General features: G+C 39.8%; 8 protein-coding genes across 8 annotated transcripts in view; 1 reads left to right on the forward strand and 7 right to left on the reverse strand.

Moving 5' to 3' along the window:
* Positions 1-71, reverse strand: part of LOC115361436 (nuclear factor 7, brain-like) — a 1,878-nt gene extending 1,807 nt beyond the window's left edge. Inside the window, exon 1 of the mRNA XM_030054804.1 lies at positions 1-71. This exon is cut by the window's left edge and continues 196 nt beyond it. Within this exon, the coding sequence (XP_029910664.1) occupies positions 1-71 (71 nt within the window).
* A 4,767-nt stretch (positions 72-4,838) lies between these two features.
* Positions 4,839-6,727, reverse strand: LOC115361437 (zinc-binding protein A33-like). Its single transcript, XM_030054805.1, has 2 exons — positions 6,461-6,727; positions 4,839-6,266 (listed from the first exon to the last, which is right to left on the reverse strand). The coding sequence occupies exons 1-2, from the start codon at positions 6,725-6,727 to the stop codon at positions 4,839-4,841; spliced, it is 1,695 nt and encodes a 564-aa protein (XP_029910665.1).
* A 14,108-nt stretch (positions 6,728-20,835) lies between these two features.
* LOC115361438 (nuclear factor 7, brain-like) lies at positions 20,836-22,633 on the reverse strand. Its single transcript, XM_030054806.1, has 2 exons — positions 22,300-22,633; positions 20,836-22,134 (listed from the first exon to the last, which is right to left on the reverse strand). The coding sequence occupies exons 1-2, from the start codon at positions 22,564-22,566 to the stop codon at positions 20,836-20,838; spliced, it is 1,566 nt and encodes a 521-aa protein (XP_029910666.1). The 5' UTR covers positions 22,567-22,633.
* Positions 22,634-30,460: 7,827 nt separating this feature from the next.
* Positions 30,461-31,871, reverse strand: LOC115361439 (nuclear factor 7, brain-like). The gene is made up of 3 exons (XM_030054808.1): positions 31,584-31,871; positions 30,580-31,404; positions 30,461-30,496 (listed from the first exon to the last, which is right to left on the reverse strand). Exons 1-3 carry the CDS (start codon positions 31,848-31,850, stop codon positions 30,461-30,463), a joined length of 1,128 nt encoding a protein of 375 aa, XP_029910668.1. The 5' UTR covers positions 31,851-31,871.
* A 2,636-nt stretch (positions 31,872-34,507) lies between these two features.
* On the reverse strand, positions 34,508-36,151 carry LOC115361440 (nuclear factor 7, brain-like). Its single transcript, XM_030054809.1, has 2 exons — positions 35,885-36,151; positions 34,508-35,719 (listed from the first exon to the last, which is right to left on the reverse strand). Exons 1-2 carry the CDS (start codon positions 36,149-36,151, stop codon positions 34,508-34,510), a joined length of 1,479 nt encoding a protein of 492 aa, XP_029910669.1.
* A 3,892-nt stretch (positions 36,152-40,043) lies between these two features.
* Positions 40,044-41,152, reverse strand: LOC115361441 (nuclear factor 7, brain-like). The gene is made up of 2 exons (XM_030054810.1): positions 41,146-41,152; positions 40,044-41,020 (listed from the first exon to the last, which is right to left on the reverse strand). Exons 1-2 carry the CDS (start codon positions 41,150-41,152, stop codon positions 40,044-40,046), a joined length of 984 nt encoding a protein of 327 aa, XP_029910670.1.
* Positions 41,153-42,597: 1,445 nt separating this feature from the next.
* Positions 42,598-47,270, forward strand: LOC115361442 (uncharacterized). The gene is made up of 8 exons (XM_030054811.1): positions 42,598-42,606; positions 42,920-43,022; positions 43,678-43,753; positions 44,396-44,489; positions 44,851-45,183; positions 45,272-45,458; positions 46,723-46,847; positions 46,947-47,270. Exons 1-8 carry the CDS (start codon positions 42,598-42,600, stop codon positions 47,268-47,270), a joined length of 1,251 nt encoding a protein of 416 aa, XP_029910671.1.
* Positions 47,271-58,435: 11,165 nt separating this feature from the next.
* On the reverse strand, positions 58,436-60,585 carry LOC115361443 (nuclear factor 7, ovary-like). The gene is made up of 3 exons (XM_030054812.1): positions 60,520-60,585; positions 59,258-60,148; positions 58,436-58,651 (listed from the first exon to the last, which is right to left on the reverse strand). The coding sequence occupies exons 1-3, from the start codon at positions 60,583-60,585 to the stop codon at positions 58,436-58,438; spliced, it is 1,173 nt and encodes a 390-aa protein (XP_029910672.1).
* Positions 60,586-67,839: the final 7,254 nt, after the last annotated feature.

Raw genomic sequence — 67,839 nt, forward strand, 5'->3', positions numbered from 1 at the left:
CTCACCGGATCAGTGAAGATAGTCAGACAGATAGAACAAGTCAAATCCTCCATGTAAGAAGCAGAAGCCATGGCTGCTCTCTCGTTCTCCTGTCTCTGCCAGACTGACTTAGCAAATCTGAGGCATCACTTTCCAGGAAAAGCCACTCCCTTTTGTTATGAGATAGGTCACTGAGCTTCATCAGATTTCAGTTCCACCTTCTCTTAGCACCAGGATGATTACTTGAAAATAAAAGCTTGATTTTCCCAATCACAGTTAACTTGACTGCATCAAACTGTAAAAAATATAGTTACAGTTCTTTATCCTACAAAAGAAGGCTGATGATGGATGGAGGTGGAAATACTGCAAGTGCAGCATCACACTCTGGTGGAGAGAGACTGGAACTGCTCGTTGAACAGGTGCAGAAATTTGTTTGTTTGTTTTTGTTTTGTTTTGTTTTGTTTTGTTTTTAAATTTTACTACCAAACAACATCATTAATACCATAGTACAGATGTGATGAAGACACTAATTTTGAAGTTCACCAAGCTGGTAAATGATAGAGGAAATAATAAAGACATAATTGAGAGATGAAAAATAAAGATGTGGTAATGACTAAATAAATGGTGGCACATCTTCTATCACTGCTGTCTGTCTGTCACATGGGTCCCACAGAAAAGAGTCATGCACCCAGTCTGTGAGCTGGTCTGAAAATCTGAGTCGTTATTTCAGTCACATGATTTACTGACTTGATCAGACTATATCACAATCTTAAAAGTTTTTTAGATGAATTTTGCTGAGGACTTTAATGTAATAATAGGGTGTGAAAGAAGGTGGGGAGGTCTGGAGTAGCTGGATGCAGGAAGGAGTTATTTTGTCAGTCAAGTATGATCCAGGAATCAAACTGAATTATTTCACGACAACTACATCACATGTCATTTTTCACATTACAGCTGCCTGTGTCTTTCATTGCAATGTTGTATTTTGCTGATGACTATTTAAGGCTGTATCATAACAACAGGTCCGGTTTTTCATATTGCAAGCAGCTGTAAAGCTTTTCTTGTCAAATTCAAGCAGGTTTGCTTCCCTGTAAATTACTGATCTTTCTGTGTTGGATGTCAGTGTTCACAGACTTTAGAACATAAATGCTGCATTATTCTGTTATTCTGAGTCCAGTTAGTGATGGGAATAATTTGGAGTATAATTCCTTCTCATCTGTCCCATTGGGATTTAAGAAAAGAGAACTACCTCTTAAACAAAATGCAGTTTGAGACAAAATGGTTCTTGGTGCTTTACCTTGGCTCTGCATACACCACAGATGCCACTCTACCTGAACCTTTGCCAGGGCCGCCCCTGGCCAAATTGGGGCCCTAAGTGGCATTTTATTTGGAGGCCCCCCCACACACCCCCAGCCGAATCAAAAATTACTGGATTTTTGGCGTGACACCTCCCGCCGACCACACAATCCCAGATGTATAATAGGAATAAATTGATGGCATAGAGACATTCCATTAAACTTGAAAAGCTTTATTAGTAAGAACAAAGTACTGTAAGTGGAATAAGCAGTACTGGATGAGTCAACTAAAAAAATAACTTCAAACTAGAATACATAAATAAGTCTGTGTCACAAATAGTCATCAATTAAAAAAATAATTTTAACAAAAGATGTTTTCCTAAAAAAAATAGTAACTTCAACCTGACAAATATTTGAAAGCAGGTCAGTGAACTAAACAAGCATGTGTGTTATGAATTAAATAAATTCATAACACACAATTAAATAAATTCAATTCAAATAGCCTTAAACTGATCTTTATTGATGCAGACTGATAGGCTATAAACTTAAGCTAATATACGACCAACTGGTCAATTTACCACTCCTTTTTCACAGAGGTGAATGCATATGCAGACAATTGCATTAACAAGATATTCAAGAAATGTTAAGAGGGCTGCTGGAAAATGTCATGTCCAGGCCACATTTTTGACAGTCTCTCTTCTATCTCATTATGAGCAGCAGCTAAGGTTTTTTATGCGGCGGCACAAAGTTTTACATTTATTTCAACAGCATACTCACTTTTCCTCTTGTTTTGACTTTTTTTCCTCTTAGTAGCTCCAGATTCAAAATGCCTCATAGAAGCCATCTCTCTCCTCACCTGCAGCAGTGTCGGTGCATCTGACCACTGATTGGTCAGATGCAGATTGCTGTAAATCATTGCAGCGATGCATGCAGTGGGGTGTAAGATTACAGGTCTCTTTTTTCTCTCCTCCTGGCTTGGGATGACTTGGTGCTCTAGCCTCGCGGGCATGGCACGCACGTCGCCCGCGGTGCCCACGAGGCTAGAGGGCAAAATGAGGCCCCACCATGTATCGTGAGGCCCTACACAGCTGCGTGTTCTGCGTGTAGGGAGGGGCGGCCCTGACCTTTGCCAGATTCTATCCAACTCTGCTGCTGTGCAATGAAGTTGAACCAAAAGACAAAAACGCTGAATGAAATGATAGCCCCTACACACACACACACACACACACACACACACACACACACACACACACACACACAGACAAAGCAATAGGACTGTGAGTCAAAAATGACTTCAGTTTCAGGAATTTGTTTTGTACTCATGCTCATCCATGTTAATAAATATGCTATGGGTCATTCCATGTCATTTCACCAAATGGCACAGTAAAGTGCCCATTCTGTGTGACATTTTAAAATTTTTCAATTTTGAAGATAATCATACCAAAATGGTTTCAATTTGTAAAGTAGTTAATTTTATGTATATTTTATGTATGGTGAAATTCAGAATGGGTATTTTACTGTGGAAATTTGGAAGCGAAAACCCTAACTGTATGAATGTGCAGCTTCAGAGATTTGGTAAAAAGTTCATGAAAATTTTGATGTTTTGACAAATAAATGCATTTCTGGTGCAATGGTCATTGTATTTTAGGTTAATAATGAACAAATATCAAACAATAAATGAATATAAGACACAAACACAAGCTACAATGGTTTAATGTTTAATGTTTTAGGATTACAAAAAAAAATGAAGAACTTGCATAAAGAAAAAGTGTTTTATATCCCAAGAAAGAGCTTTGAACTTTAAATCAAAACAGAGATCAAATTTTTAAGACATTCCCACATGCAGTTATGGGCCAATGAAAAACTGAAACGAAAACTTTTGCCATAATATATATGGCAAAAGTTCTTGCCATAATATGAATTTTAACAGTTGTCCAATAGGGCTGTCGGCTGTGTAGTAACCTGACTTCTGCACAGCACAACTGATGGTCCCAACCCCATTGATAAAGCAAGAAATTCCACTAATTAACCCTGATAAGGCACACCTGTGAAGTGAAAACCATTTCAGGTGACTACCTCTTGAAGCTCATCAAGAGAATGCCAAGAGTGTGCAAAGCAGTAATCAGAGCAAAGGGTGGCTATTTTGAAGAAACTAGAATATAAAACATGTTTTCAGTTATTTCACCTTTTTTTGTTAAGTACATAACTCCACATGTGTTCATTCATAGTTTTGATTCCTTCAGTTAGAATCTACAATGTAAATAGTCATGAAAATAAAGAAACTTGTGTCCAAACTTTTGGCCTGTACTGTATATTTATATATATATATATATATATATATATATATATATATATATATATATATATATATATATATAAAATGAAGTGTAATAAATGAGTGAGTATTAATAAATTAAAAACAATAAAATTAAAACAATAAAACAATGCAGGCAACATAAATATGTATTAAAAAGTTAAAAAAAAAAAAAAGAAATTATTTAACCAGCAACTAAAAACAGTAAAAACAATAGAAGCACCATAAAAGTGTGGAGATAGAATCAGATAAAAGCCAGATTAAAAAGGTGGGTCTTGAGCCTGCGCTTAAAAACATCAACAGTCTCAGCAGCCCTGAGGTTCTCCGGCAGGCTGTTCCACAGACGTGGGCCATAATAATAAAATGAAGCTTCACCATGAGTTTTTGTTCTAACATTAGGAACAGTTAAAAGACCGGTACCGGAGGACCTCAGGGTGCGCAAGGGCTGGTAGGGTAAAAGCAGGTCAAAGAGATAAGAAGGCCCAAGGCCGTTAAGACACTTAAAAACTAATAAAAGAACCTTAAAATCAATCCTGAAACACACAAGGAGCCAATGCAGTGATTTTAAAACTGGTGTAATATGAGCCCACTTTCTGGTTCTCGTCAGCACACGTGCAGCTGAGTTCTGAAGTAACTGAAGTGATTGAATAATTATGAAGTAATTATAGAAATTCTTTGGTGATAAAATATTAAAACATCTTGTCAGTAAGTCATAGTATTCATTTTTAAACATGCAACATTTTGCTAAAGCAACATGAATATTTAGACAATAAGTATTCTTTTGTTTACATATGTCAACAAATCCCACGAGTGATAAACAAGAGTCTTGCATGACAGAAAATACATATCAAGATCACTCTAATGACATACACAGTCCCTAGTTTCTACAGTACACAGCTGAATCCAAGCTGCACAAGACAGAGTTACATCAAATGCTGTGTGTTGATTTAAAACAGAGCAGATACAAACAATAATTTAATACACAAAACAATCCAGTTTTTCAAAATGAGCTGATAATATGAGTATGACTTTCTATTTTGTTGTTGTTGTTGTTGTTGTTGTTGTTGTTGTTTTTAGTAATTCTTTCAATCTATTCATTTTGCAGGTATTGCTTTTTGGGGAAAAAAAATGACAGTGTATTTTCAAACAGAATCACATTTATCTCTTTTTTGTTTTATTTTATTTATTTTGTTTGTTTGTTTGTTTTTGAATTTGCAACAGCCCAAGCTCCTTGTGGTCCAGCATCCCTCTGCTCAGTACCAGCACACTGTCAGAGGGTTACGATCTATGTCCTTACTGGGTCCAATGTTAAAATAAGCTGACACTGGCAGGGACATGCGACTTGAGCTCAGAGTATGAACATGTTTCATCTTGTCTGCATCATAGAAGGAAAGCTCCTTGGAGGAGCAGTTTAGGTAAATCCCAATCTTTCGAGGTCTATCTGGAAACGTTAGCTTTGTTAGTGAAGACTGATTGGAGATGACATATTTTAGGCCATCATACTTGAGGAAATGACCTTTCACCCCTAATTCCCAGTAATTCCTCAGTCCAACCTCTGTCTCCCAGTAATGCTGCCCTGAGCTGAACTCATTGACACTGAATGCCTGATTTGTCTTCATAGCCCCCATTTTTACAAAAGAACTGTCTTCATGTGCCATAAGATTTGAGCCAGATCCAAATAATCCCTTGTCTTGGGTGGGGCCAAATCCAAAGGTAGGGGAAGACCCAAATGTTCCTGTGGCTTGGGCTGAACCAAATCCAAAGGTAGGGGAAGACCCAAATGCTCCTGTGGCTTGAGCTGAACCAAATCCAAAGGTAGAGGGAGACCCAAATGCTAATTTGGCTTGGGCTGAACTAATTCCAAAGGTAGAGGAAGACCCAAGTGTTCCTGTGGCTTGGGCTGAACCAAATCCATAACGTCCTGTGGTTTGGCCAAATGATGAACCTGATTGAGATTGGCTGCTTTTGGGAGCACAAAGCAAACTGCGTCTGTCATCAGACACAGTTACATCTGTATTTTTCATCAATGAGAGCAGTTCTGCCCGGGGCTTGACCACCTGAAGCATCTCCTTCCACACAAAGAACTGCAGGTGACTTTCATAAGGACCCAAACTCAGAGAAGTGCGGGCTACCTGCAGATCATTTGCTCTGGGCCTGAACAAACACTCTGGAGTCAGCATGTTGTTCACTTCAGTCCAGCTCTGCAAGAACTTCAGTGAGTCAGAAATTTCCAGAGCTGCTGTCATCTTCACCTGCAGCTCTCTACTCTCAGACAACGCCAGGTCCATCGCCTGTAATTTCTCAGTCATCTCCTCTACAGCCTCTGTCTTTTTCTCCTTTAGCTCATTCTTTATCTCCTCTTCTCTCTGTCTCAGAAACTGATGCATCTCCTCAAACTGGGTGCTGATTTGGGTCATCAGCTGCTGGGACTTCACATGTGTTTTTGTTATTTCTTCTCTCTGTGTTCTGGCTAAGCTCTCTATGGCCTTGATGTCATCAGGAAGGTGCCCCATACCCTTCTCCAGCTCCCGCCTCAGAGATGTAGCTGCTTCTCTGATTGGTTTAAATTTGTGTCCATCATGCTTCTCCCCATCTCGGCATATAACGCAGGCTAATTGTTGATCTGTTTCACAAATTAGTTTCAGCTTTTCTTCATGCTCAGGGCACAACGATTCAGAAACCTTTCAAAAAACAATGCATCAGTCACTAAATAACAGTAATAAAAAATAGCAATGACACAATGTAAAAAGAAGAGGTAAAGAAGAAGAATGCTTAAAGTCTTAAACCCTGCTTAAAAATACATTGCCACTTGCATATGAGCAGATACAAAGCTGACATTAGATCAAAAATAAATAAATTAATTAATAAAACTTACCCCTGTGGTTTCATCTCCCTGTTCTCTCTTTATCTTCTCAGCTTCTTTAGCTTTATCAGCAAGGCTTTTCAGAATGTGGCTGGTTGGGAGATATTCCGTCTGTTTCGGAACAGTTGTCCGACACTGTGGACACTGGTCCTTTTTGCTCAGAGAGATGGTGATACATTCTCTGCAGAAAGAGTGGCCACAGAGAAGGCTCACTGGATCAGTGAAGATAGTCAGACAGATAGAACAAGTCAAATCCTCCATGTAAGAAGCAGAAGCCATGGCTGCTCTCTCCTATCTGTGCCAGACCAACTGGTTTAGCAAATATGAGCCATGAGTTTCACTTTCATGGAACAGCCCCTCCCACTTTTGGGGGGGTCATTAAGATTAATCACTTTACATTCTTCCTTTGAATTTCCTTGATGATTATACGAATATAACACAGTCTAATGTAGTCCACAGTTCACTACAACAGCCTGAAAGGAAAAAAAAGCAATAAATAAATGAATAGCCATGGCTGCTCTCTTCCTCCTGTCTCTGTCAGACTGACTTAGCAAATTTGAGGCATCACTTTCCAGGAAGAGCCACTCCCTATCTTTATGAGATAGGTCACTGAGCTTCATCAGTTTTCAGTTCCACCTTTTCTTAGAACCAGGATGATTACCCTAAAATAAAAGCTTGATTTTTCTAATCACAGTTAACTTGACTGCATCAAACTGTAAAAAATATAGTTACAGTTCTTTATCCTACAAAAGAACGCTGATGATGGAAGGAGGTGGAAATAGTGCAGGTGCAGCATCACCCTCTAGTGGAGAGAGACTGGAACTGCTAGTTGAACAGATGGTGCAGAAATTTGTTTTTTTAAATTTTACTACCAAACAACAGCATTAATACCATGGTACAGATGTGATGAAGACACTCATTTTGAAGTTCACCAAACTGGTAACTCATAGTGGAAATAATAAAGACATAATTGAGAGATGAAAAATAAAGATGTGGTAATGACTAAATAAATGGTGGCACATCTTCCATCACTGCTGCCTGTCTGTCACATGGATCCAACAGCAAAAAGTCATGCACCCAGTCTGTGAGCTGGTCTGTAAACCTGATGTAACCCAGGTTAAAAATCTATGACAGAAAAAATATAAATAATAATAATTCATGTAATGTAATGATGTGATGTTGGGTTAAAAATATAATTATAATTCATATCATTGTTATGACTGGGAGTCATTTATTTGTTGTGTTTACATTTTTTTGTGTGCTGACAGCTCTTTCTCTCCCCTCCCTCTCTGCATCAGCAATCAGCTGTCTGGTGTGTATGAGCTGCAGGTGTGTGTACCCCTGCGTTCCAATACTCATACTATCATACTATTTAGTAGGGAAAAAAAGATTTAGTGTGTCCCAGTACATAGTATGTCAGATGCAGTATGCCAAGAGTACCAGGATGTTCTACTATATCCGGTCAGATTTTGCAGTATGGATTTCAGCATGCTGCTCCGGTCATTCTGACCCACAATCCTTTGTGCAGTGGACGTTACGTCGCACTGACTGAGTTGCGTGTACAGGCCACGCCCACATACAGACGACAACAAAACACACATATCCACAAAACTCGCTCAGTGACCGCAGAAGCGACAGGAAGATAGAAGATAATAAATATGACAAAGGACAGCGCAGTATGAAACTGCAGTGGCATTTTGACAACAACATTCAAATGTGGCGCTACAGATGGCGGCGGAAGTGAGCGAGAGGGCCGGACTTCAGGGATGATGTATGTAGTGTGTCCCAATAGTATGCATATGCATGCATATTTCATACTAAACTACATACTTTGTAAGGGCAGCTGCAGTACCTACTAAAAGTAAAAAGTATAAGTATGCGATTTGGAACGCAGGGTACCTCTCCCAGCTGACCAGGTGACCGAGCTGCTGCCTGCTGATTGGCTGATCATCCACTTCAAATACCAGCTGATCCCAGCTGTCACTCTCTCTGACTCTCCTACTCTCAACTGACAGCAACCAACTAGTAGAGTGTGATTCTGTGATTTGGTGCTAGACATTGGTGTGTAGAATAGTGATAATTATCTGTCTTTAGCATTGAGTGTTTTGTGGTGACCCTGTCACAGCTTTTGTAAATATTGTAAATAATTGTAACAGTAGTAGCAGACTCAGTAGGAGGGAGAAGCCATTTTTGTTATCATTCTTTTTTCCTGTTTTACTTTAGGTTAGGAGGCTGTCTTACAGGTAAGACAGGAAGTCTGGTTAGTGATTTTGTTTATTATTTTGGCTGTGCCCCCCTCTGAAGCAATAAACTGCTACTTTGCCTTCAAATTTGTCACCCGATCTACAATGAATCACTCCATTCGATGGGAAGAAATTACTCAAAAATCCCTTCATTCAATGGGGCGGAATTGTGCAATTTTTGCAACCCAGTTTACCCAGATTACAGGAATTACTCCAAAATCCCCATCGAATGGAAACGGGTTTCTATTGGCTGTCCTCTGGGGGCCCCTGCCCACCGCCTGCGCATGCGCGAGCCCCAAAGCGAGAGCCTTAAGAAAAATGGCGGACATTCCTTTTATTCTCAGTGGAAAATGCAATATTTTAAGAGAGCTTATGCATTCAAATGCATTTCGATAACATTTCTAGCGGGAAATGTGCATTTTATTTCCAAAATCTTCGTTCAGTTAGTGTATATAATGTTTACTTTGTAGTTATTACGAAGATTCTTTCAGGTTTCTATCGTTGCTATGGCTGTTGCTATGGACGCTGCTACCACTATTGCTGATGTAGCTTCCGCTCGGAAGTATTGTCCTCACTGTCACCGTGTAAATCTGGGGAGGGAGGCGTGGGGTTAACCTGCTCTCACAGAAATCCGTGAAATGAGCATGACCTCCTAATAACGCATTGCGTGCTCCTCGCATGTAACCTGTTTTAATCGATTTCTATGGTTTTAATTCCATGTGGTCACCACACAAACGGTGTTCACTGGAAGTCGGCGAGATTCCGTGACGTCACGCTGTGGTTGGCGGTTCATAGATCCCGGAAGTGCAAATTTAATCGATATTCCGGAAAAAGGTCTGATTATTAGCCATAACGTTGTAACCATCCAAGGCAGACTTACCACGAGCTATGAGGATGTGTAACGATGGCATGTGCTTCAGCCGAGTCCACAAGTCCCGTATAAAATCAACTTTATTTTAAGAAAACACGTTTTATTTGCGATGTCATATCACGGAGAAGCACTACATTACCCATAATCCTAGTCAGCGACGTGTCTGATTTGACTTTCATCAATAAAGTCAATGAAGTGTAATAAAGTGCATGAAAGTTGATAATATGCTGATATGTTACGCCATTGAACACAACCCTTTCAGTCAGTGAAACAGAGCGGGTGGAAAAACCGCGGAAACACGTCAAAATAGCACTAACGATTTATATATATATTTTTATTTTTCATAACACATCTTTATTCGTGATATAAACATAGGCTACATGTTAAGGTTATAGTTTTGGTGTTGAAAAACTACCGTATGTATGTTTTTTAAACCTAATTTCAAAACTTTTCCCCTAACCCGGAAGAGGCGTACCAGGACTACAATCTGGGCGGAGTTGCAACACACAGAGGTGTCCTGCGCCATAGATTTTGTAGTTCTAATATGTTATGTCTATTATGTGATGTTGTGATCACTAATTTTTCAATCTTTATTATAGTTTTTGGGTGTGGGAACTGGGAAGAATGCCTGTTTGGTCAGATTTTATTTATTTTTTTCTTAAGATAGTGAAATCATGTTTTTTCCATGTTTTGACACTAGTCAGTGGCGCCCCCTATTGGTTTGCCATCGGGCATGATAGTAGAGGTCAAGAGCTTTCCAAAAATGTTGACCCCATGTCTCTACCATTTTTTGTTGCTGCACTGTAATGCCCCTTTTCCACTAGTACCTACTCAGCTCGACTCGGCTCGACTCTACTCGGTTTAAGAGCTTTTCCATTAGGTGGTAGTACCTGCAGGTCCCATTTTGGGACCTACTCAGCCGGGGTTCCAAGCAAGCTGAGTCGAGCTGAGTCGAGCTGAAAATGTGACGTAAACGCCGTGCAGGCAACTGATTGGACAAGGGAGTGACGAGAGCGACTCCGGCATGAAAACAAAACCGACATTTAAAAAAAAAAAAAAAAAACGGCAACAGCGGCCATGCGCATTGATCGTCAGTGAAGTTGTCAAAGTCGGAAAATGGCAAGCAAACCGTTACCGCGGTCAAATAAAGACGTGGAGACTTTTCTGAGCTTGGTGGCGGCCCAAAGAATCCAGAGGGAGCTGGACGGTGCGCCGGCGACTCCACCCACGGCGAGGTGCTACTCAATTGTAATGGAAAACCACCTAAACCATGTCGAGGCGAGCAGAGGCGAGCCGAGTCGAGCCAAGTAGATACTAATGGAAAAGGGCCATAAGCCTGGCGGTGGGCGGGGGCCCCCAGAGGACAGCCAACAGAAACCCGTTTCCATTCGATGGGGATTTTGGAGTAATTCCTGTAATCTGGGTAAACTGGGTTGCACAATTCCGCCCCATTGAATGAGGGGATTTTGGAGTAATTTCTTCCCATCGAATGGAGTGATCTTGAGTACTTGGGAGTGGGAAGAGCGGGGGCAAAATCTTCGTGTGTGACCCTGGTGCCCCTAGGCCAGGGTCATAACAATCATACAAACTGCGATGTTGGGTTAAAAAATCTGCATTTAAAATAGTTTTGTATTAAAAATATTTATGTTGGTTAAAAACAGTAAATTAATGATGAGAACAGACAGACCCTGTGACCCTGACGGCCCAGATTCACTTCCGCCTAAGTTTCTGGAAGAGAGAGGGTGAACGCGAACACATTTTGGGCACGACCCTCATATCAGGACGGTGGATGCAAGAAAGTGGATTAAACTGTGAAAACTGATAGAAGCTCGGAAAAATAACTACAGTGGAATTCCCCCGGACGACCGGACCTGCAGGAGTGCAGCTGGAGGACTCGCTCGGAAGGAGAATCGCATTGGTATGCAGCCGTTTTGTCCTGCTAAAGGCTAAATGCTAGACCACTAATTCAACACAACAACAGCTAATTTCACGAGCTACCCGCCATGATAAAAGCTAACGGCGGAGCCCTAGGCTCAATTGCTGAAGGGAGATGTATTGGTGAGCGGCTGTTTTATTGTGTGTAAAGCTAAAAAACTAAGGTGCTAATGCCGCGAGCTAACCGTTACCGCGGAAGCTAATGCCGCGAGCTAACCGCTAGCTCCAATACCAAGCAGCCCTGCTCCAATTGCACCTGACTGCAGTCCGCAGATCGGGGTTGGGCTAAATGTGGGCGGAGCTAAACGTTTGACTCCGTGTGGTGACTACAGTTAGCAGGTCAGAGTTGGGCTAAATGTGGGCGGAGCTAAACGTCTGACTCCGCCCGGGCGCCATCTGGTTAGGGTTAAGGTTAGGGTTAGGTGAAGGGTTAAATCTTTTAACTTAAAATGCACTTAATGTGCATTTTAAGCACATTAAGTCATGTTTACTTACTGTGAACATTGCAAAAAGGTTTTATATCTTGGTTATTTGTGTTAATTCATGTGTTAAATGCTATGTGAAGAACATAAAAATTATAATACTGTTAAAAAAAAGTAATTATTTTTATATCATAACATGATATTTTGAGTTGATTATTTTTAGAGCTGCAGCTATCGAATATTTTAGTAATCGAGTATTTGACCAAAAATTCTGTCGAGTAATCGGATAAAATGCGTTTTTGCCAAGATAAAGAGCAATTATGAATATATATATATATATATATATATATATATATATGTATACACACACACATATATATATATATATATATATGGTATTACAACATTACAAATGTAATACATTAAAGGACATAATACAGTAGGTTTGTGGCTGTGCATTTATAAACTAAATGCAAGTGTGTCCATTGTGTGTGTGTGTGTGTGTGTGTGTCATGGACACGTCTTGGCATGGCTGTTTGGAGGCGCAGCGCGAGTCGCAAACTCACTCGCTATACATACAACTATAACTAAACCAGTAACTTTAAAATGAAGAGCACAACATCACATTGGAAATTAATATAACAGGAATGGCCGTAATCGGATGTCTGTGGCAATGCGACATCTAGGGGTGCTCCATCGCGGGTACCTCACGATTCGATGCGATTTTGATTATGGGAGCTTCGATTTTTCGATTATAGCGATTACAGCGTTTGTTGATTCGATGCGATTATTGGTGCCACTATTCTTCGATTATTGCGATTTTTACAGCTATTTTCCATGCAAGACTGATTTTGTGTTAATCTGTGGCTAGCTTTGTAAATAAATAGCCCATAAATTAACTCATGTCACTCTCAAAATAAAGATTTTTTGAACATTTGACAAGGAATTATTTTTCAAAGACACAAAATATTTTGACTATGTAATCTGAGAGTAGCTCCCAACATTTAACCCAACATTGCCATGGAGCACAGCCCCATCTAGGGGCCAGTGAAAGAATTGCATAAGCCAGTTCCATCATAACAGAGTAATTAAAAATTTGGTACACAGGCACTACAGTACACCATTGACTTTTATGTATGTATGTATGTATGTATTTATTATAGTTTATAATTTATCGTGTTACGAAAGTACTTGACGGTGGCGTTCGTTTCGTGGGTGGAGATAAAAGGCCGGCGGATCAGGAGGGGCTTATCTGTAAAGTCTGATTTGACGTGCAGCTTCATATGGGACGTAGGGCGAACGAGGGCAACCGCAAATTAAAGCTCGACTCCTTCAGCATTCGCCACGACGAAAATGGCCTAAAATATGTCACCGTGTCTTTCAACGAATGCACAAAAAAAATCACAAAGATGCTGCCGAAAAAAACATAGAAAGCCTGCGGGGATTCAAATATGAGCAGCCGGGTAACCCACTGTCCGGTGGCCTCCCTGAAGAAAGCCTACTGCTGCCTCTTGATCCACCTGCCTTTTATCTCCACCCAAAGCGGACACAGTGTGACAGCGCCGATGTATGGTAAAATTTAGGGATGGCGAAAATGGAAAATTTTCTTGGTCGATCACCGGGCCTAATTAATCGGTTTATTTCGGTTAACCGAGAATATTATTTTACTGTCTGTAAACCATAAAAGAATAACCGCAAAAAATAGAAGCTAGCAGCGCTAGCACCGGCGCCATTGTCTTGCCCCGGACGCATACCACTACGTCCGCGACAAACATAAGCTTGGCTCGTTTCTCCTGTAGATATCTATAATATCTATAATATAATTATAATATACTATATTATAATTATTATCGATATCTATGGTTTCTCCGGTCTGTCTCTACCGAGCTGTGCTCTGTGCGTAATGACGTCATCGAAACCCGGCAGAGCGTCCTGTCGCCATGTTTAGCGTATTAAACTGTATGTAAGCGCAAGAGCAACTTCTCCGCCTTCAGGAACAGTTGGAATTTTTCGATCGATAAAACCTTACGGTAGTTACGGTATTTACAATCTGACATGCGCATTTGTGTTTTTTCACAGCAATGGCACTCTAGTTCGGGCTTAAAGGGTTTTTAACCGACAAGATTATTCGGTTAAAGTTCAAACGGTCAACAACCGGTCAAACGGCCACCGGTTAGCATCCCTAACAGTATACTTTTATTATTATTGTTACAACCGACGTTCGGCATACGTCTGCGCAAAAACGCACCTGTTGCGAAACGCACGCCACTGTCCCTGCAAAGAGGAGTCCAAACATAATTGAACACTATTTTAACAATTGCACTATTAATGGAAATATCCAATTCAACATTAACAAGCCCAAATAGCCTGATGTGACATGATGACAGCGCTAGATGAAAGCAGTCTTACCGTCTGCGCTCTGTTCATTCTGTCCACTCTATCTTGCTTGGTGGAAGAATGAATAGTTCTCAATTTTCTCATTTCTTCTCAGTTTTACCAATAAATTATTGATTTTTCTCTTGTGTGTTTATTTTATGGGCTATATGTAGGGTAACCGTTTTATAAAGCCAATAAGCCCACCGAAGCCATGAGTTACAGTTATTTTACAACGGCTTTCCGTTTGCTATGGTCCCACCTACTAAACTGTCCGGGTGGCGCACGCGTTAACTACTTTTTGTTCCGGGTACCCGTTTTTTTTTCCAGGCTTGGTGGAAAAGAGTCAACGTGAAAAAATCGATGCAAATCGATGCACGAAAACATCGCGTTGCATCACAATTTTGATGAATCGCACCCACCACTAGCGACAACTCTATCTCCACGTGTTGCATGCCAGGCGGTTTTTGGAATGAAATGGTTCGTTTTAATATTCTAACACATATCTGTTCGTGTTAATTTCGTCAGCTATTTTTCAATTTAGTTTTAGTCTTAGTCTTGTGTCAAATGCCCTTATTAGTTTTAGTCATATTTAGTCAACTTGTATTCTTTTTTTTGAAGATAATCACACCAAAATGGTTTCAATTTGCAAAGTAGTCAATTTTATGCATATTTTATGTATGGTGAAATTCAGAATGGGTACTTTACTGTGGAAATTTGGAAGCGAAAACCCAAACTGTATGAATGTGGAGCTCAAGAGATTTGGTAAAAAGTTCATGAAATTGTTGATGTTTTGAGAAATAAATGCATTTCTGGTGCAATGGTCATTGTATTTTAGGTTAATAATGACCAAATAACAAACACTAAATGAATATAAGACACAAACGCAAGCTACAATGGTCTAATATTGAGGAATTTCAATATTCGCGAGTGGTGAAATAGCCCCATGTTTGGGATAACAAAAAAAATGAAGAACTTCCATAAAGAAAAAATGTTTTATATCCCAAGAAAGAGCAAGCTTTGGACTTTAAATTAAAACAAAAATCAGATTTTTTAAGACATTCCCACATACAGTTATGGGCCAATGAAAATGTGACATGAAAACTTTTTTTTGGATTTGGAGAAGCTGCCATCCAAAAACTGATGCATATATCTGACTAAGCATTAATGCTTTGAACAGTCCATGCATGTATCTCAAAGCTCTGAAAAAATCAAGAAGCTGGGGGAAATACAAAGTTGTTTTCTGAAGGCCCAAACATGGTCGACCACAAAACCCGCGTAATTTTTTTTTTCATTTTTGAGGGGCTGGAATGCCTACCAGTTATGATGTATGACAGATGTTTTTGTATATTCTGAGATAGTAGGTGGAGGTGTATTATCGTACCAAATTTCAGTTTCCTATGTGATGTAGTTCCTGAGATATTGACACCTGAAAATGGAGGAAAAATAAGGATGCGCGAAAATCACACCAAAATTGACATATACTCCCCTCACTAAATTGGCCTTATCTCAAAAAGTATCCATCCGAGCAAACTAAAATTTTACAGTGTGCCTATTGGATACATAAGAAACAACTGGTGAATTTTTCAGAATTTTTTGAGACCCAAGTGCGTGGGCCATTTGGTGAAATGACGTGGAATGACCCATGTTAAATTATTATTATTTTAAAAATTTAAATTGCTTATCAAACAGACTTAACAATTCAGCTACCAATGAATGAGCAGTAGTATGCATGTGATAACATAGATTGAAAAATAAGCCGAAGTGATACCTCTTCTTTGAATAGACAAGCTAAGCCAGTGTGCTGCTGTTAGCCAGTGAAAATATAGCGGAGTGGCAATTCTTCACTTTGTTACACAATCTACACTATATTACCAAAAGTATTCGCTCACCCATTCAAATGATCAGAATCAGGTGTCCTAATCACTTGGCCTGGCCACAGGTGTATAAAATCAAGCACTCAGGCATGCAGACTGTGAAACAAGACATTTGTGAAAGAATGGGCCGCTCTCAGGAGCTCAGTGAATTCCAGCGTGGAACTGTCATAGGATGCCACCTGTGCAACAAATCCAGTCGTGAAATTTCCTCGCTCCTAAATATTCCACAGTCAACTGTCAGCTCTATTATAACAAAATGGAAGCATTTGGGAACAACAGCAACTCAGCCACGAAGTGGTAGGCCACGTAAAGTGACGGAGAGGGGTCAGCGGATGCTGAAGCGCATAGTGCAAAGAGGTTGCCGACTTTCTGCACAGTCAATTGCTACAGAGCTACAAACTTCATGTGACCTTCAGATTAGCCCAAGTACAGTACGCAGAGAGCTTCATGGAATGGGTTTCCATGGCCGAGCAGCTGCAGCCAAGCCACACATCACTAAGTGCAATGCAAAGCGTCGGATGCAATGGTGTAAAGCACGCCGCCACTGGCCTCTAGAGCAGTGGAGACGCGTTCTCTGGAGTGATGAATCACGCTTTTCCATCTGGCAATCTGATGGACGAGTCTGGGTTTGGAGGTTGCCAGGAGAACGGTACATTTCAGACTGCATTGTGCCGACTGTGAAATTTGGTGGAGGAGGAATTATGGTGTGGGGTTGTTTTTCAGGAGCTGGGCTTGGCCCCTTAGTTCCAGTGAAAGGAACTTTGAATGCTTCAGGATACCAAAACATTTTGGACAATTCCATGCTCCCAACCTTGTGGGAACAGTTTGGAGCGGGCCCCTTCCTCTTCCAACATGACTGTGCACCAGTGCACAAAGCAAGGTCCATAAAGACATGGATGACAGAGTCTGGTGTGGATGAACTTGACTGGCCTGCACAGAGTCCTGACCTGAACCCGATAGAACACCTTTGGGATGAATTAGAACGGAGACTGAGAGCCAGGCCTTCTCGACCAACATCAGTGTGTGACCTCACCAATGCGCTTTTGGAAGAATGGTCAAAAATTCCTATAAACACTCTCCTCGACCTTGTGAATGGGATGGCACTTCAGTTCATAGTATGAGTAAAGGCAGGTGAGCGAATACTTTTGGTAATATAGTGTATGTCAGTGCGCTGCTGTTTTAACTTTGTTCTCACCGCGCTACGCTTCAGACAGCGCCGGTGGGTGTGTGCTCCTCAGTCTCACACACACACACACACACCTCGACATGAGCACACAGCAGCGCAGGAGGAGAAAGGCTGTGTCCGAAATCACTCCCTAATCACTATATAGTGCACTATATAGTGATTACGCCATTTTATAGGGGTGTCCGAATGTTTAGTGATTATTAATGTTCACTATATAGTCCACTGGATGTATCCCACAATCCACCACAAAATGTAGTGGACATCCGATGGTCACTAACCAGGCAATATATCCCGTCATGCATTGCGGAACGGCGCTGAACAACGGGCAAAGTAGTGGTAGTAGTGTCCAAAACGGTCCGCTATTGAGTTCACTATATAGTCCACTACATTGAATTCCCTATATAGTGACTAGGGAGTAGTGAGTGAGTGAGTGATTTCGGACACAGCCAAAAACTAACGCGCTGTTGTGCCACATTAAAAATAGTCCGTGCGAAACACCGCGGATTTATATTTTTATTTATTTATTTATTAAGCGATTCTTCGAGGCAGGAAAAATTACCCGAGGCAAAAAAAAGAATCGAGGTACTCGATTACTTCGAGTAATCGTTTCAGCTCTAATTATTTTGCTATTAAGCAATTGTGATATTATATTACAATAAGAATTCAGTTAAAGCAACTATTCTCTACAGATATGTAGTCAGTATGAATTTAAAGTGATTTGTGTTCAATAATTCATGTTTTGAGATCTGAGAAAATGAAAGTATGTGTTCTGATCCTACTTATCGTAGGTCAGGTTTTTTGAGATACCCTTGGACTTGGACTGGATCTGCCTGGATGTCAGAGCCAGAGTGATGTTGATGGCGAGCCTGACCCTGGAGGATCATTAGACTCACGACCGCACACACCACCACACACAGTAGTGTGGCGTGACTGATCCCCACCTGAACGGTGCGCACACAGTCAAGTGAACTGACCAAACAATAAAAGAGACTCACGCAGCTGCAAAAACATTTTTTTATTTGAACTTGGTTTGTTATTTTTCATACTTACCCGGGTAAGGTTGTTTTGTGTATTTCCTGTGTTCATGCTGTTTTCCCACTGTAATAAATAGGGAAGCATACTGTTTCTTAAAAAGCCATACAGTTTCTGTGTCTTCCTGGTGTCGTTGTTAATCCTGGGCTCCGTAGTCAAACCTATATCTTCTGTTATCTGGCCATTAGTTTAAGTTACTGTCATAATAACCATTACCCACTTTCCTCTGAAGGGTTACACTGAGTCATTATTTCAGTTGCATGATTTACTGACTTGATCAGACTATATCACAATCTTAAAAGTTTGTTTTTGCATTTTTGGATTTTTAACTTTTTTCCTCAGAAGATAATCGTTGCTGCTTTATATTCCTTGGATTTAAGCGTACAGCCTTGGAAATGCTGTCTTCCACCAGCCTTCTATCAACTATTATCCTCATTTAGTTGATATACACAGGCCTATATTGTGTCTTTTATAAACTCAGACACACACCATTTGCCAGTTACCATCTAAATTAGAAGTACAGGATGTCAGACTGGTCTTCATTCCACTGAATTGCCAGTTTGTGGATCATTTTGAAACCAGGATCTATCTGAACATGTTGGTATGTTCAGTACTGAATTTTTTACATGAATTTTGCTGAGGACTTTAATAGTGTGTGATAGGAGGTGTGGGGTCTGGTGTAGCTGGATGCAGGGAAGGAGTTATTTTGTCAGTCAAGTCTAATCCACAAATCAGTTTTAATTATTTCACGACAATTACATCATATCATTTTTCACATACAATTGCCTGTGTCTTTCATTGTAATTTTATATTTTGCTGATGACTATTTAAGGCTATATCATAAGAACAGGCCCAGTTTTCCGTATTGCAAGCAGTTGTGTAGCTTTTCTTGTCAAATTCAAGCAAGTTTCCTTCCCTGTAAATTACTGATCTTTCTGTGTTGGATGTCAGTGTTCACAGACTTTGCATCTCATCCATTTCACATGCATGACAACAATACAACCCTGCCTTGACTAAAGCCTAAATACAAGGCAAGGCAAGGCAAGTTTATATGCATTGCACATTTCAGCGACAACGCAATTCAAAGTGCTTTAAATAGAGCATAAAGGCATTAAAACAATATAAAAGCGACGCAAGAAAACATACATGAACTCGAAAGTACAAAACATGCTAAATTTATGATCGCTTCTTGAATACGCTACAGATTTATATGTGTGACAGAACAGAAATGCTGCATTATTCTGTTATGTATTAAATACAGTAAAAGTCAGCAGAATTCAAGTCCTAGAACCCTCCAGCTGGTTCAGTACCTGTAACATCCTGGGACCTAATCCAGTGTGGGACCTTTGCATCCTGTCACCCCCCATCTTTCCTCTCTCTCTCTGATGTAAAGCAGAAGTGTTCATCAAACATCTTAAACAAAATCATTAAAATCATAGTCACTCAAACATCCACATATTCCACATCACAATCACAAGTTCTAAGAGTGCAGTAAGTGATCTGAATAATTTGGAGTATAATTCCTTCTCATCTGTCCCATTGGGATTTAAGAAAAGAGAACTACCTCTTAAACAAATGTGGTTTCAGTCAAAATGGTTCTTGGTGCTTTACCTTGGCTCTGCATACACCACAGATGCCACTCTACCTGAACCTTTGCCAAATTCTATCCAACTCTGCTGCTGTGCAAAGAATTTGAACCAAAAGACAAAGAATGCTGAAAAAAATGACAGCCCCTACACACACACACAACAATAGGACTGTTAGTCAAAAGTGAGTTTTTTTTACTCATGCTCATTCATGTTAATAAATGTTTTATTTTGTACTGATGAAGCCAAAGTAACATAATATTGAAACAAAGGCAAAGTTGATTATAGAAACTATGTTCTTTTGTCGTAAATTATTAAAACATCTTGTCAATAAGTCATAGTATTCATTTTTAAACATGCAACATTTTGCTAAAGCAACATGAGTATTTAGACAATAAGTATTTCTTTGTTTACATGATATGTCAATAAATCCCACGAGTGATAACCAAGAGTCTTGCATGACAGAAAATACATATCAGCAATCATGAAAAGATCACTCTAATGACATACACAGTCCCTAGTTTCTACAGTACATAGCTGAATCCAAGCTGCTCAAGACAGTTACATCAAATGCTGTGTGTTGATTTAAAACAGAGCAGATACAAACAATGATTTAATACACAAAACCATTCAGTTTTTCAAAATAAGCTGATAATGAGTATGATGTTCTATTGTTTTTAGCAGCTCTTTCATTCTATTCATTTTGCAGATGTTGCTTTAAAAACTGCACAGTGTATTTTCAAGAAGAATCACATTTATTTATTTTTTGTTTTATTTTATTGATTTATTTTGTTTGTTTGTTTTGTTGTTTGTTTTTGAATTTACAAAGGCCCAAGCACCTTGTGGTCCAGCATTCCTCTGCTCAGTAACAGCACACTGTCAGAGGGTTAGGATCTATGTCCTCACTGGGTCCAGTGTTAAAATAAGCTGACACTGGCAGGGACATGAGACTTGAGCTCAGAGTATGAACATGTTTCATCTTGTCTGCATCGTAGAAGGAAAGCTCCTTGGAGGAGCAGTTTAGGTAAATCCCAATCTTTCGAGGTCTATCTGGAAATGTCAGCTCTGTTTCTGAAGACTGATTGGAGATGACATATTTTTGGCCATCATACTTGAGGAAATGACCTTTCACCCCTAATTCCCAGTAATTCCTCAGTCCAACCTCTGTCTCCCAGTAATGCTGCCCTGAGCTGAACTCATTGACACTGAATGCCTGATTTGTCTTGACAGCAAAAGAGTTGTTATCATGCCACCCACTAAATGATGAACCACCAAATGTTGGAGGTGCATGGGTAGAGCCAAATTCAGGGTGTGCCCATGCATCCATAGAGCGATATTCCAAAGAACTCCTGGCTTGGGTGGAGCCATATGAACCTGTATTATACTGATATTGTTGATACAGATTAGAGCCAGAAAAGCAACAAGGCTGAGATTGGCTGCTTTTGGGAGCAGAAAGCAAACTGCGGCCGTCATCAGACACAGTTACATCTGTATTTTCTCTTTTCAGTGAGAGCAGCTCTGCCCGGGGCTTGACCACCTGAAGCATCTCCTTCCACACAAAGAACTGCAGGTGACTTTCATAAGGACCCAAACTGAGAGAAGTGCGGGCCACCTGCAGATCATTTGCTCTGGGCCTGAACAAACACTCTGGAGTCAGCATGTTGTTCACTTCAGTCCAGCTCTGCAAGAACTTCACTGAGTCGCAAATTTCCAGAGCTGCTGTCACCTTCACCTGCAGCTCTCTCCTCTCAGACAAAGCCAGGTCCATCGCCTTAAACTTCTCAGTCATCTCCTCTACAGCCTCTGTCTTTTTCTCCTTTAGCTCATTCTTTATCTCCTCTTCTCTCTGTCTCAGAAACTGGTGCATCTCCTCAAACTGGGTGCTGATTTGGGTCATCAGCTGCTGGGACTTCACCTGGATTTTTGTTATTTCTTCTCTCTGCATGTTGGCTAAGCTCTCTATGGCATGGATTTCAGCAGAAAGGTGCCCCATACCCTTCTCCAGCTCCCGCCTCAGAGGTGTAGCTGCTTCTCTGATTGGTTTAAATTTGTGTCCATTATGCCTCTCCCCATCTCGGCATATGACGCAGGCTAATTGTTGATCTGTTTCACAGAACAGTTTCAGCTTTTCTTCATGCTCAGGGCACAAGAACTGAGCAACCTTTAATAAAACAATGAAACAATAAAGGAGTATAACAATAAAGGAGAGGAGACAAATAAGAGCACAACAAGGAAGTTAACTATCCCGCTCCAAGATTCACAGACAACTGCATTACAATGAGCACACACAACATTAAATTATTTCAACAAAAAATATCAAACTTACTCCTGTGGTCTCATCTCCCTGTTCTGTCTTCATCTTCTCAGCTTCTTTAGCTTTGTCAGCAAGGCTTTTCAGAATGTGGCTGGTTGGGAGATATTTCTCCTCTATTGGAACAGTTGTCCGACACTGTGGACACTGGTCCTTTTTGCTCAGAGAGATGGTGATACATTCTTTGCAGAAAGAGTGGCCACAGAGAAGGCTCACCGGATCAGTGAAGATAGTCAGACAGATAGAACAAGTCAAATCCTCCATGTAAGAAGCAGAAGCCATGGCTGCTCTCTCTTCCTCCTCTCTCTGCCAGACTGACTTTAGGACTTTGAACTGTCACTTTCCAGGAAAAGCCACTCCTTATGTGTATGAGATAGGTCACTGAGCTTCATCAGTTTTCAGTTCCACCTTTTCTTAGTACCTGATGATTACACTAAATTTAAAAAAACAAAACAAACACAAAAAAAAAAACTATAAAAATATAAAAAAACATGATTTAGAGTTGTTTATCCTACAGTAAAGGACTGATGATGGATGGTGATGGAAGTATTGAGAGTGTAACATGATGCTGGAGTGGAGAAAGACTGGAGCTGCTAGTTGGAGAGTTGGTGCAGGGATTTTCTTACTGTTTGGAAATTTTATTACTAAAGAACAACATTAATACTATGGTACATACGTGATGAGGATACAAATTGTGTACTTCACCATGCCTAGAGGGGCAGTGGAGAGCTCTTTTCCAGTTTAGATCCAGCTTCTCTGCATTTATTTACCAAACTCTGTACAGTGAAAGGTACCAGAAACAGTGCTGACTGTCCACATGGTCTTACTATAAACTTGATGGGGGCCCTCTTGGGCTCCTGCCCTGTATGTTTTCTCAAAAGCCATGAATCTCATAGGTTTAGTCCAATGGCTTCACACAGGCCTACTGTCTTTCAGACACTGTAGCAGGCTGAGTTTTTAGCAAAATGAAGATACTGTATATCATATGAAAACAGATGACCAAAGGAATCCATTGACACCAAGTATGTCATGGTAGGTTGTCAGCAGTGGATAAGTATTGCTCCACAATTGGGCTACATTTTGGCGAGGAAAAAACTGGCATGGCCATTTTCAAAGGGGTCCCTTGACTGCTGACCTCAAGATATCTGAATGAAAATGGGCTCTGTGTGTCCCCTTTCTAGACATGCCCATCTTATGCTAATCCCATGCAGTTTGGGGCAAAAAACATGCAGTTAACCAGCCAGCCAGGAGAAACCCCTTGCTGGGCCTCCATATTCAATAATCCATGCAGTCCGAAAACGCCTGAGGGCCAAGCACCAAAATGATGCAATATAAAAAAGCATTTAGGGAGCGACAGTATTAGGACCACTTTATCTTCTGTTACTTTTATAATTGCATGGAGAAGGTCACACCTAACAGTTATTGTTTTGAAAAAATAACTCCATAACTTTTAAACACAGTACATTTTAAATGACCTACTTTTACAGTACATTTTTACAGCAGTAGCCTACTTCTACTTAAATAAAATATCAGCAAAGTAACAGTAGGCTACTTCTACTCAAGTAGCAATTTGTAGTATTCTTTCCTCCCAAGTCACCCAGGTTACCACTTCCAAATACTTGGGTGTATACACTGACACTTCAGTGGGTTGGAAGGTTCACATGGATTATGTGTGTTCTACAGCCCAACAGAGAATGCACTTCCTCTGAAGGCTGAGGTTTTTTTGATGTTGAGCAAAAACATCATGCTTCTTTTTTATCATTCTAGTATTGAAGTGTTATCAGGTATGGAATATGCATCTGGTTTGGTAGTTTGCAAGGCTGACTGCCAGGGTCAATTGCTTGGTGGATGTGGCAATAAAAACTTTAGGAGTCTGGCACGCTCCCTCCAAGCCACATACGTGAAGTCTGTAATCAGACTAGCTCTGAAGATAGCCTCAATCTGATTCCCACATCCTCCTCGATGATACCAGCTTTTTCAGTCAGGAGGAAGGTACAGAGCCCCACAGTGGGGATAGAATTGATATGAATAATCATTTATTCCCAGGTCCATAGGGGCTCTAAACAGCAGGAGGAGCACCAGGATTGGCTGTGGTTGTCACTGAACAAAGACAGTACTTTAGATTGTCACTGCCATTTTATTATTACTGGTAAAAGATGAATAGACGGTTTAACAGGCAAGCCTCACTCTGTACAGTGACATACCCTTTATCTTCTGTTTGCAACTTGAAAATTAAAATTATCTCAATTCTCCAGGATTAGCCACTCCCTCTTTGAATGTTGTGACCTGGCCGCTTGTATGATGACCCCATGTTTTTTAACTGCAACCTGCAGAACTTCCCAGACCTCCCACAGTGCATCTGCTTCACCCAAAGGCACCCCTATGATAATGGCTTCCTCTATATATGGTACACCAACATCCCCAGGCAAAATGCTTGATGACTGAAGTAACACAGTCGTGATCTACACCAACAGGGTTACTTGGCTCTTTAAGGAAAAACCCTTTCAGCCTAAAAGAAACAAACAAACAAATCTATCTGGGTAATGTGCAGCATCATTAACAGAATTCGAAGCAGACGAAGTAGGTGGATACACCAAAAAATTCAACACTTTTACACAAAATAACAACTGAGCATGCTCAGCATCACATATTAATAATTGTGTCATAGGTTGCATTTTATTTGAGACTTTACATACGGTATATAATAAACTTCTTTCATAGTTCCTCATTTCATTGCAGCTCTGTCACACAGCATAATGATGAATTATGCTGATAAATAATAATGAGGGGGAATTATGAGCTCTGACAGATTTAGCACATCAACAAACAAACCTATGAAACAATCAGACAAAAAACGAGTATAGATAATGGATGTATGGATAGTTTTCTATGACACTTTTTTTTGCACTTGATATTCAAATGCCACAGTTTGTTCATTTTTGTTTCAAGAGTGAAAAATCAGTGAGATGAGAGACCCACAGTTGCTCCATTGGGAACAGTGTAAACCACACTGTCTAGGAGAGCCGTGACTGATGAAGGTAAACAGTTTCAACACAGATTATATGGCTACAGTACAGAGGAGACAAGTAAAATGTTGCTGCAGTCTGTATAAGAGGACCTTTGCGGTATCAGTAAGTAGCTGAGACCATAGGACTTTGCCTTAAGGAGCAACAGACATGTTCCACTTGTAATTCCTTCCCTCAAATCACTACAGTTCATATGCAAGACAGAACATAAATGCTGTATTCTACTGTAACACAGTGAATACAGTAAAAAGTCACCAATTCAAATAACAGGGCATGCTTTCAGTTCAGTTGACTAAAGTGTACTTCAGGTATCTGTGACATCCTGGGATCTAATTCAGTCTAAGACCTCATGTCATCCCCTCTACCTCCCCCTTGCTGTTGTAAACTGTCCAGTCAAAGCAGAAATGTCCATCAGACAATGAAAACAAAATAACAAAATCATCATCACTCAACTAATCACTAAACATTCACTCTTTGGAGATTGCAAGAGCAAGGACTCAGATTAAAATGTGCTTAGAGATCTGACTGAATTTGGCTATTCTCTCTCATCTATGTTATGAATTTGGACTTACTTAAACTTAACCCCTAACATACACACACACAAGCCTTGCCACTTCCCCTCTAACACACTCATACATGCATGCAAAGCATATCAATGGAAATCAAACATCAGTTCAATATCATTTTTTTTTTTTTTTAATTCTTCATTGGTGCTCATTTTTACACTTTAATATGTATTCCACTTTGCACTGATAAAACTAAAGTTACATACAGTACAGGCCAAAAGTTTGGACACACCTTCTCATTCAATGCGTTTTCTTTATTTTCATGACTATTTACATTGTAGATTCTCACTGAAGGAATCAAAACTATGAATGAACACATGTGGAGTTATGTACTTAACAAAAAAAGGTGAAATAACTGAGAACATGTTTTATATTCTAGTTTCTTCAAAATAGCCACCCTTTGCTCTGATTACTGCTTTGCACACTCTTGGCATTCTCTCGATGAGCTTCAAGAGGTCGTCACCTGAAATGGTTTTTCACTTCACAGGTGTGCCTTATTAGGGTTAATTAGTGGAATTTCTTGCTTTATCAATGGGGTTGGGACCATCAGCTGTGTTGTGCAGAAGTCAGGTCAACACAGCCGACAGCCCTATTGGACAACTGTTAAAATTCATATTATGGCAAGAACCAATCAGCTAACTAAAGAAAAACGAGTGGCCATCATTACTTTAAGAAATGAAGGTTAGTCAGTCCGGAAAATTGCAAAAACTTTAAATGTGTCCCCAAGTGGAGTCGCAAAAACCATCAAGCGCTACAACAAAACTGGCACACATGAGGGCCGACCCAGGAAAGGAAGACCAAGAGTCACCTCTGCTTCTGAGGACAAGTTCATCCGAGTCACCAGCCTCAGAAATCGCAAGTTAACAGCAGCTCAGATCAGAGACCAGATAAATGCCACACAGAGTTCTAGCAGCAGACCCATCTCCAGAACAACTGTTAAGAGGAGACTGCGCGAATCAGGCCTTCATGGGTTGCAAATAGCTGCTAGGAAACCAGTGCTAAGGAGAGGCAACAAGCAGAAGAGATTTGTTTGGGCCAAGAAACACAGGGAATGGACATTAGACCAGTGGAAATCTGTGCTTTGGTCTGATGAGTCCAAATTTGAGATCTTTGGTTCCAACCGCCGTGTCTTTGTGAGACGCAGAAAAGGTGAACGGATGGATTCCACATGCCTGGTTCCCACTGTGAAGCATGGAGGAGGAGGTGTTATGGTGTGGGGGTGTTTTGCTGGTGACTCTGTTGGGGATTTATTCAAAATTGACAGCACACTGAACCAGCATGGCTACCACAGCATCCTGCAGCGACATGCCATCCCATCCAGTTTGCGTTTAGTTGGACCATCATTTATTTTTCAACAGGACAATGACCCCAAACACACCTCCAGGCTGTGTAAGGGCTATTTGACCAAGAAGGAGAGTGATGGAGTGCTGCGGCAGATGACCTGGCCTCCACAGTCACCGGACCTGAACCCAATCGAGATGGTTTGGGGTGAGCTGGACCGCAGAGTCAAGGCAAAGGGGCCAACAAGTGCTAAACACCTCTGGGAACTCCTTCAAGACTGTTGGAAAACCATTTCAGGTGACTACCTCTTGAAGCTCATCGAGAGAATGCCAAGAGTGTGCAAAGCAGTAATCAGAGCAAAGGGTGGCTATTTTGAAGAAACTAGAATATAAAACATGTTTTCAGTTATTTCACCTTTTTTTGTTAAGTACATAACTCCACGTGTTCATTCATAGTTTTGATTCCTTCAGTTAGAATCTACAATGTAAATAGTCATGAAAATAAAGAAAATGCATTGAATGAGAAGGTGTGTCCAAACTTTTGGCCTGTACTGTATATCCCCCCCCCAAAAAAATAAATAAATAACATGCAAAAATGTTGCAAGTCACAATAATATTCATTATTGAAAGCAAAGCATTTTTAGTATTCAGAGGATACATGTTCTTTTTTTACATGATATAATTAAAACCAGTGTATTATGGTCAAGAAGCTGGTATAATTATGCTGAAAATCTATATTGACAATTATGAAAAGATAAACTGATATACATTGTATACACAAGTTTTTACAGAGCGTAGGTTCTAATCCAAGGTGCATAAGAGATACTTGTGTCAGATGCTGGGTTGGTTAGAAAAAGAGAGGAGACAGAGAGTTCATACTCTAAAAGAGTATACTGTATTTTGAAACATTGGTTTGATAGTAATGATCGATTTTTTTGTTTGTTTGTTTGTTTGTTTAATTTAGCAACTGTTTAGCATTAGCATTAGTTCATTTCGCATTATTGGACACCAGACATTGAATTTCGGACCCAAATTCCACAAGTATGCTACTAAGGATTTCCTGGTGGCCCCTCTGCTCAGTACCAGCACACTGTCAGAGGGTTAGGATCAATGTCCTCACTGGGTCCAATGTTAAAATAAGCTGACACTGGCAGGGACATGAGACTTGAGCTCAGAGTATGAACATGTTTCATCTTGTCTGCATCGTAGAAGGAAAGCTCCTTGGAGGAGCAGTTTAGGTAAATCCCAATCTTTCGAGATCTATCTGGAAATGTCAGCTCTGTTATCCATTGTATTCATTGTAAGCAGTTGTAAAGCTTTTCTTGTCAAATTCAAGAAGGTTTTCTTCACTGTAAATTACTAATCTTCCTCTGTTGGATGTCAGTGTTCACAGACTTTGCATCTCATCCATTTCACTTCACATGCATGACGAAAAAAACGACCCTGGCTTGACTAAAGCCTAAACTCCAAAGTACAAAACATGCTAAATTTGTAATCTCTTCTTGAATACGCTACAGATGTATATGTGTGACAGAACAGAAATGCTGCATTATTCTGTGATGTATCAAATACAGTAAAAGTCAATAGAATTTAAGTCCTAGGAGCCTCCAGTTGGTTCAGTTGATGAAGTCGACTTCAGGTACCTGTAACATCCTGGGTCCCAATCCAGTGTGGGACCTTTGCATCCTGTCACCCCCCATCTTTCCTCTCTCTCTCTCTGATGTAAAGCAGTGAAGTGTCCATCAAACAGCTTAAACAAAATCATTAAAATCACAGTCACTCAAACATCCACATATTCCACATCACAATCACAAGGTCTAAGAGTGCAGTTAGTGATGGGAATAATTTGGAGTATAATTCCTTCTCATCTGTCCCATTGGGATTTAAGAAAAGAGAACTACCTCTTAAACAAATGTGGTTTCAGTCAAAATGGTTCTTGGTGCTTTACCTTGGCTCTGCATACACCACAGATGCCACTCTACCTGAACCTTTGCCAAATTCTATCCAACTCTGCTACTGTGCAAAGAATTTGAACCAAAAGACAAAGCATGCTGAATGAAATGACAGCCCCTACACACACACACACACACACACACACACACAAATAGGACTGTGAGTCAAAAGTGAGTTTAATTTCAGGAGTTTATTTGTTTTGTACTCATGCTCATCCATGTTAATAAATGTTTTATTTTGTACTGATGAAGCCAAAGTTACATATATTGAAACAAAGGCAAAGTTGATTATAGAAACTATATTCTTTGGTGATAATGTATTAAAACATCTTGTCAATAAGTCATAGTATTCATTTTTAAACATGCAACATTTTGCTAAAACAACATGAGTATTTCTTTGTTTACATGATATGTCAACAAATCCCATAAGTGATAACCAAGAGTCTTGCATGACAGAAAATACATATCAACAATCATGAAAAGATCACCCTAATGACATACACAGTCCCTAGTTTCTACAGTACACAGCTGCTCATCCAAGTTGCACAACACAGTTACATCAAATGCTGTGTGTTGATTTAAAACAGAGCAGATACAAACAATGATTTAATACTCAAAACCATTCAGTTTTATCAAAATGAGCTGATAATATGAATATGACTTTCTATTTTTTTTAGTAATTCTTTAATTCTATTCATTTTGCAGATGTTGCTTTTTAAAAAAAAAAAAAATGACTGTATTTTCAAGAAGAATCACATTTATCTCTTTTTTTGTGTTATTTTATTTATTTTGTTTGTTTGTTTATTTGTTGTTTGTTTTTGAATTTGCAATGGCCCAAGCTGCTTGTGATCCAGCATCCCTCTGCTCAGTACCAGCACACTGTCAGAGGGTTACGATCTATGTCCTCACTGTGTCCAATGTTAAAATAAGCTGACACTGGCAGGGACATGAGACTTGAGCTCAGAGTATGAACATGTTTCATCTTGTCTGCATCGTAGAAGGAAAGCTCCTTGGAGGAGCAGTTTAGGTAAACCCCAATCTTTCGAGGTCTATCTGTAAATGTTAGCTCTGTTACTGAAGACTGATTGGAGATGACATATTTTTGGCCATCATACTTGAGGAAATGACCTGTCACCCCTAATTCCCAGTAATTCCTCAGTCCAACCTCTGTCTCCCAGTAATACTGCCCTGAGCTGAACTCACTGACACTGAATGCATGATTTGTCTTGACAGCAAAAGAATTGTTATCATGCCACCCATGATCTGGTTTACTAAATGATGAACCACCAAATGTTTGAGGCGCATGGGTAGAGCCAAATCCAGAAGGTTTTGATGCATCCATAGAGCCGAATTCAAAAGAGCTCCTGGCTTGGCCAGACCCAAATGAACTGGTTTTAAACGAATAATTGAGTGTGTGATACATTTCATTTTCTCGAGAAAAACTAAATTTTTGGGCACGACGTAATCTTGCTGAAAAGTCCATTTGATCAAAGCTAGATCGTTGGTTAGAGCTGAAATCAACAAAGTCTCCGGCTCTGGTAGAGCCAAATGATAAACCTGATTGAGATTGGCTGCTTTTGGGAGTACAAAGCAAACTGCGTCCGTCATCAGACACAGTTACATCTGTATTTTTTCCTCTCAGTGAGAGCAGCTCTGCCCGGGGCTTGACCACCTGAAGCATCTCCTTCCACACAAAGAACTGCAGGTGACTTTCATAAGGACCCAAACTCAGAGAAGTGTGGGCCACCTGCAGATCATTTGCTCTGGGCCTGAACAAACACTCTGGAGTCAGCATGTTGTTCACTTCAGTCCAACTCTGCAAGAACTTCACTGAGTTGCAAATTTCCAGAGCTGCTGTCATCTTCACCTGCAGCTCTCTACTCTCAGACAAAGCCAGGTCCATCGCCTGTAACTTCTCAGTCATCTCCTCTACAGCCTCTGTCTTTTTCTCCTTTAGCTCATTCTTTATCTCTTCTTCTCTCTGTCTCAGAAACTGATGCATCTCCTCAAACTGGGTGCTGATTTGGGTCATCAGCTGCTGGGACATCACCTGGATTTTTGTTATTTCTTCTCTCTGCATATTGGCTAGGCTATCTATGGCATGGATGTCATCAGGAAGGTGCTCCATACCCTTCTCCAGCTCCCGCCTCAGAGATGTAGCTGCTTCTCTGATTGGTTTAAATTTGTGTCCATCATGCTTCTCCCCATCTCGGCATATGACGCAGGCTAATTGTTGATCTGTTTCACAGAACAGTTTCAGCTTTTCTTCATGCTCAGGGCACAAAGACTCAGAAACCTTTCAAAAAATAATGCATCAATCACTAAATAACAGTAATAAAAATAGCAGTGACACAATGAAAAAAGAAGCGATAAAGACGAAGAATGCAGTAACCCTGTTTAAAAAATACATTGCCACTTGCATATGATCCGATACAAAGCTGACATTACATCAATAAATAAATAAATAAAACTTACCCCTGTGGTCTCATCTCTCTGTTTTGTCTTTATCTTCTCAGCTTCTTTAGCTTTCTCAGCAAGGCTTTTCAGAATGTGGCTGGTTGGGAGATATTTCTCCTCTTTTGGAACAGTTGTCCGACACTGTGGACATTTGTCCTTTATGCTCAGAGAGTTGGTGATACATTCTCTACAGAAAGAGTGGCCACAGAGAAGGCTCACTGGATCAGTGAAGATAGTCAGACAGATAGAACAAGTCAAATCCTCCATGTAAGAAGCAGAAGCCATGGCTGCTCTCTCGTTCTCCTGTCTCTGTCAGACTGACTTAGCAAATTTGAGGCATCACTTTCCAGGAAAAGCCACTCCCTATCTTTATGAGATAGCTCACTGAGCTTGATCAGTTTTCAGTTCCACCTTCTCTTAGTACCAGGATGATTACCCTAAAATAAAAGCTTGATTTTTCCGATCACAGTTAACTTGACTGCATCAAACTGTAAAAAATATAATTACAGTTCTTTATCCTACAAAAGAAGGCTGATGATGGAAGGAGGTGGAAATAGTGCAGGTGCAGCATCACACTCTAGTGGAGAGAGACTGGAACTGCTTGTTGAACAGTTGGTGCAGGAAATTTTTTTTGTTTGTTTGTTTTTGTTTGTTTTTTATTTTACTACCAAATAACAGCATTAATATCATGGTACAGATGTAATGAAGACGCTCATTTTGAAGTTCACCAAACTGGTAACTGATAGTGGAAATAATAAAGACAGAAATGAGAGATGAAAAATAAAGATGTGGTAATGACTAAATAAATGGTGGCACCTCTTCCATCACTGCTGTCTGTCTGTCACATGGATCCAACAGAAAAGAGTCATGCACCCAGTCTGTGAGCTGGTCTAAAAACCGGAATCATTATTTCAGTCACATGATTTACTCACCTGATCAGACTATATCAGAAACTTTTTTTTTTTTTTGCATTCTTGGATTTTTAACTTTTTTCCTCCGAGAAGATAATTGTTGCTGCTTTATATTCCTTGGATTTTAGCATACAGCCTTGGAAATGCTGTCTTCCATCAGCCTTCTTTCAACTATTATGCTCATTTAGTAGATATACACAGGCCTATATTGTGTCTTCAATAAACCCAGACACACACCATTTTCCAGTTACCATCTAAATTGGGAGTACAGGATGTCAGACTGGTCTTCATTCCACTCAATTGCCAGTTTGTGGATCATTTTGAAACCAGGATCTATCTGAACGTGTCAGTATCTCCAGTATTGAATTTTTTAGATGAATTTTGCTGAGGACTTTATTGTAAAAATAGCCTGTGATAGGAGGTGTGGGGTCTGGTGTAGCTGGATGCAGGGAAGGAGTTATTTTTTCAGTCAAGTATGATCCAGGAATCAGTTTTAATTATTTCACGACAATTACATAACATGTCATTTTTAACATTACAACTGCCTGTGTCTTTCATTGCAATTTTATATTTTGCTGATGACTATTTAAGGCTATATCATAATAACAGACCCGGTTTTTCATATTGCAAGCAGTTGTAAAGCTTTTCTTGTCAAACTCAAGCAGGTGTCGAATATGGCCCTGCCTTGACTAAAGCTTAAACTCAAAAGTACAAAACATGCTAAATTTGTAATCTCTTCTTGAATACGTTACAGATGTTTATGTGTGACAGAACAGAAACGCTGCATTATTCTGTTATATAGTAAATACAGTAAAAATCAGCAGAATTCAAGTCCTAGGAGCCTCCAGCTGGTTCAGTTGATGAAGTCGACTTCAGGTACCTGTAACATCCTGGGACTTAATCCAGTGTGGGACCTTTGCATCCTGTCACCCCCCATCTTTCCTCTCTCTCTCTGATGTAAAGCAGAAGTGTTCATCAAACAGCTTAAACAAAATCATTAAAATCATAGTTACTCAAACATCCACATATTCCACATCACAATCACAAGTTCTAAGAGTCCAGTTAGTGATGGGAATAATGTGGAGTATACTTCCTTCTCATCTGTCCCATTGGGATTTAAGAAAAGAGAACTACCTCTTAAACAAAATGCAGTTTGAGTCAAAATGGTTCTTGGTGCTTTACCTTGGCTCTGCATAGATGCCAGTCTACCTGAACCTTTGCCAAATTCTATCCAACTCTGCTGCTGTGCCAAGAATTTGAACCAAAAGACAAAGCATGCTGAATGAAATGACAGCCCCTACACACACACACACACACACACACACACACACACAAAACAATAGGACTGTGAGTCAAAAGTGAGTTTAATTTCAGGAGTTTATTTGTTTTGTACTCATGCTCATCCATGTTAATAAATGTTTTATTTTGTACTGATGAAGCCAAAGTAACATATATTGAAACAAAGGCAAAGTTGATTATAGAAACTATATTCTTTGGTGATAATATATTAAAACATCTTGCCATTAAGTCATAGTATTCATTTTTAAACATGCAACATTTTGCTAAAGCAACATGAATATTTAGACAATAAGTATTTCTTTGTTTAACTAAGAGTCTTGCATGACAGAAAATACATAACAACAATCATGAAAAGATCACTCTAATGACATACACAGTCCCTAGTTTCTACAGTACACAGCTGCTCATTCAAGTTGCAGAAGATAGAGTTACATCAAATGCTGTGTGCTGATTTAAAACAGAGCAGATACAAACAATGATTTAATACACAGAACCATTCAGTTTTTCAAAATAAGCTGATAATATGAGTATGACGTTCTATTGTTTTTAGCAGCTCTTTCATTCTATTCATTTTGCAGATTTTGCTTTAAAAACTGCACAGTGTATTTTCAAGAAGAATCACATTTATCTCTTTTTTTGTTGTATTTTATTGATTTATTTTGTTTGTTTATTTGTTGTTTGTTTTTGGAATTGGCAACAGCCCAAGCTCCTTGTGGTCCAGCATCCCTCTGCTCAGTACCAGCACACTGTCAGAGGATTAGGATCTATGTCCTCACTGGGTCCAATGTTAAAATAAGCTGACACTGGCAGGGACATGAGACTTGAGCTCAGAGTATGAACATGTTTCATCTTGTCTGCATCGTAGAAGGAAAGCTCCTTGGAGGAGCAGTTTAGGTAAACCCCAATCTTTCGAGGTCTATCTGTAAATGTTAGCTCTGTTTCTGAAGACTGATTGGAGATGACATATTTTTGGCCATCATACTTGAGGAAATGACCTTTCACCCCTAATTCCCAGTAACCCCCTTTTCCAACCTCTGTCTCCCAGTAATGCTGCCCTGAGCTGAACTCATTGACACTGAATGCATGTTCTCTAGCATCAGACTCATCAACAATATGTATCCTTAACTTGAAGTGTCTATCAGTCAGTGTTTTATAATCAAGCTTACAGTGTGATGTTTTTGAAGGCAAATGTCTTTCAAAGCCAAAGGCTCTCTGAAGTCTTTTATTGGGCATACAAAGCAAACTGCGCCCGTCATCCGACACAGTTAAATCCCCTCTGTAACTTTTCAGTGAGAGCAGCTCTGCCTGGGGCTTGACCACCTGAAGCATTTCCTTCCACACAAAGAACTGCAGGTGACTTTCATAAGGACCCAAACTCAGAGAAGTGCGGGCCACCTGCAGATCATTTGCTCTGGGCCTGAACAAACACTCTGGAGTCAGCATGTTGTTCACTTCAGTCCAGCTCTGCAAGAACTTCACTGCGTCAGAAATTTCCAGAGCTGCTGTCATCTTCACCTGCAGCTCTCTCCTCTCAGACAAAGCCAGGTCCATCACCTTTAACGTCTCAGTCATCTCCTCTACAGCCTCTGTCTTTTTCTCCTTTAGCTCACTCTTTATCTCCTCTTCTCTCTGTCTCAGAAACTGATGCATCTCCTCAAACTGGGTGCTGATTTGGGTCATCAGCTGCTGGGACATCACATGGGTTTTTGTTATTTCTTCTCTCTGTGTATTGGCTAAGCTCTCTATGGCATTGATGTCATCAGAAAGGTGCTCCATACCCTTCTCCAGCTCCCGCCTCCGGGATGTCGCTGCTTCTTTGGTTGGTTTAAATTTGTGTCCATCATGCCTCTCCCCATCTCGGCATATGACGCAGGCTAATTGTTGATCTGTTTCACAGAACAGTTTCAGCTTTTCTTCATGCTCAGGGCACAAGAACTGAGCAACCTTTAATAAAACAATGAAACAATCAAAGAGTATAACAATAAAGGAGAGGAGACAAATAAGAGCACAACAAGGAAGTTAACTATCCCGCTCCAAGATTTACAGACAACTGCATTACAATGAGCACACACAACATTAAAACATTTCAACAAAAGATAACAAACTTACCCCTGTGGTCTCATCTCCCTGTTCTCTCTTTATCTTCTCAGCTTCTTTAGCTTTTTCAGCAAGGCTTTTCAGAATGTGGTTGGTTGGGAGATATTTCTCCTCTTTTGGAACAGTTGTCCGACACTGTGGACACTGGTCCTTTATGCTCAGAGAGTTGGTGATACATTTTCTACAGAAAGAGTGGCCACAGAGAAGGCTCACTGGATCAGTGAAGATAGTCAGACAGATAGAACAAGTCAAATCCTCCATGTAAGAAGCAGAGGCCATGGCTGCTCTCTCGTCCTCCTGTCTCTGTCAGACTGACTTAGCAAATTTGAGGCATCACTTTCCAGGAAAAGCCACTCCCTTTTTTATGAGATAGGTCACTGAGCTTCGTCAGATTTCAGTTCCAGGATGATTACTTGAAAATAAAAGTTTGATTTTTACAATCACAGTTAACTTGACTGCATCAAACTGTAAAAAATATAGTTAAACCCTTTATCCTACAAAAGGAGGCTGATGATGGAAGGAGGTGGAAATAGTGCAGGTGCAGCATCACCCTCTAGTGGAGAGAGACTGGAACTGCTTGTTGAACAGTTGGTGCAGGATTTTTTTTTTTTATTATTTATTTTACTACCAAACAAAAGCATTAATACCATGGTACAGATGTAATGAAGATGCTCATTTTGAAGTTCACCAAACTGGTAACTCATAGTGGAAATAATAAAGACATAAATGAGAGATGAAAAATAAAGATGTGGTAAAGACTAAATAAATGGTGGCACATCTTCTATCACTGCTGTCTGTCTGTCACATGGATCCAACAGCAAAAAGTCATGCACCCAGTCTGTGAGCTGGTCTAAAAATCGGAATCATTATTTCAGTCACATGATTTACTCACTTCATCAGACTATATCAGAAACTTTTTTATTTATTTTTTTTTCTTATGCATTCTTGGATTTTTAACTTTTTTCCTCCGAGAAGATAATTGTTGCTGCTTTATATTCCTTGGATTTAAGCATACAGCCTTGGAAATGCTGTCTTCCATCAGCCTCCAATCAACTATTATACTCATTTAGTAGATATACACAGGCCTATATTGTGTCTTTTATAAACCCAGACACACACCATTTTCCAGTTACCATCTAAATTGGGAGTACAGGATGTCAGACTGGTCTTCATTCCACTCAATTGCCAGTTTGTGGATCATTTTGAAACCAGGATCTATCTGAACGTGTCGGTATGTTCAGTACTGAATTTTTTAGATGAATTTTGCTGAGGACTTTATTGTAAAAATAGCCTGTGATAGGAGGTGTGGGGTCTGGTGTAGCTGGATGCAGGGAAGGAGTTATTTTGTCAGTCAAGTATGATCCAGGAATCAGTTTTAATTATTTCACGACAACTACATCACATGTCATTTTTCACATTACAATTGCTTGTGTCTTTCATTGCAATTTTATATTTTGCTGATGACTATTTAAGGCTATATCATAACAACAGGCCCGGTTTTCCATATTGCAAGCAGTTGTAAAGCTTTTCTTGTCAAACTCAAGCAGGTGTCGAATATGGCCCTGCCTTGACTAAAGCCTAAACTCAAAAGCACAAAACATGCTAAATTTGTAATCTCTTCTTGAATACACTAGAGTTGTATATGTGTGATAGAACATAAATGCTGCATTATTCTGTTATGTAGTAAATACAGTAAAAGTCAGCAGAATCCAAGTCCTAGGAGCCTCCAGCTGGTTCAGTTGATGAAGTCGACTTCAGGTACCTGTAACATCCTGGGACCTAATCCAGTGTGGGACCTTTGCATCCTGTCACCCCCCATCTTTCCCCTCTCTCTCTCTCTGATGTAAAGCAGAAGTGTTCATCAAACAGCTTAAACAAAATCATTAAAATCATAGTCACTCAAACATCCACATATTCCACATCACAATCACAAGTTCTAAGAGTGCAGTTAGTGATGGGAATAATTTGGAGTATAATTCCTTCTCATCTGTCCCATTGGGATTTAAGAAAAGAGAACTACCTCTTAAACAAATGCACTTTCAGTCAAAATGGTTCTTGGTGCTTTACCTTGGCTCTGCATAGATGCCAGTCTACCTGAACCTTTGCCAAATTCTATCCAACTCTGCTGCTGTGCAAAGAATTTGAACCAAAAGACAAAGCATGCTGAATGAAATGACAGCCGCTACATACACACACACATACACACACAAGGACTGTGGGTCAAAAGTGAGTATGTACTCATGCTCATCCATGTTAATAAATGTTTTATTTTGTACTGATGAAGCCAAAGTAACATTTATTGAAACAAAGGCAAAGTTGATTATAGAAATTATATTCTTTGGTGATAAATTATTAAAACATCTTTTCAATAAGTCATAGTATTCTGTCACAGGGGCTGGAAGGTGGAGGACCCAAAAGCAGGAGCCGCAGGCAAAAAATGCTCAATGAAAAACAAAATTTATTTAACAGAGAACACAAGAAACTCAGGCTACGTTTACACGTACACGGGTATTTTTAAAAACGGAGACATTACCCTTCGTTTGTGCCCTTCGTTTATACGCAAACGGCGAATTCGCCTCTGAAAACGATTCTTTCTAAAAACTCCGGCCAAAGTGGAGATTTAGGAAAACTCCTGTTTCGCGTTTGCATGTAAACTGAGAAAAACGGAGAAATACAGAGTTTCAGGCAGCCGACGTCACATTATGCGCCAAAAGTGCGCGCAATGTTTACATTTGGCTATGGTGATCATAGACATGATATACGTATATTAGCTATGTCTATGATGGTGATGATCATGGATGCATTCACAGTAGCAGTCGCATCTCTGTTGATGCAGACACTTTCCATATGTTTGCATTTGCAATACAGCTGCTTTTTTTATATATATATATAGAGGAGCAGAGATGAATGAGGGCTCAGAGGACAGTCTCCTCCCTCCAACACAAAGAGCCAGTCCGCGGCACCGTCAGCATCGCCGGTTTTGGGTCCGACCTGGGCAGACTGCTGTCTGGTTTGGCTTCTGATTGGCTTGCATGGCTTTCTCCTTCTTTCTACACCACCGCCCATAGGCTTGGGGTAGTTATGATGGCGCCTGACGGCGTATTTATGCGGGTTGATGTAAACGTAAATTTTTTTGAAAACGATGCCGTGTGCACGATGTTATTTTGGAAAACGGAGGGAGGGAAATATTCGTTTCTCAAAATACCCGACTACGTGTAAACGTAGCCTCAGGCAGGCAGCAGAACGTAACAGTACACAATGAAGCACAGCACAACACAATGAACCAACAAGGAACAGAACTCAAGACAGGACTTAAATACACAAGAACTAATGATCAAACAAGACACACCTGGGGAAGGGGCTGGAGCACAAGACAGGGGAACACAGAGTATAGGCTGAGGGAAACACTGGGAGGGATCAGTACAATCAGGGATGATTAACAGACACAGGACAGGTGTGGCACTGGGAGGAGCAAACAAGGCACAGGTGAAATCACTAAAAAGAACCAGGCAAATGAAACACAGGAAACAGAATCAAACAAAACACAAGAAACACAAAACCATGACAGTATTCATTTTTAAACATGCAACATTTTGCTAAAGCAACATGAGTATTTAGACAATAAGTATTCCTTTGTTTGCATGACATATCAATAAATCCCACGAGTGATAACCAAGAGTCTTGCATGACAGAAAATACATAACAATCATGAAAAGATCACCTTAATGACATACACAGTCCCTAGTTTCTACAGTACACAGCTGCTGATCCAAGTTGCACAAGATAGAGTTACATCAAATTCTGTGTGTTGATTTAAAACAGAGTAGATACAAACAATGATACTCAAAACCATTCAGTTTTTCAAAATGAGCTGATAATCTGAGTATGATTTTCTGTTTTTTTTTATCAATTCTTTCATTCTATTGATTTTGCAGATGTTTTTTTTTTTTTTTTTAAGATAGACAGTGTATTTTCAAGCAGAATCACATTTATCTCTTGTTTTATTTATATGATGCACACAATTTCATTATGCTTTTGGTATAATGACAGTAAAGATTTCTGAATTCTGGATTTATTTTGTTTGTTTGTTTGTTTGTTTGTTTGTTTTTGAATTTGCAACGGCCCAAGCACCTTGTGGTCCAGCATCCCTCTGCTCAGTACCAGCACACTGTCAGAGGTCTTTTCGAGGTCTATCTGTAAATGTTAGCTCTGTTTCTGAGGACTGATTGGAGATGACATATTTTTGGCCATCATACTTGAGGAAATGACCTTTCACCCCTAATTCCCAGTAATTCCTCAGTCCAACCTCTGTCTCCCAGTAATGCTGCCCTGAGCTGAACTCATTGACACTGAATGCATGTTTTGTCTTGACAGCAAAAGAATTGTTATCATGCCACCCACTAAATGATGAACGACCAAATGTTGAAGGTGCATGGGTAGAGCCAAATTCAGGGTGTGCCCATGCATCCATAGAGCGATATTCCAAAGAACTCCTGGCTCGGGCAGAGCCAAATGTATGATACAGATGAGAGTCAGATTTGACACCAGGCTGAGACTGGCTGCTTTTGGGAGCAGAAAGCAAACTGCGTCCGTCATCAGACACAGTTACGTCTGTACTTTCTCTTCTCAGTAAGAGCAGCTCTGCCCGGGGCTTGACCACCTGAAGCATCTCCTTCCACACAAAGAACTGCAGGTGACTTTCATAAGGACCCAAACTGAGAGAAGTGCGGGCCACCTGCAGATCATTTGCTCTGGGCCTGAACAAACATTCTGGAGTCAGCATGTTGTTCATTTCAGTCCAGCTCTGCAAGAACTTCAGTGAGTCAGAAATTTCCAGAGCTGCTGTCACCTTTACCTGCAGCTCTCTACTCTCAGACAAAGCCAGGTCCATCGCCTTAAACTTCTCAGTCATCTCCTCTACAGCCTCTGTCTTTTTCTCCTTTAGCTCATTCTTTATCTCCTCTTCTCTCTGTCTCAGAAACTGATGCATCTCCTCAAACAGGGTGCTGATTTGGGTCATCAGCTCCTGGGACTTCATGTGGGTTTTTGTTATTTCTTCTCTCTGTGTATTGGCTAAGCTCTCTATGGCATGGATGTCATCAGGAATGTGCTCCATACCCTTCTGCAGCTCCCGCCTCAGAGATGTAGCTGCTTCACTAATTGGTTTAAATTTGTGTCCATCACACAGCAAATTCACCAGAGTTAAATTTCTAGTGTTAGGGCAGTTTAGAGTAAAGTGTTATGGTTCTGGTGTTGGTTCTAGGAGAATGAACTCTGCATAAGTGTGCAAACATAATATTGTGGGTGTAACTTTACAGAGTCAACGGTATTGAGCACCTATTGGTGTTGTTTTCAACATCCGGGTATTTGGGCAGGTGCTTGGAGAGGAATTGGACGGCCGCCATTTTCTGTCACTCGCCGCATGAAGGATGAGAAGAAGAGACTGGTGAGTATGACACGACGAAAGTTTGCCTTGTTATTGTTAATTTGCAGTAAAATGTGCCTATGTTGTCATATAGTTTCACATTTTTGAGCCATGTTGAATATTTTAACGAGTGGCCGCCGTCGTAGTTGCATGGTAAGCAGACATGCCAGTACACGACCGCTCAATTAGGATAACGATGACGGTTAGCTTAGTTTTCAGTTCGTTTTTTGACACGATGGGCTAACGGTAAGCCAGCGAAACGTTATTTGAAAATAGTTAAAAGCTCTCGAGCAAAATGTATTTTTAAACGGTTTGCGGTTTTAAACTGCGTTTTAACTGACAGGGTTAGGTTGTCTGCGATGTGCGTGCTGTCAGTTAACTAATGCTACTGTTACCGTAACTCGAGTAGTACTCGAGTATTCGTTTGCGGGGGGGGGGGGGGTGCGAGCGGACCGCAGCGGCATGCGGGGGAGAGCAGAGCACACGAGGAGAGCGAAGCGAAGACAGACGGACAGCCGTCCTGTTAGAGGGGGGAACAGGGGACTGCCTGTCAGGTAAATCGGACAGTCAAGTAACACACTTTTTTTCATAATAACACAATTTACAACTGAAACAGTTGTCCACACAGTGTGATATTTTAACGTTAAATGCTATAGAAATAAGTTTTATGCAACAAGGCAGGTAGGCTTTAGTGCAAACAGTACGTGCAGTTTAACAGCAGAACAACACACAACCTAGTACTCCAGTACTCTGATATCGGCTACAGCCCTACTGCTTTTTGTAGCGTTTAACATATGGTCAGACTAACGTAATCTTATTTACTGGTCGTTTTCTGCACCACCTCTAATGTTTTAATTTGTTGTATCTTTTGCCTTGTAGCAATTTACACGATTACGAGGGTCCCCATTCAAAATCGCAGATATCAGGTGAGTGAAGTTGAAGTAAATAGTTAACGTTTAAGGTGCCACAATGCAAACGTGTAGGTTAGATATTGACAATGTGTAAAATATCTCAGAAATGTGTTGTGAAGGAGTCTTGTGTTCTGCTAACACTGATAATGATATTATTTCTCAGCATATAAAGTTACTAAGTTTACAGGTGAAGACTAGTATTTATATCAAGATATTGATATTATCATTGATATTTTTTGTTGAACTGTAGATGTTACTATTTCTGAGAATTGTCTCATATTCTATTTTAGTACTCTGACTGACTTCAGGTCAGTAAAATTCCTCAGCTAACAGTTAATGGCAAAAGATTTTCTGGCCATTGTTTACATTTCTAATAGTTAAGCCCAAGAATGTATGCTGTAACAGGGGAGCTGGCATACAGATACAATTTTGTGTTTTTCAGTGCGTTTGTTTGACAGGATACAAAGATACCGCAGTCACCATAAGAAGTGTGAAGAGCAGTATATAAAGTTCCAGACCTGTCAGGCAGGAACACAACATCTGCATACCCACCAGCCTCGGTTACAAAAAGTATATTTTAGTCCATCAGAGAGAAATTAGTGTTGTGAAAGCTTTTGGTTGATGTTCAGGTTATTATAAATATTTTATCATTTAAATTAGCTTGTCTAAAATATCTTTTTGTGCTCTGTGTACACCTCTCTTTCTCCACAGGCTCATGTCGTAGATGGCAAAATGATAATTAAGGTGCAGTATCAGAACCGCAAGAAATACATCAAATTACAAACTCCTAATTTTGAAGAATTCATTTCTGAAGGTAAATGTTCAGATTGACATATGACTAACCAGTAATTAACACCAAGTGGTGGCCATGATATTTTATGATGTAAATAATTTCCGTGTTTCCATGTTTAACTTCATCATTTAGTGAGAGAGAAGTTCTCCATCCGTGCGGACAAGATTACTGTGGAGGATGATTCCGGCACTGAGGTTGATGAAGCCGTGTTTGCAGAATTAGCCACATTGGAAGGAATTTGTTTTGTCATTAAGGACAGTCACAACAATGGTAAATTTAGAGTGTTCTAGTTTTACATGGCATTAATATCCGTGCTTATTTCAGATGCCTCTATTGCATTAAATTATCTTTCTTCCAATTTTAAGATTATCAAATGAAGTATTAAACACTTGAAGTGATAATTGTTTGCTTAAAAAAACAAGTCATGTCCTCTAGCACAAAGTCTGGCATAGGTTTTTGGCTGTTTGTTCAGTTCATTCCCTTTCCCTCTGGATTCTTAAGAATAGAAGCAGAGTTTCTTGTGTGGTTGATTACAAATCTGATCCACAGCATTGCTGCAAATGAGGTGAATTGTGTGTGATTTTAATCTTTTGTTATTAGATTCAGGCCCATCTCAGTCATCTCCTTCCACACCACTATCTTCACCCAGTGGGAGTGTCCTCTCTGTGTCCATTAGTAGCAGTGACGGTGAAACATCAAGACCATCCAAGCGAAAGAGGGGTGATGAAGAAGCCAGTTCTTCAGCCAGAGATGTAAGTTTCATCATTGTAACTGTCCCCTTTTTGATTTATTTCAGGTGCTTGATACAAAAAAACCCACCAGTACAGTACCTCGAAAGCTTGATTTTGCACTCATAAAATCTGGATTTTCCTTTTAGCTTTGCCATGATTTAATCATTAAAGTTTGGCTATAATGATGCTGCAAACTAGTTTGCCTCTCTAGGTTTATATCATAACAGCTGTCGTAATCTGTTTAGCTGATAAAACAGATTCTGCAGATGAAACCAGGAGGGACGACAGTGCTTGAAGAATATGAAGAAACGGAGACACTCTGTGACACTAGAAGAAGGCAGATGGTAAACATTCTTGCGGCACACATGGTCGAGACAGAAGGGTAAGTTGATGACACCACAGTTAAGTTGTTACCACCTTTGTAAGTTTTTTCCGTTTTAAATGAATTTACATACTGAATAATTACTAAGATTTAGGTTGGTTGGGGCCAAATTGATAGTATGTTACTAATGATGAATTGTGAAAAGACTTAATTTTTGCTTGAACGAGGAATAAGAAAAAGGCAGCTATGACAGTTAAAAGCTAAACTCTGCACTAGATGACTCACATTACTTAGATAATGTTGTAATTGGCATTTCCGTGTTTGTTTTTTTTTCATTGCAGGAGAATCCCTCAGCGAGTTACTAAAGAGAAATATGCACTGGGAATCGTGACTTTATTTCCTGCACTGAATGATCCCCTATCCAGGAAAGGATATGTAAGTTTATATATATATATATATATATATATATATATATATATATATATAAATATATATATATATATATATATATATATACACACACACAGAATGAGCTTGACACTGGACAGTGCTCCTTTTATTATTAATGCACAAAAATAGTAATTTACCAGTTTATTGGATCCACTTTGATAAAAGTACTGCATTAAACACAACAGTCCTTCCATTTTTGTTGTCAGTTTTGTTGTTCGTCTGTTTCTGAAAGGTGTTTTATTTAACTTCATGGTCATTTTTGGATTCATACTTTTGAACACTGTTACAAGTGGGTTCCTCCTATGGCTAATTATGAAGTAACTTGATGTTGTCTGTCCCTGGTTAGGAACATTTTTACGACAGCCAAAGTGGCTCTGGCTTCTTGGCGTGGCGGCTCAAGACAATTCAGAGAAAGACAAAGCTTGGGTCCAAGGAACCAAAAATACAGACAGGAGGAGGTGGTCCAAGACAGGAGAGGGAGCTGCCTCAGATTCGTGGCCAGCTGGATGAAGAGCGCTGTAAAGAGGTCATATCCTTGATGAACCACACAAGTGACAGAGAAATCATCCTGCAGAAGATGAAGGAGACCTTTGAATACAGGCAGCACCTCATCCACAATCCTGATGAGTCTCACAACATACTCTCAGTGTTTCCAAGGCTGCTGGACATTAAAGGGCTGGTAAGTGTAGGCATCCACCATTCATGGCCAAAAGCTTGTGATTGCCAGAATGTGAATTTTACTACACATCTTCCATTTCTCTCTGCAGATACATCAAGATTTCAGCCTCCTCTTTGGACCAGAAACGGCTGCTAAACTGCTTGAGAAGTGGCATACGTCCTTCAAAGGAAAGGTGATCAGAGAAGCAGAGAGCCTTACAACCACCCCTGTGCTCCAGAGTTTGCTGAAGTCTGCCAAGAATCCGAACAATGATGCATTCTCTGAGGATCGCCCAGGTATTCAGTTAAATGCCAAATGAAATTAATGTATTGTTCTATGCAGTACTTAAGTGGATAGTTCGGATTATCTTAAGTGTGTTTGTATAAGGTACCTCTCCATAGTGACTGCACGACTTGAGTAGGTGTTGGTCAGCACCATCCAGTTTGGAGAAGCAGAAATGAGCAGTGTTGGGCACGTTACTTTAAAAAAGTAATTAGTTATAGTTTCTCACTACTTCTTCCAAAAAGTAACTGAGATAGTAACTGAATTACTCTATAATAAAAGTAACTAGTTACCGGGGAAAGTAACTATTTTCGTTACTTTAAAAAGAAGTTGTTGTATGTCAAAGGATTTGAAATTTTCTGAGCAGTATTCCAGTCAGTTGAATAGAGAAGAACAGACAGGTACCTGTATTAAAGAACCTTGTAAATATTTACTGCACCTCAGCAGACAGCAACAGATTTATCCTACACTTCAAATGCACTTGTAACAAAAGTAAACAGTAAATTTCGACAAATTTGAAGTAGTGCTTGTATCTCCACCTCCTAAAGGTCAAGTTTTCCACAGATTGCTCTGCCATCATATCGTCGCATCTCTGTTTTGTGTGTGTGTGTTTGCCGCACGCGCTGTTCCAGTTTGTGTGTGAAAACACTGGCTCTGATTGGCTTACCATGACACATGACTCTACCCCTTAGCCAATCACAATCACTTCTATCGCATCTAGCCAGGGAGTGCGTTCGGAGCGTTTGGAGCGCATTGTCTAATTGAATGAGCAGGGACAAACAGCCGGAAGTCGTAAGAAGTCGTACGCTATTCTCGAACCTGAACGCACCTCAAGTCTTGGATGACAAATAAGCAGAGCAGAGTAGGCTCGCTACGGCTGGTAGTTTCCTCAATTTATTCATAGTAACGCGCCGCATTTGACCGTCAGTAACGGTAACGGCGTTGTAACGGCACAAAAAATAATTAGTTAGATTACCCCGTTACTGAAAAAATAACGCCGTTACGTAACGGTGTTATTTATAACGGCGTTATTCCCAACACTGGAAATGAGTACTGGCAGAGGCTAAGCATGTACTGCTGGGAAGGCCCTGTCCATAGCAGTTCATTTCTTAGTGTCCTTGCTGATACTCCTCTCTACTGCTCAAAATTCGGAGCATGACAGTCACCATCTGTTATAGTTACTACACTGACTATCCATAAGTAGTCCATAAGATGTGACTTGAACTAAACAGTTGATGAAACAGGATGGTCCATTGGTTCCCTTTCTTCTTCTTACAGAGTGGGACAGCGACATGGCATCTTTGCTACTGCTCCTGCATATCCTACCACCTCAGCCTAACAAAAAGAAAACACAGAAGATCAGCGCAGCTCAAGCCATGGACCATCTAGTTGTGTTTCACAAGGTAAGTACAGGGCCGTGTTTTGGGATTTAAGTGGAAAATGTCTCACATAATTAGATAACAGTAAAAATACAACTTGACAAGTGTTTTTTTTTCCCACAGTCATGCAGAAGCCTTCAAGAACACCTAGAGAACCAGGAGGGACATCGCCAACCGTATCTTCTTGCTTCTGGAACCTCCAAACAGGCCATCAGTGCTTACTACGTTGTGATGGACAAGAAGCTCATCCCCTGCCAGGGAGCCACATCATTGGCAGCCTTTGATGAACTTTTTAAAGTGCACTTCGTTTTCAGTGTAAGTTATGATGATGCTCTCAACAACATGTACACATTCCTTCAGACAACAGTCTACAGTATTGATGTTGACACCACTAAAGAGAGTCCAAAGGTGAAGGAGTTGAGAGCCAAGTTTATGAACAGGAGCTAAGAGCCAAGTTCCTTAAATTACATGCAACATTTGTATGCAATTGCACAATGCACTTGGTGCATATAGTCAGCACTTTGTTTTTTGTTTTGTTGTTTTTGCAGAGGTCATATTTTGGCAAAAGTATAATTTCCTTAGTCTGTAGCATTTCTGTTATCAAAGAAAGCCAAATGGCATAAAGCCTGGTTTACGAATAAGAAACTAAAAGCAGAGTTCTTGAACTATGTATAGATGTCATATTTGTAGATCTTTGCATGATGCACCTAGTGCATTAATTCAGCACCTTAAATTTTTTCATGGGTTGTATCCAGGCAAAAAGTTTGTTGTTACTTGTGCTCAAGAAGGATGTTCCTTGCAGTTTAAAAGTTTTGCAGGTTTTAGGAAGCATTTAAATGGTTGTCATAGTATTGTTGACATGGGGACAAGCAATGATAATATCCCAACACCAAATCAGTCAGACTTGGGTGGACAGAGCTCACAACAGGATACCTCTGACATGGACCTTGATTTGATAAATCAACCTTCAACATCTGGGATGTCAAAAGATCAAGCAAAACACGTGTGCTTCAATCATTGCAAAGTTACAGGGCAGTGGTGTTGCCAATAATGTTGTGTTATCTGTCGTTGAAAGCATGGAGGAGTATGTCAATGAAGTTCATGCAAATCTTAAAGAACAAGTGTTAAATGCAGTGCCTGCTGAAAATCCCAGTAGAAGTGCAGTGGAAGAAGTCTTCAACAATACTTTCAATCCTTTTTGTGACTTGAACACAAATTCTAAATGGACAAAGTATTTTAGTGAGAAATGGGGTGTTGTTGAACCACTAGAAATTCACTTAGGAGTGAGATATGATTCAAAGAGAAACAAGATATCTGGAGTATATGAGCAGGTACCAGTAAATGACACTTTCATGTACATACCCCTGTTAAAAACATTAGAGTTTATTTTCAAGAATGAAGAAATCTGTTATCAGATTAATAAATCTGCTGCTGTTAGTACTTTATACCAGGATTTCTGTGATGGAAAATACTACAGAAATCATGCATTGTATTCAAAATCAAAAAATGCATTGCAAATTCAAGTTTATTATGATGACTTTGAAACATCAAATCCACTAGGGTCAAAACAAGGTATTCATAAGCTAGGATGTCTATATTTTACCCTCCGCAATTTGCCACCATGTCTAAACTCATCCCTGATGAACATCCACCTAATTTCTTTGTTTCATTCGCAAGATGCAAAAAAATATGGTATTGACAAAATACTTACTCCATTTGTAGAAGATGTTAAAGTATTAGAGAGCAATGGAATGAAAGTGTCATTTGCTGAAGAACCTGTTTTTGGCACCATTGCACAAGTAACAGGTGACAATTTAGGTCTGAACTCAATTCTGGGTTATGTTGAGTCTTTCTCTGCACACCATTACTGCAGAATGTGTCTCATTGATAAAGCAACAGCTCAAACAGTGTTTAGCGAAAGTGATCCACGTGTGATTTTGCGAACCAAATTAACCAATGAGCAGCATTACAGTTACCTTGTTGAGAATCCAAGGGAAAATTCTTGTTTTGGGCTCAAACGCAATAGTATACTTAATTCATTGTCATATTTGTATGTATCCGATAATTTTGTGTTTGATATAATGCACGATATCTTAGAAGGTGTAGGACAATATGAGATTAAGTTGTTGTTTGAGTATTTGAATCAGAACTTTATTTCTAATGAAAACATACTCCAACGTGTATATGCATTCAACTATGGCTTCATGGATAAAAAAAATCGTCCAACACACATTAATATGTTTTGCAGTGGCAGTGGTATTGGGCTTAATGCCAGTCAAACATTGTGCCTTATTCGAAATCTCCCACTAATCTTCGGAGATGTTGTTCCAGAAGGTGACACACACTGGCATTTGTTGTTACTGTTGTTGCATATTGTGAACATAGTATTTTCCCCATGTGTTACTGAGGGAATGACTGTATTTTTAAAACATCTTATTGAAGAGCACCACCGATTATTTACAATTTTATATCCTGAAAATACTTTGATCCCAAAACATCACTTCATGATCCATTATCCTGAATGTATTCGCCAAATTGGTCCTTTAGTACATGTTTGGAGTATGAGGTATGAAGCTAAACACAAATTCTTTAAGTCTAGCATTAAAAACTTCAAGAACATAACAAAGTCCCTTGCAAAGAAACACCAAATGGCTGTTGCCTATCATTGGGAATCACTGTCCGCCAAAGGTATTGAGTCTGGGCCTGTCAAATCGAAAATTCTGACTGATGTTGAAAATGGTGATTTGGTTTCAGAGTATTTTCATATTGATATGTCAAGTGAAATAAATGTTACAACCTGGATCAAACATAATGGCATTGAGTATCACCAGGGTCTTGTTGTTTGCACAGATGTTGTTAATGAGATGCCAGTGTTCAATAAGATTGTGTGCATATTTCTTAGAAAAGAAGTTTATTTTTTGGTATCTGAAATGGAGACCTCATTTGTGGAGCACTTTCATGCATTTCATGTTGTTGACAATATTCATAATGTTTCAGTTGTTACACCTCATGACTTGAGATACTTCAAGCCCTTTGATGTTCAATTGTCTTATGGTACAGACTCGTTTTTCTATGTTGTGCCAGACAGCTGCATTGTATAGGGTAAGCAACACTTAAGAGCTACCTCATGTTTTGGGCAGTACTGTACAGGGTTTTAGGAGTGGCCTGCACCCTGTCAGATTTAAAGTGAAGCCCCTGTCAAAGAAAAATAAAATATTTTTCATTGCAGTACTTTTTGGAGTGATTATTGTACATGGGTGGTGGATGATTAGATTAACACTTATAGATTGTACATTTTTAACTCTTAATAGTGTTAATCTCAGTGGACAATGTACACCTTATCAGTAGTCTAGTAAACACTAGTTAAATGTACATTTAACACCACAAAATGTAAATTGAATACTGGTGCAGTGTTGAATAGTTAACTCTGTTGGTGTCAATAATTAGTGAACTTTGAACACTAATCTAGTGTTCTTGTCATCTATCGTGGTGTTAATATTTTACACTCTAAGAGTTTGTTTGGTAACACTGTCACAGTGTTAATAATTTTAACACTTTCAAAAGTGTTAATTTAACACTTAACCAGTGGTTCCCATATAAACCCCGAGTCAGTGTTGATTTCAACTCTGAGGGTGTTAAATTTGCGTTTTCAAATTATATGTGCATGCCCCTCCCCATCTCGGCATATGACGCAGGCTAATTGTTGATCTGTTTCACAGAACAGTTTCAGCTTTTCTTCATGCTCAGGGCACAAGAACTGAGCAACCTTTAATAAAACAATGAAACAATAAAAGATTATAACAATAAAGGAGAGGAGACAAATAAGAGCACAACAAGGAAGTTAATTATCCTGCTCCAAGATTCACAGACAACTGCATTACAATGGGCACACACAACATTAAAGTATTTCAACAAAAGATAACAAACTTACCCCTGTGACCTCATCTCCCTGTTCTCTCTTTATCGTCTCAGCTTCTTTAGCTTTGTCAGCAAGGCTTTTCAGAATGTGGCTGGTTGTTGGGAAGTATTTCTCCTCTTTTGGAACAGTTGTCCGACACTGTGGACACTGGTCCTTTATGCTCAGAGAGTTGGTGATACATTTTCTGCAGAAAGAGTGGCCACAGAGAAGGCTCACTGGCTTGGCTGCTCTCTCTTCCTCCTGTCTCTGCCAGACTGACTTAACCCTCCTATTATGTTTGGGGTCAATTTGACCCCATTCAGTTTTTAACGTCTCTAAATAAATGCTTAACATCATTTTTTTTGCTTCATATTTTATGACTTTTCCTAATTTAATGGATACTACCGGGTAAACATGAAATTCACACAATGATATGTTTACAGTGTCCTGTACGCATTTTGTACGCATTGGTGGTGTTTGGGGTCAATTTGACCCCAGGCTGTTTTAGCTGTAAAAACACCGTTTTACACACATTTTTGTTGTTTTTTTTTTTGATGATATTGAGGTCACTATAACATGCAATTTGATAATCTTCAAAAAACTTTCCTCTGCTTTAGGGCCCTAAGCTAACATAACCATACCTGAAGTAGTATGGGAACCACTCATATGGGTGATATGGGGGGAGATATTGGGGAGGGGAAAACATAATACCTACAAGAACTTCGATATTTCCCGTGCTGTGAGGGTGGGGAAATATGGTTCCCACAAGGACATTGATAGTTCCCACCACATGGGGCAGGAGCAAACATATAGAAGCTTGCACAGCAGCCTTCTAAATCATTTCTCTTGTTGCTCTGTGTACTCTCACTTTATGCTCTCTCTCTTAGCTGAATATGAACGCGAAGCAAAGGTTTTCTGCCAGTGAGGTTTTGTCACAGCTCTTTGACAGTGAAGTGACACAGAGGAGAATGTGTCAGAGACAGAGGATCATGTTGAGGAGGACCCTGGTTATGAGGCATCCTCTGATGAGAATGAAACCCTGACCCTCCTGTTGTCTCTCAACCACCAGCAGACACGTTACCTTCCAAAAATGGAGAGGTGTCATGGTCTCTCTCCCCACATGAACAACAGGGTAGACTCAGTGCTGCTAATGTCATCAAAATGGTTCCAGGCTCCAGCAGATACGCTGTCAGCCATGTTCAAGACATAAAATCAGCATTTGAGCCCTTTGTAACACCATCAGGTGGGGATATACTTGTGATGACAAACTTAGAGGGGAGGTGTGTATGGGGACAGCTGGAAAGACTTGGATGTGACCCATTTGCAGGCCTACATTGGGTTACTCACTCAGAAGTTGTGTTTCTTTTTCCTGTGGTCAAATTGACCCCGAACATAAGACATGTTACTATCCTTGATAATAGAAATAGTTTTTCTTTCCAAATATTATAGATAACAAAAATCTGTTCTTAGAAATAATATCAAACCATTAAAACACCAAAAATATATTTCTTTCCAATTTTAGGTCAATCAGTGAGATTTTATGGTGATTTGCATATTTTTCCATAGTCGCATAATAGGAAAACTGGATGTATAGGTGGGGGTGGGGGGGAGTTATGTTTTATTTAAAGGACTATTCAGGTAGTCAACAAAGAAACCTAAAGTACCTGACACAAAAATTTTGGTAACAATTTTAATTATAATAATTTTGTTGAGGTTTAAACTGCTGGGGTCAAATTGACCCCAAACATAAGGGATGTCAAATTTGAACATAACAGGAGGGTTAAGGACTTTGAACTGTCACTTTCCAGGAAAAGCCACTCCCTATCTTTATAAGATATTGTATAGTGTATTTAATTAACCACTTATTAATTAAGCAGTACTTATTGCAAGCCTTTTAAAGTGTCTTTTTCTTCTGATGTCTTCTGATGTCAATTTTTTAAAATCTGTGGATACTGCAGCTCTATGCACATTGTATACATCTATGCGCACTGTTTTTTGTTGCACATTGTACACTTAGTTCTCGGATGTCATTTTTTAATCTGTGGATACTGCTGGAAAATGTGAATTTCCTTCAGGATGAATAAAGTATCAATCATCATCATCATCATCATCGCTGAGCTTCATCAGTTTTCAGTTCCACCTTTTCTTAGTACCTGTATGATTACCCGAAATAAATAAATAAATAAATAAATAAAAAAACAAAAAAAATTATAAGAAAACATGGTTTACAGTTGTTTATCCTACAGTAAAGGACTGATGATGGATGGTGATGGAAGTATTGAGAGTGTAACATGATGCTGGAGTGGAAAAAGACTGGAGCTGCTAGTTGGAGAGTAGGTGCAGGGATTTTCTTACTGTTTGGAAATTTTATTACCAAAGAACAACATTAATACTTTGGTACATACCTGATGAGGATACAAATTGTGTACTTCACCATGCCTCGAGGGGCAGTGGAGAGCTCTTTTCCAGTTTAGATCCAGCTTCTCTGCATTTATTTACCAAACTCTGTACAGTGAAAGGCACCAGAAACAGTGCTGACTGTCCACATGGTCTTACTAGAACCTTGATGGGGGCCCTCTTGGGCTCCTGCCCTGTATGTTTTCTCAAAAGCCATGAATCTCATAGGTTTAGTCCAATGGCTTCACACAGGCCTACTGTCTTTCAGACACTGTAGCAGGCTGAGTTTTTAGCAAAATGAAGATACTGTATATTATATGAAAACAGATGACCAAAGGAATCCATTGACACCAAGTATGTCATGGTAGGTTGTCAGCAGGGGATAAGTATTGCTCCACAATTGGGCTACATTTTGGCGAGGAAAAAAACTGGCATGGCCATTTTCAAAGGGGTCCCTTGACTGCTGACCTCAAGATATCTGAATGAAAATGGGCTCTGTGTGTCCCCTTTCTAGACATGCCCATCTTATGCTAATCCCATGCAGTTTGGGGCAAAAAACATGCAGTTAACCAGCCAGCCAAGAGAAACTCCTTGCTGGGCCTCCATATTCAATAATCCATGCAGTCTGAAGACGCCAGAGGGCCAAGCACCAAAATGATGCAATATAAAAAAGCATTTAGGGAGCTACAGTATTAGGACCACTTTATCTTCTGTTTGTTTTATAATTGCATGGAGAAGGTCACACCTAACAGTTATTGTTTTGAAAAAATAACTCCATAACTTTTAAACGCAGTACATTTTAAATGAGCTACTTTTACAGTACATTTTTTACAGCAGTAGCCTACTTCTACTTCTACTTAAATAAAATATCAGCAAAGTAACAGTAGGCTACTTCTACTCGAGTAGCAATTTGTAGTTTTCTGTCCTCCCAAGTCACCCAGGTTACCACTTCCAAATACTTGGGTGTATACACTGACACTTCAGTGGGTTGGAAGGTTCACATGGATTATGTGTGTTCTACAGCGAATGCACTTTCTCTGAAGGCTGAGGTTTTTTTGATGCTGAGCAAAAACATCATGCTTCTTTTTTATCATTCTAGTATTGAAGTGTTATCAGGTATGGAATATGCATCTGGTTTGGTAGTTTGCAAGGCTGACTGCCAGGGTCAATTGCTTGGTGGATGTGGCAATAAAAACTTTTGGAGTCTGGCACGCTCCCTCCAAGCCACATATGAGAAGTCTGTAATCAGACTAGCTCTGAAGATAGCCTCGATCTGATTCCCCCATCCTCCTCGATGATACCAGCTTTTTCAGTCAGGAGGAAGGTACAGAGCCCCACAGTGTGGATAGAATTGATATGAATAATCATTTATTCCCAGGTCCATAGGGGCTCTAAACAGCAGGAGGAGCACCAGGATTGGCTGTGGTTGTCACTGAACAAAGACAGTACTTTAGATTGTCTCTTCCATTTTATTATTACTGGTAAAAGATGAATAGACGGTTTAACAGGCAAGCCTCACTCTGTACAGTGACATATCTTTTATCTTCTGTTTGCAACTTGAAAATTAAAGTTATCTCAATTCTCCAGGACTAGCCACTCCCTCTTTGAATGTTGTGACCTGGCCGCTTGTATGATGACCCCATGTTTTTTAACTGCAACCTGCAGAACTTCCCAGACCTCCCACAGTGCATCTGCTTCACCCAAAGGCACCCCTATGATAATGGCTTCCTCTATATATGGTACACCAACATCCCCAGGCAAAATGCTTTATGATTGAGGTAACACAGTCGTGATCTACATCAAAAGGGTTACTAGGCTCTTTAAGGAAAAACCCTTTCAGCCTAAAACAAACAAACAAACAAACAAATCCATCTGGGTAATGTGCAGCATCATTAACAGAATTAGAAGCAGACGAAGTAGGTGGATACACCAAAAAACTCAACACTTTTACACAAAATAACAACTTGTGCATGCTCAGCATCACATATTAATAATTGTATCATAGGTTGCATTTTATTTGAGACTTTACATACGGTATATAATAAACTTCTTTCATAGTTCCTCATTTCATTGCAGCTCTGTCACACAGCATAATGATGAATTATGCTGATAAATAATAATGAGGGGGAATTATGAGCTCTGACAGATTTAGTACATCAACAAACAAACCTATGAAACAATCAGACAAAAAACGAGTATAGATAATGGATGTATGGATAGTTTTCTACGACACTTTTTTTTTGCACTTGATATTCAAATGCCACATTTTGTTCATTTTTGTTTCAAGAGTGAAAAATCAGTGGGATGAGAGACCCACAGTTGCTCCATTGGGAACAGTGTAAACCACACTGTCTAGGAGAGCCGTGACTGATGAAGGTAAACAGTTTCAACACAGATTATATGGCTACAGTACAGAGGAGACAAGTAAAATGTTGCTGCAGTCTGTGTAAGAGGACCTTTGTGGTATCAGTAAGTAGCTGAGACCATAGGACTTTGCCTTAAGGAGCAACACTCCTTCCCTCAAATCACTACAGTTCATATGCAAGACAGAACATAAATGCTGTATTCTACTGTAACACATTGAATACAGTAAAGAGTTGCCAAATCAAAAAACAGGGTCATGCTTTCAGTTCAGTTGACTAAAGTGTACTTCAGGTATCTGTGACATCCTGGGATCTAATTCAGTCTAAGACCTCATGTCATCCCCTCTACCTCCTCCTTGCTGTTTTAAACTGTCCAGTCAAAGCAGAAATGTCACACACAATGAAAACAAAATAACAAAATCATCATCACTCAACTAATCACTAAACATTCACTCTTTGGAGATTGCAAGAGCAAGGACTCAGATTAAAATGTGCTTAGAGATCTGACTGAATTTGGCTATTCTCTCTCATCTATGTTATGAATTTGGACTTACTTAAACTTAACCCCTAACATACACACACACAAGCCTTGCCACTTCCCCTCTAACACACTCATACATGCATGCAAAGCATATCAATGAAAATCAAACATCAGTTCAATATCATTATTTTTTTTAATTCTTCATTGGTGCTCATTTTTACACTTTAATATGTATTCCACTTTGCACTGATAAAACTAAAGTTACATATACCCCCCCCCCCAAAAAAAAAAAAAAATAACATGCAAAAATGTTGCAAGTCACAATAATATTCATTTCTGAAAGCAAAGCATTTTTAGTGTTCAGAGGATACATGTTCTTTTTTTACGTGACATAATTAAAACCAATGTATTATGGTCAAGAAGCTGGTATAATTATGCTGAAAATCTACATTGACAATGATGAAAAGATAAACTGATATTCATTGTATACACAAGTTTTTACAGAGCATAGGTTCTAATCCAAGGTCCAAAAGAGATAGTTATGTCAGATGCTGGGTTGTTTAGAAAAAGAGAGAAGACAGAAACTGAGTTCATACTCTAAAATACTATACTATATTATGAAACATTGGTTTGGTAGTAACAATTGCCTGTTTTTTTTTTTTTTTGTTTTTGTTTTGGTTTTTTTTTATGTTTTTATTTATTTATTTATTTATTTAGCAACTGTTTAGCATTAGCATTAGTTCATTTAGCATTATTGGAAACCAGACAATGTCCAATGTTAAAATAAGCTGACACTGGCAGGGACATGAGACTTGAGCTCAGAGTATGAACATGTTTCATTTTGTCTGCATCGTAGAAGGAAAGCTCCTTGGAGGAGCAGTTTAGGTAAATCGCAATCTTTCGAGGTCTATCTGTAAATGTCAGCTCTGTTATTCATTGTATTCATTGTAAGCAGTTGTAAAGCTTTTCTTGTCAAATTCAAGAAGGTTTTCTTCACTGTAAATTACTGATCTTTCTCTGTTGGATGTCAGTGTTCACAGACTTTGCATCTCATCCATTTCACTTCACATGCATGACAACAAATACGACCCTGCCTTGACTAAAGCCTAAACTCAAAAGTACAAAACATGATAAATTTATGATCTCTTCTTGAATACACTACAGATGTATATGTGTGATAGAACAGAAATGCAGCATTATTCTGTGATGTATTAAATACAGTAAAAATCAGCAGAATTCAAGTCCTAGGAGCCTCCAGCTGGTTCAGTTGATGACGTCGGCTTCAGGTACCTGTAACATCCTGGGACCTAATCCAGTGTGGGACCTTTGCATCCTGTCACCCCCCATCTTTCCTCTCTCTCTCTGATGTAAAGCAGAAGTGTTCATCAAACAGCTTAAACAAAATCATTAAAATCATAGTCACTCAAACATCCACATATTCCACATCGCAAGTTCTAAGAGTCCAGTTAGTGATGGGAATAATTTGGAGTATAATTCCTTCTCATCTGTCTCATTGGGATTTAAGAAAAGAGAACTACCTCTTAAACAAATGTGGTTTCAGTCAAAATGGTTCTTGGTGCTTTACCTTGGCTCTGCATACACCACAGATGCCACTCTACCTGAACCTTTGCCAAATTCTATCCAACTCTGTGCTGTGCAAAGAATTTGAACCAAAAGACAAAGCATGCTGAATGAAATGACAGCCCCTACACACACACACACACACACACACACACACACACACACACACACACACACTCACACACAAACAAACAAAAGGACTGTGAGTCAAAAGTAAGTTTAATTTCAGGAGTTTATTTGTTTTTTACTCATGCTCATCCATGTTAATAAATGTTTTATTTTGTACTGATGAAGCCAAAGTTACATATATTGAAACCAAGGCAACGTTGATTATAAAAGCTATATTTTTTGGTGATAAAACATTAAAACATCTTGTCATTAAGTCAGTGTATTCATTGCTAAAGCAATATGAGTATTTAGACAATAAGTAATTCTTTGACAGCATTCTTCTTTACATGATATATCAACAAATCCCATAAGTGATAACCAAGAGTCTTGCATGACAGAGAATACATAATCATGAAAAGATCACCCTAATGACATACACAGTCCCTAGTTTCTACAGTACACAGCTGCTCATCCAAGTTGCACAAGACAGAGTTACATCAAATGCTGTGTGTTGATTTAAAACAGAGCAGATGCAAACAATGATTTAATACACAAAACCATTCAGTTTTTCAAAATGAGCTGATAATATGAGTATGACTTTCTATTTTTTATCAGTTCTTTCATTCTATTCATTTTGCAGATGTTGCTTTTAAAAAAAAAAAAAAAAAGGACAGTGTATTTTCAAGCAGAATCACATCTCTTTTTTAATTCTATTCATTTTGTTTGTTTGTTTGTTTTTGAATTTACAAAGGCCCAAGCTCCTTGTGGTCCAGCATCCCTCTGCTCAGTACCAGCACACTGTCAGAGGGTTACGATCTATGTCCTCACTGTGTCCAATGTTAAAATAAGCTGACACTGGCAGGGACATGAGACTTGAGCTCAGAGTATGAACATGTTTCATCTTGTCTGCATCGTAGAAGGAAAGCTCCTTGGAGGAGCAGTTTAGGTAAATCCCAATCTTTCGAGGTCTATCTGTAAATGTGAGCTCTGTTTCTGAGGACTGATTGGAGATGGCATATTTTTGGCCATTATATGTGAGGAAATGACCTTTCACCCCTATTTCCCAGTAATTCCTCAGTCCAACCTCTGTCTCCCAGTAATGCTGCCCTGAGCTGAACTCATTGACACTGAATGCATGATTTGTCTTCATAGAACTGTCAAAAGAACTGTCTTCATACTCCATATGATTTGAGCCAAATCCAAATAATCCCTTGTCTTGGGTAGAGCTAGATCCAAATAATCCCTTGTCTTGGTTAGAGCTAGATCCAAATAATCCCTTGTCTTGGTTAGAGCTAGATCCAAATAATCCCTTGTCTTGGTTAGAGCTAGATCCAAATACTACATTGTTTTGGTTAGAGCTAGATCCAAATAATCCCTTGTCTTGGTTAGAGCTAGATCCAAATACTACATTGTTTTGGTTAGAGCTAGATCCAAATAATCCCTTGTCTTGGTTAGAGCTAGATCCAAATACTACATTGTTTTGGTTAGAGCTAGATCCAAATAATCCCTTGTCTTGGTTAGAGCTAGATCCAAATAATCCCTTGTCTTGGTTAGAGCTAGATCCAAATACTACATTGTTTTGGTTAGAGCTAGATCCAAATAATACCTTGTCTTGGGTAGAGCCAGATCCAAATAATCCCCCAGTTTGGGTAAAAGCGGACCCAAATGATCCTGTGCCTTGGGCTGAACCAAATACAAATTCAAAAGAACTTGTGGTTTGGCTAGAGCTGACATTTGTGGCACGGCCAAAAAGTGAACCTGATTGAGATTGGCTGCTTTTGGGAGTACAAAGCAAACTGCGTCCGTCATCAGACACAGTTACATCTGTATTTTCTCTTCTCAGTGAGAGCAGCTCTGCCTGGGGCTTGACCACCTGAAGCATCTCCTTCCACACAAAGAACTGCAGGTGACTTTCATAAGGACCCAAACTGAGAGAAGTGCGGGCCACCTGCAGATCATTTGCTCTGGGCCTGAACAAACACTCTGGAGTCAGCATGTTGTTCACTTCAGTCCAGCTCTGCAAGAACTTCACTGAGTCAGAAATTTCCAGAGCTGCTGTCACCTTCACCTGCAGCTCTCTACTCTCAGACAAAGCCAGGTCCATTGCCTTAAACTTCTCAGTCATCTCCTCTACAGCCTCTGTCTCTTTCTCCTTTAGCTCATTCTTTATCTCCTCCTCTCTCTGTCTCAGAAACTGATGCATCTCCTCAAACTGGGTTCTGATTTGGGTCATCAGCTGCTGGGACGTCACCTGGGTTTTTGTTATTTCTTCTCTCTGTCTATTGGCTAAGCTCTCTATGGCATCAATCTCATCAGGAAGGTGCTCCATACCCTTCTCCAGCTCCCGCCTCAGAGATGTAGCTGCTTCTCTGATTGGTTTAAATTTGTGTCCATCATGCCTCTCCCCATCTCGGCATATGACGCAAACTAACTGTTGGTCTGTTTCACAGAACAGTTTCAGCTTTTCTTCATGCTCAGGGCACAAGAACTGAGCAACCTTTAATAATAATAAAAAAACAATAAATGAAATGAAAAACAATGTAGCAACAAAGAAGACGAGACAAAGAAGACTACAACAACAGAGTTAACTATCCTGCTTCAAGACTCGCATTACAATGAGCACATACAGTGTTAAATTATTTCAACAAAAAATAACACACTTACTTCTCTTCTCTCATCTCCCTGTTCTCTCTTTATCTTCTCAGCTTCTTTAGCTTTGTCAGCAAGGCTTTTCAGAATTTTGTTGGTTGTTGGGAAGTATTTCTCCTCTTTTGGAACAGTTGTCCGACACTGTGGACACTGGTCCTTTATGCTCAGGGAGTTTGTGATACATTTTCTGCAGAAAGAGTGGCCACAGAGAAGGCTCACCGGATCAGTGAAGATAGTCAGACAGATAGAACAAGTCAAATCCTCCATGTAAGAAGCAGAAGCCATGGCTGCTCTCTCTTGTCTGTGCCAGACCAACTGGTTTAGCAAATATGAGCCATCAGTTTCACTTTCCCGGAACAGCCCGTCCCACTTTTGTGGGGTCAATAAGCTTCAACAGTTTACATTCTTCCATTTAGTTTTAGTTTTCTTGATGACTATACAAATGTTGCACAGTCGAATTGAGTCCACGGTTCACTACAACAGCCTGAAAAAAAAAAAAAAAAAAAAAAAAAAAACAATAAATAAATAAATAAATGAACAATGTTTGTACTATTGCACTATGATGCAACATCACACTCTAGTGGGCAGAGATTGAAATTGCTGGTAGGACAGAAATTTTCCTGCAAAACAACAGGGGTGCAGGTTCATAATTTTGCAATACACTAAGCTTGTAACTATGCTGTGATTGAGTATTATGCAGTACAGTATGTAGCAAATATTCAACTGGCTCATAATACACTAACAGCAATTTACACATACAGTCTTCTAAGTGTATTTGTTGGCATAAAATTTCATATGTTGGCTTTTCAAAACACACTAACCAAACAACAATGAATTTTTATTCAATAAAATGCTACAATATGAGACAAAATAACTGAAGAGACAATCCAGACACAGTTACCATGTTGTCTTTCCTACTATTCAAAATCAAACATCAATCACTCTGAAATTACTGGATTCAAACACAGTGTTTCATAATTAAAATACGATATTGATCTAATTATCTTGAAACAAAGCCAAATAAAGCAGAATATATCACTTGTTAAATTTATAGTGAGTATTCCCCAACTGTGAATGCATCAGACTGCAGACCGCGTAGGCTAGGTGAATGTATAGTAACTGCAAGTTTGTTAAGAGCTTGGGACTAAACCTGACACTGTAGGTACAATATATGGCCCATATTTCTCCTCATATGCATACATATCACAGTGAGAGTCATCTTTTTAGCTGTTAGCAATGGATGTTTCCTAAAGCTTGAACTTGGTCCACAATTTACAATAATAACTTGCTGTACCAATAACCTAATAAAGCTCCACCTCCTCCAGATAAGCCGTCTTGTTGCTATTAGAGATCAGGCCTACCACCACTGTGTCATCCGCAAATTTCACAATGATGTTGGATCGGTGTGTCACTGTGCAGTCATGGGTGTAAATGGAGTAGAGCAGAGGGCTCAGTACGCAGCCTTGGGGGGCACCAGTGTTAAGTGTACGAGAGCTGAAGTTGTGGGTTCCAACCTTTTCCACCTGTGGTCTGCCGGTCAGGAAGCTCTGAACCCAGGAGCAGAGTGAGGGACTCGATAGAGGATAGAGTGGAGGACATGAGTGATGGTGTTGCCAGTACTCCTATTGGGGCGATAGGCGAACTGAAGGGGGTCCAGGGAGTCCGGTAATGATGAACAGATGAAGTCTTTGATGAGTCTCTCAAAGCACTTCATCACCACAGAGGTCAGTGCTACAGGGCAGTAGTCATTTAGACCGGCTGGGTTGGTCTTTTTTGGCACAGGGATGATGGTGGACTTTTTAAGGCAAGTTGGAACAACAGAGTGGGCCAGGGACAGATTGAAGATGGATGTGAACACCGGAGCTAGCTGGTTAGTGCAGGATTTTAGCAGACGCCCAGGGATGCTATCTGGTCTGGCTGCCTTCCTGCTCTTAACTCGTCTCAGAGCCCTCCTTACATCGAGCTCTGAAAGGGAGAGTGGGCGGTTCTCCTCATCGGTCAGGTCGCCTGCTTTGATTGCGCTAGCCCCAGCGCTAGCACCAGTAGCCTCAAAGCATGCGAAAAAGGTGTTTAGTTCTTCCGCCAGTGAGGAAGAAAACTGTTTGTTTTCTCAAAAGCCATGAATCTCATAGGTTTAGTCCAATGGCTTCACACAGGCCTACTGTCTTTCAGACACTGTAGCAGGCTGAGGTTTTTAGCAAAATGATGATACTGTATATCATATGAAAACAGATGAGCAAAGGAATCCATTGACACCAAGTATGTCATGGTAGATTGTCAGCAGGGGATAAGTATTTCTCCAAAATTGGGCTACATTTAGGTGAGGAAACAACTGGCATGGCCATTTTCAAAGGGGTCCCTTGACTGCTGACCTCAAGATATCTGAATGAAAATGGGCTCTGTATGTTCCCTTTCTAGACATGCCCATCTTATGCTAATCCCATGGAGTTTGGGGCAAAAAAACATGCAGTTAACCAGCCAGCCAAGAGAAACTCCTAGCTGGGCCTCCATATTCAATAATCCATGCGGTCCGAAGACATCCGAGGGCCAAGCACCAAAATGATGCAACATAAAAAAGCATTTAGGGAGCTACAGTGTTAGGACTTCTATATCTTCTGTTACTTTTATAATTGCATGGAAAAGATCATACCAGTTATTGTTTTGAAAAAATAACTCAGTAACTTTTACATGTAGTGCATTTTAAATGAGCTACTGTTTACAGTAGATTTTACAGCAGAACTTCTACTTAAATAAAGTATCAGCAAAGTAACAGTACTTCTACTTGAGTAGCAATTTGTAGTATTCTGTCCTCCCGTGTTACCCAGGTTACCACTTCCAAATACTTGGGTGTATACACTGACACTTCAGTGGGTTGGAAGGTTCATATGGATTACGTGTGTTCTACAGCCCAACAGAGAATGCACTTTCTCTGCAGGCTGAGGTTTTTTTTTATGTTGGGAAAAAACATCATGCTCCTTTTTTATCATTCTATTATTGAAGTGTTATCAGGTATGGAATATGCATCTGGTTTGGTAGTTTGCAAGGCTGACTGCCAGGGTCAATTGCTTGGTGGATGTGGCAATAAAAACTTTAGGAGTCTGGCACACTCCCTTCAAGCCACATATGAGAAGTCTGTAATCAGACTAACTCTGAAGATAGCCTCAATCTGATTCCCCCATCCTCCTCGATGATACCAGCTTTTTCAGTCAGGAGGAAGGTACAGAGCCCCACAGTGGGGATAGAATCGATATGAATAATCATTTATTCCCAGGTCCATAAGGGCTCTAAAGATCAGGAGGATCACCAGGATTGGCTGTGATTGTCACTGAACAAAGACAGTACTTAGATTGTCACTGCCATTTTATTATGTGGCAGCTACAGGGATACAATACACATTTAACAATTCAGGGTGATCAGATGATCTTAAAAGTTGCCAGACAACGCCACCCTGGGAATTTCACCCAGAGAATTACCGTATTCATACACTTAGGGCACACAGTTTTGTTACTCAAAGGGCAGGAGACGTGGGTTCAAAATGTACAAAACATTTTATTTGAGACAGTTTTAAAAAATATATATATATAGATTTTCTTTTTTTAAAAAAAAAAAAAAAAAAAAAAAAAAAAAAAAGACCATTCACATGGGGAGGGGAAAAAGGAACCTAATCAGGTGCTGAGGTTTACCAGTTGGACAGGGGCTAGTGAAAGGGAGAGGGATCCACCAAACAAACCAAAAATCACCCACGCACACGTGACACACACTCGGTTGTGAAGTGAACAAAATCCCAAGGTAGCACAGCACACACGAAAAGGGGGGACACCGCCACCTGGATCCAGGGCCGCCTCTCCCTACACGCAGAACACGCAGCTGCGTAGGGCCTCGCAATCCATGGGGGGCCTCATTTTGCCCACGGGCATGGCATGCACGTCGCCCGCGGTACGCGCGTGATGCCCGTGAGACTAGAGAACCAAGTTAGCCCAAGCCAGGAGGAGAGAAAAAAAGAGACCTGTAATCTGACACCCCACTGCATGCATCACTGCAATGATTGACAGCAAACTGCATCTGACCAATCAGTGGTCAGATGCACCGACACTGCAGCAGGTGAGGAGAGAGATGGCTTCTGGCATTTTGGCATTTTGAATCTGGAGCTACTAAGAGGGAAAAAAATGAAAACAAGAGGAAGCTTGTGCTTCACTTGAACTTGGGTATGTTGGTGAAATAAATGTAAAACTTTGTGGTCCCACATAAACACCTTAGCTGCTCCTCATAATGAGACAGAAGAAAGACAACCATCAGTCTCTGTCATTTGTCTGCATATGCATTCACCTCTGTGAAAAAGGAGTGGTAAATTGACCAGTTGGTGGTCGTATATTAGCTTAAGTTTGAATTGAATTTATTTAATTTGTAACACACATGCTTGTTTAGTTCACTGACCTGTTTTCAGATATTTGCCAGGTTGAAGTTACTTTTTTTTTTTTTTTTTAGGAAAACATCTTTTGTTAAAATGTTTTTTTTTTTAATTGATGACTATTTGAGACTCATATTTATTTATTCTAGTTTGAAGTTATTTTTTTTAATTGACTCATACAGTACTGCTTATTCCACTTACAGTACTTTGTTCTTACTGTAGCACCCCAGCACTCTATAGTAGCCTTAAACACTTGCAAACTAAGATGATGGGGTGTTGGGTTCGGTTTGTAAAGGTAGCTACCACGCAGGTTTACCTGTTTTGAGTAGAACTTTAAGTACTCTATGTATCCACCAATATTTACACACATGAAATGTACTTTAAATAACTGATCCCAGACAACTTCTGTAAATGATAGTAAATGACTTTACTGAGGTTTTTCTTTGCAATGTACAAATAATATTTGTTTTTTGGTGTAAGAAAAGAAAATGAATAAGAAAACAAAACTCAAAGGATACACTTACTGCCTCTTTAAAATTTCAAAAGGATCGACTATGGCAATGTAAAACACTGCAATTACCTGGCTGAATTGCCTTTTACACAAAATTCACCTTAAGTAAGAGCCAAATAGAAAAAATCCTTGTCTAGGCTAATTACTTGAAAATATGCAAAAACCTGTTTGCCAACAAACAACCAAATACAAGAAAATATGCAAATCTTCTCTTATATGCACCACTATGCCTATATAGCAGATAATCAAAGTCGGATCAAAACCTTAACCAAAGTAGTTATAGCTTAATACTACAGCAGTGGGCCCACACACACACACACACCCACACAAAATAACAAACGTTGCAGGCCTGTAGTTGCTCGGGTTCGGTGCGGCCGGTAGAATAGTAGAATAATCCGAACAAAGATGAGGAAAAGTCTGAATTTACAGTTTGACGTCCTACCACGTTTCAGTAGCAGTCCGGGGAAAACAGGGAATAACAGTCCACAGCGCGCAGTCCGGGAGGAAAAGAAGCAATCCACAGCCGAGAGACGAAACCAGCAGCAGCGGAGATGAAATCCTCTTCAGAAAACAGTCGTACTTGCTCTTTATACACGAAGCAAAAACAGTCCTTGCACACGAAGCAAACAGCAGTCTGTCTAGTCCGTAATGGCGCCCGCTACACTTCAGCTAGCGACTTATTAGCAGTTAGCACAAACACAGTTCACATCGAACTTTCAGCTCAATCCACCGTGATAAAAGCTGGAAAACGTGCTTGTCTACAGCTACATTAACTGGACATACGCCAGGCTAAAACATCCCAGCGATTTCTTAACTTTTCTCCCCTCTCTGTATTTCTCTCTCTTACTGCGTCTGTACCCGTCTTTCGTCCTCTCGTTCTCTTCACAGCAACTCCTTCCCGACTTTTCTCTCCCCGCCCCTTCTGTTCTCTTCCGTACTACAACCAATCATCACAGGTGAAATTGACTGACTGACTCCGGGAACCAATCACACACACAATATCATAAAATAAGGACTTAACCTGTGTTTTTTTCACTAAATTACACTCACAATTTACCTTAAACATATTATACAGGTACTTACAGAGAAAAACAACATTCACATTGTAACATCCAATCATATTTATGACTGAGTTATTTTACCTTTCAGTGAACCATTGTGTTTTCTTCTATTAGACTACATCACTTTTAGTTTAATTATTTGCTGAAATTTCTACTCATATTACTTTAAGAGGGTAACATATTTATTTTATGAAAATAACATATTTTAAGGCCTGTGTATTTTACACCGGGCTACATTACTAATAGAGCTTGTCAAGTTTAATAGAATGTCGTTATGCCGTCATTTTATTCCTATTATACATCTGGGATTGTGTGGTCGGCGGGAGGTGACACGCCAAAAATCCGGTAATTTTTGTGTGTGTGTGTGTGTGCTAAGTGGGCCGACAGTCCCCCGACACATTTTTTTTAATTATTATTATTATTTTAAATAGCTGACCGGCCCATACAACCAGAAGATCAGCAGGCCGATTGACACTGGCTGGCCCAGTCACATTGCTAAACAACCTGGTAATTAATTACTTTTTAGTAGAAGTAACTAGTAACTATAATTAATTACTTTTTCAAAGTAACGTGCCCAACAATGCTGATGACAGCTAACTAATTGCATGGCATTATGGTTTTAAAGAGTTGCACAGTTGGTATACACATTTAAGAGAGCAAAGAGACCGGAAAGGTGTACGTTATCGAATGTGGTGGGCCGGTCGATTTTTTTGTCCCAGTCCGCCCCTGCTCTCAAATAAAATTTAGCCTATGACACTATTATTACTATGTGAAGCTGAGCATGCTCAAGTTGTTATTTTGTGTGAGTTTTTTGGTGTATCCACCTGACTCATCTGCTTTGAATTCTGTTAATGATACTGCACATTACCCCGATGGATTTGTTTGTTTGTTTGTTTTAGGCTGAAAGGGTTTGTCCTTAAAGAGCCTAGTAACCCTGTTGGTGTAGATGACGACTGTGTTGCCTCAGTCATCAAGCATTTTGCCTGGGGATGTCGGTGCACCATATGTAGAGGAAGCCATTATCATAGGGGTGTCTTTGGGTGAAGCAGATGCACTCTGGGAGGTCTGGGAAGTTCTGCAGGTTGTAGTTAAAAACCATGGGGTCATCATACAAGCAGCTAGTTCACAACATTCAAAGAGGGAGTGTCTAGTCCTGGAGAACTGAGATTGTTTTAATTTTCAAGTTGCATACAGAAGATAAAGGATATGTCACTGTATAGACTGAGGCTTGTCTGTTAAATAGGGTGGCCATACGTCCGGAATTAGGCCGGCCAGTCCGGAATTTAAATGCCTTGTCCGGCATCCGACGCAGTCTCAAGCCGGACGCTTATTTGTCCTCCTTTTTGGAGTTGCACTTGAACGCAACGCCGCATGTCATCCAATGGTGTAAGACAGGCCCGGACTGTACATCGGGAGAACCAGGAGATTTTTCTTTTTCGTCATAAACTTTTAAATTACAATCCAAAAAGTGCATTCATTGGATGTGCGTTAGTTTTTCTCCTCCTGCGCTGCTGTGTGCTCGTGTGTGTGTGTGTCTGTGTGTGTGTGTGTGACTGAGG

The sequence above is a fragment of the Myripristis murdjan genome, chromosome 7 (genome assembly GCF_902150065.1).
Source record: "Myripristis murdjan chromosome 7, fMyrMur1.1, whole genome shotgun sequence".
Classification (NCBI taxonomy): domain Eukaryota; kingdom Metazoa; phylum Chordata; class Actinopteri; order Holocentriformes; family Holocentridae; genus Myripristis; species Myripristis murdjan.

Coding starts and splice junctions, on each gene's coding strand:
- LOC115361437 (XM_030054805.1), bottom strand. CDS start 6,727: ATGGCTTCTGCTTCTTACATGGAGGATTTGACTTGTTCTATCTGTCTG. Junction 6,267..6,460: donor AGGGAGATGAAACCACAGGG/GTAAGTTTTATT, acceptor GTTTTTTGAAAG/GTTTCTGAATCGTTGTGCCC.
- LOC115361440 (XM_030054809.1), bottom strand. CDS start 36,151: ATGGCCTCTGCTTCTTACATGGAGGATTTGACTTGTTCTATCTGTCTG. Junction 35,720..35,884: donor AGGGAGATGAGACCACAGGG/GTAAGTTTGTTA, acceptor GTTTTATTAAAG/GTTGCTCAGTTCTTGTGCCC.
- LOC115361439 (XM_030054808.1), bottom strand. CDS start 31,850: ATGGCTTCTGCTTCTTACATGGAGGATTTGACTTGTTCTATCTGTCTG. Junction 31,405..31,583: donor AGAGAGATGAGACCACAGGG/GTAAGTTTTATT, acceptor ATTTTTTGAAAG/GTTTCTGAGTCTTTGTGCCC. Junction 30,497..30,579: donor TTGATCAAATGGACTTTTCA/GCAAGATTACGT, acceptor GTTTAAAACCAG/TTCATTTGGGTCTGGCCAAG.
- LOC115361443 (XM_030054812.1), bottom strand. CDS start 60,585: ATGGCTTCTGCTTCTTACATGGAGGATTTGACTTGTTCTATCTGTCTG. Junction 60,149..60,519: donor TGACTATCTTCACTGATCCG/GTGAGCCTTCTC, acceptor TTATTATTAAAG/GTTGCTCAGTTCTTGTGCCC. Junction 58,652..59,257: donor CTGGCTCTACCCAAGACAAG/GTATTATTTGGA, acceptor ATCTCCAATCAG/TCCTCAGAAACAGAGCTCAC.
- LOC115361438 (XM_030054806.1), bottom strand. CDS start 22,566: ATGGCTTCTGCTTCTTACATGGAGGATTTGACTTGTTCTATCTGTCTG. Junction 22,135..22,299: donor AGGGAGATGAGACCACAGGA/GTAAGTTTGATA, acceptor GTTTTATTAAAG/GTTGCTCAGTTCTTGTGCCC.
- LOC115361442 (XM_030054811.1), top strand. Junction 43,023..43,677: donor TGAAGAATTCATTTCTGAAG/GTAAATGTTCAG, acceptor TGTGTCCATTAG/TAGCAGTGACGGTGAAACAT. Junction 45,459..46,722: donor ATTCTCTGAGGATCGCCCAG/GTATTCAGTTAA, acceptor TTCTTCTTACAG/AGTGGGACAGCGACATGGCA.